Source organism: Scyliorhinus canicula, chromosome 3 (assembly GCF_902713615.1).
Source record: "Scyliorhinus canicula chromosome 3, sScyCan1.1, whole genome shotgun sequence".
NCBI classification, from domain to species: Eukaryota; Metazoa; Chordata; class Chondrichthyes; order Carcharhiniformes; family Scyliorhinidae; genus Scyliorhinus; species Scyliorhinus canicula.
In genome coordinates, this window is record NC_052148.1 from 260262442 (window position 1) to 260334530 (window position 72089).

Consider the following 72089-nt stretch of genomic DNA (forward strand, 5'->3'; position numbering starts at 1 on the left):
AACTTCACTGCAGTGATAATGTAAGCCTATTTGTGAAAATACTAAAGATTATCATTAAAAAAAAGTTTGGGGACGACTTCCGGTTGCTGCTATGCGGAGCTAAGCCGCACGTTCAACAGCTCCCGCTTTAAAGGGACTTGTGGGCTCTTTTAAGGGCCCCAAACGGCGCTGATTCGACGATTCCCGGTGGATAAAGGGGTCTGGAGCACAACCCCCCGGGATTTATGGTGCGGACTCGAAGTGGGGCGAGGAGAAAAATGCCAGCAGCTCCCCTGGAAAAGCGGGGCAAGGTGGACAAAATGGCAGCCGGTGGAGCCCCTGAGGAGTGGAGGCAGTGGGCGGAGGAACAGCAGGCGGCCCTTCTGCGCTATTTCACGGAGCTGAAAGGGGAGTTGTTGGAATCCCTGAAGGTGACGACGAGTAAGCTGCTGGAGACCCAGACAACCCAGGGTGCAGCGATACTCGAGTTGCAGCAGCAGGCCTCGGAGCGCGAGGAGGAGGTTTCGGCCCTCGTGGGGAAGGTGGAGATACACGAGGCGCTTCATAAAAAGTGGCAAGGTCGGTTCGAGGAGATGGAGCTTCGGTCACGGAGGAAGAACCTGCGGATCCTGGGCCTCGAGGAGGAGCTGGAGGGGTCGGACCTGCCGGCCTATTTGGCCGTGATGTTGAACTCGCTGGTGGGGGCAGGATCCTTCCATCTGCCCCTGGAGCTGGAGCGGGCCCACAGAGTACTGGCCAGGCGGCCTAAGGCGAATGAACCCCCGCGGGCGGTGCTGGTGCGGTTCCAACGGTTCAGTGACCGGGAGTGTGTTCTCCGATGGGCCAAGAAGGTGAGGAGTAGTGAGTGGGAGAATTCGGTAGTGCGTATCTACCAGGACTGGAGTGCGGAGGTGGCCAAGCGGAGAGCCGGGTTTAACCGGACGAAGGCGGTGCTCCATGGAAAGCAGGTGAAGTTCGGCATGTTGCCGCCTGCGCGCCTGTGGGTCACCTACAAGGACCGGCATCACTACTTTGAGTCCCCGGAGGAAGCGTGGGCCTTTGTGCAGGCTGAAAAGTTGGACTCGAACTAGAGATTGGGGGCTGTGGGAGTTTTTCTATTTATGTATCATTGTTTATGCTGTAGCGGGTTATTCTGTTTGTTTTTGTTTTTTCTCTCGCTTTTGGACAATGTGGGTTATGTTCTAAGGGGGGTACTGGGGTTTGTGGTTGATCTGTGTCTTTGTTTGTACGGAGTTGGTGGTTGGGTTGGGACTGCGGTTTGGGAGCTGTGTTGGTGGGGTGGGGCAGTGTGAAAGCACGGGCTTTTCTCTGGTTTCCCACAGCGCGGGACGAAGGGGTGGAGCTGGTGGTGAGTGGCGTGGTTATTAGACCGTGTTTCCCGTGCTGAAGCGGTGCCCAGGAGCTGATGCAGGGGAGGAGGGGGGGACCTCATATCGGGAGGGGTCGGAGTTAGAGCGGGAGCTGCAGGTTCAGCAGAAGTCAGCTGGCTCACGGGAGTACAGTGGAGGGAGAGTCGCGGCTAGGAGGGGTCCTAGCCTTGGGGGGGAGGAGGGGGGGGGGGGGGGGGCACCGGGTTGCTGCTGGATTGGCCAGGGAGGAGTTGGGGGGGGGGGGGTCGGGGTGAGGTTCTATCGCTGTGGGAAACGGGCCAAATGGGTGATGGCCAGGGGCGAGCAGTCGATGGGCCATGGCTAGTCGACGGGGGAGGGGGGTGCCCCCTGATCCGGCTGATCACGTGGAACGTGAGGGGGTTGAATGGGCCGGTTAAGCGGGCCCGGGTGTTTTCGCATCTGAAGGGGCTGAAGGCGGACGTGGCCATGCTCCAGGAGACCCACCTGAAGGTGGCGGACCAGGTCCGTCTGAGGAAGGGGTGGGTGGGGCAGGTTTTCCACTCAGGGCTCGACTCGAAGAACCGGGGGGGTGGCGATTCTGGTGGGGAAGAGGGTGGCGTTTGAGGCGTCCGAGGTTGTGGCTGATAGTGGCGGCAGATATGTGATGGTGAGCGGTAAGCTGCAGGGGGAGAGGGTGGTGTTGGTAAATGTGTACGCCCCAAATTGGGATGATGCTGGTTTCATGAGGCGTATGTTGGACCGCATTCCTGGCCTGGAGGTGGGGGGGCTTGATCATGGGGGGGGACTTCAATACGGTGCTGGATCCCCTATTGGATCGTTCTAGTTCAAGGACAGGCAGGAGGCTGACGGCGGCCAAGGTGTTGAGGGGGTTTATGGACCAGATGGGAGGTGTGGATCCCTGGAGGTTCGGGAGGCCGAGGGCTCGGGAGTACTCTTTTTTCTCCCATGTGCACAGGGTTTATTCCTGCATTGATTTCTTTGTTTTGAGCAGGGGACTGGTCCCGAGGGTGGAGAAGGCCGAGTATTCGGCTATTGCGATTTCGGACCATGCTCCGCATTGGGTGGATCTGGAGATGGGGGAGGTGCAGGACCAGCGCCCGCTTTGGCGTCTGGACGTGGGGTTGTTGGCTGATGAGGAGGTGTGTAGGAGGGTTCGGGGATGTATCGAGAGGTACCTCGAGGTCAATGATACTGGGGAGGTCCAGGTGGGGATGGTGTGGGAGGCTCTGAAGGCAGTGATTAGGGGGGAGCTGATCTCCATCCGAGCCCATAGGGAGAGGAGGGAGAGGGAGAAACTGGTGGAGGAGCTATTGAGTGTGGATAGGAGGTACGCGGAGGCCCCGGAGGAGGGATTGCTGGGGGAACGGCGTAGCTTGCAGGCCAAGTTTGATTTATTGACCACCAGGAAGGCGGAGACACAGTGGAGGAAGGCGCAGGGAGCGGTCTATGAGTATGGAGAGAAGGCGAGTAGGATGCTGGCGCATCAGCTTCGTAAGCGGGACGCGGCTAGGGAGATTGGTGGAGTGAAGGATAGAGATGGGAATGTGGTGCGACAGGGGGCGGAGGTCAATGAGGTCTTTAGGGACTTCTATAGGGAACTGTACCGGTCGGAGCCGCCGGCGGTGGGAGGGGGAATGGAGAGTTTTTTGGACAGGCTCCGATTTCCAAGGGTGCAGGAGGAGCAGGTGGAGGGACTGGGGGCGCCGATCGAGTTGGAGGAGCTGGTCAGTTGGATTGGCCACATGCAGTCAGGGAAGGCGCCGGGACCGGATGGGTTCCCGGTTGAATTTTATAAGAAATATGCAGACCTTCTGGGCCCCCTGTTGGTTAAGACCTTCAACGAGGCATGGGAGGGGAGTGTTCTGCCCCCGATGATGTCTCGGGCGCTAATCTCCCTGATCCTGAAGCATGATAAGGGCCCTTGCAGTGTGGATCATACAGCCCGATTTCACTGCTGAATGTAGACGCCAAGTTGCTGGCGAAGATCTTGGCCACTAGAATAGAGGACTGGGTGCCGGGGGTGGTACATGAAGATCAGACGGGTTTTGTGAAGGGGAGGCAGCTGAACACTAACGTGCGAAGGCTGCTAAATGTGATAATGATGCCGGCAGCAGAAGGAGAGGCGGAGATTGTGGTGGCATTGGATGCGGAGAAGGCCTTTGATAGGGTTGAGTGGGGGTACTTGTGGGAGGTGTTGGAGAGGTTCGGGTTTGGGGTGGGGTTTATTAAATGGGTGAGGTTGCTGTACGAGGCCCCGATGGCGAGTGTAGCGACAAATGGGAGGCGGTCCGAGTACTTCAGGCTCCACCGTGGGACGAGGCAGGGGTGCCCCCTGTCCCCCTTGCTTTTTGCGCTGGCAATTGAGCCTCTTGCCATGGCTCTCAGGGAGTCGAGGAGGTGGAGGGGTTTGGTGCGGGGTGGGGAGGAGCACCGAGTGTCGCTGTATGCAGATGACTTGCTGTTGTATGTAGCAGACCCGGTGGGGGGAATGCCGGAGGTGATGGAGATTCTTGTTGAGTTCAGGAGTTTCTCGGGATATAAATTGAACCTGGGCAAGAGTGAGCTGTTTGTCGTACACCCAGGAGATCAGGAGGAGGGGATTGGTAGGCTCCCGCTAAAGAGGGCAGTGAGGAGTTTTAGGTACCTGGGGGTTCAGGTGGCTAGGAGCTCTGCAAAAGCTCAATTTTACTAGGTTGGTGGAGCAGATGGAGGAGGAATTTAAAAGGTGGGACATGCTGCCGTTGTCGTGTAGAGTACAGTCCGTTAAAATGACGGTGCTCCCGAGGTTTTTGTTTTTGTTTCAGTGCCTCCCCATTTTCGTTCTGAGGACCTTTTTTAGGAGGGTGAACAGCAGCATTCTGGGATTTGTTTAGGCGCACGGGACTCCGAGGGTAAGGAGGGTCGTTTTGGAGCGGGGCAGGGATAGAGAGGGGCTGGCGCTGCCCAACCTCTCTGGGTAATATTGAGCGGCTAACGTCTCTATGGTACGTAAGTGGGTAATGGATGGGGAGGGGGCAGCATGGAAACGGATGGAGATGGCGTCCTGTGGAGGCACGAGCCTGAAGGCACTGGTAACGGCGCCGCTGCCGCTCCCTCCAACGAGGTACACTACGAGCCCGGTGGTGGCGGCTACCCTCAAAATTTGGGGGCAGTGGAGGCGACACAGGGGGGAAGTGGGAGGGCTCGGTGGAGGCCCCGCTGCGGGGGAACCACTGGTTTGTCCCAGGGAACATGGATGGCGGGTTCCTGGGGTGGCACAGGGCGGGCATTAGGAAGTTGGGAAACCTGTTTATTGACGGGAGGTTCGCCAGCCTTGGTGAACTGGAGGAGAAGTTTGAGCTCCCCCGGGAATATGTTCAGGTACCTTCAGGTCAAGGCGTTTGCTAGGTGACAGGTGGAGGGGTTCCCTTTGCTGCCCCCACGGGGGGTAAGGGATAGGGTGCTTTCGGGGGTGTGGGTCGGGGATGGGAAGGTGTCTGACATCTACCAGGTAATGCAGGAGGTGGGGGAGGCGTCGGTAGAGGAGCTGAAGGCTAAGTGGGAGGTGGAGCTGGGGGAGCAGATTGAGGAGGGGACATGGGCGGACGCCCTGGAGAGGGTGAACTCCTCCACTTCATGTGGGAGGCTTAGTCTCATCCAGTTCAAGGTGGTGAACGGGCCCACATGTCCAGGTCTAGGATGAGTAGGTTCTTTGGGGGTGAAGACAGGTGCGTCAGGTATTCGGGGAGTCCAGCGAATCATGCCCATATGTTCTGGGCACGCCCGGCACTGGAGGAGTTCTGGAAGGGGGTGGCGAGGACGGTGTCGAGGGTGGTGGGATCCAGGGTCAAGCCAGGCTGGGGACTCGCGATATTTGAGGTTTGGGTGGAGCTGGGAGTGCAGGAGGCGAAAGAGGCCGATGTCTTGGCCTTTGCGTCCCTAGTAACCCGGCGGAGGATCTTGCTGCAGTGGAAAGATGCGAGACCTCCGAGCGTGGAGATCTGGATTAATGACATGGCGGGATTCATTCAGCTGGAGAGGGTCAAGTTCGCCCTGAGGGGGTCGGTACAAGGGTTCTTTAGGAGGTGGCAGCCTTTCCTCGACTTTCTGGCTCAACGATAAGGTACTAGGTCAGCAGCAGCAGCAACCCGGGGTGGAGGGGGGGGGGGGGGAAGGTGGGGGGAAAGGTGGGGGGGGGAGGTTTAGGGGTATAGTGTTTAAGTTAATTTGCTTATTGTTAATTGATTTTGTTGTTTATTGGGGTTGGGGGGAGTGGGGGTGTTTGCTATATGTGTTGTTACGGGTGCCGGGGGGTGTTTATTATTATTATTGTTTTGTTGATATATATTTTTCAAAAAATTCCAATAAAAATTATTTTTTTTTTAAAAAGTTGGGGGGGGCGAGCAGGAGGGTAGTGTTGCTGAAGTTGTTGAGTTAGTCCTCCCAGCCTGAAGGTGGCGCAGGAGGGAGATGGTGGTGACGTCGAGGGAGGAAAATAGGTCACGTGCGAGAGGGGGCGGGCGGGGCAAGAGGGCATCACGTGGGAGAGACGGAGGAGGCGGGTATGTGTGCGCGAGGGAAGGAGATGCCGATGGGGTGACGTCAGGCCAGCGATGGGGGGGCGGGGGACGTCAGGCCCGGGGGGCGGGGTAACGGAAACGGCCGGCGCTCGCGCCCGTTCAAATCGGCGACAAACCGACTTCCAGCACGTGGGCGCGCGTTGACGTATGTGCGTGCGCCCGCGCACCCCGGCCCCACGCACCCGTTCTCTCTCTCCTTCCCCACATTCACAGTGACGGCCGGCGCTGAACCTTCTCAGGGGTGCCGAGTCCATGTAACTTATTTATTATTAAATTTTAACCTCCCACCGCCGCCATCCCCCTTCCTCTCGAGCTTCTGCCCCCCCGATTATTATATAGAAAAGCCGCGCCCGGGCAATTATGGACAGTAAGGCGTTCACCAAGGAGCTGGACGATTGGATCGAGCAGCTGAACGAGTGCAAGCAACTCAACGAGAACCAAGTGCGGACACTGTGCGAGAAGGTGAGCCAGAAGCCCGGCGGGCGGCCTGTGTGAGGGGCGCGAGCCCATTCGCTGGCGGTCGCCCTGCCAAATACTGCGCCAACGCCCTTTGCCCTGTCGCCGCTTCCCGGCTGCCAAATAGTGGGACAGCAGCCCGCCCACCTCGCGGGGCGGGGGACTTCCGGTCCGCTGCCGTTTCCGGTCGGTGGGGGAGGGGAGGTTGACACACACATACCTCTCTACACCTTTTAACCAGTCCCAACCCATCCTTTTGTGCTCTTCATCCAAAGACCATTGCAGACTTTTTTTGTTTTGCTACGTGCAAACTCCAGTAATTATTTTCCATATTTCAGGCCAATCGGCCCATTGAATCTGTGGTAGCTCTGGAAGAACGTACTCGAGATTCCCACTCCTTTTGGCCATGCAAAATCTTGGCGGTCCTGTTTGAATTTATAATAACGTCTTGGCCACGATTCTATCGAGAAGACATTTGAGCGACAGTGCCTTTGCTGACTCATTGTGAGATCTATCGAATTGGTCCCATAACAACCATAGAATCCCTACAGTGCAGAAGGAGACCATTCGGCCCATTGAGTCTGCACCGACTCTCTGAAAGAGCATCCTAGACCCACTCTCCCACCCTATCCCCATAAACCCCCCTAATCTACCCATCTTTGGACACAAGGGATAATTTAGCGCCGCCAATTCACATCTTTGGACTGTGGGAGGAAACAGGGCATCTGGAGGAAACCCACGCAGACACGGGGAACAAGTGCTAACTCCGCACAGTCACTTAAGGTCGGAATTGAACCTGGCTGTCTGGTGCTGTGAGGCAATAGTACCAACCACCGCCATCGTGCTACGCATTCCAATTCCCTACTTTTTCTTCATTGTCCTGGAAATAATTACTGTTAATTATACTTCAAACTGTCCTTTTTAAATATGGAGAATTGCAGATCATAACCTGCACTGTGAAAACATCTTTCCCTTATGAGCCTTTTTCTATGTGGAATAACTATTAAATCTCCCTTCAACCTTCTTGATTCCAAGGAGAACAATTCCAGTTTCTCTGTTCATTTCCAATACGTGTAATCCTTTTAAAGGGTGGTGTTCAGAATGTCAAAATACTGGCACTGAGGCAAAACCAATTTAAGTAAGGGTTAATACTAATGGAAAATACTTTAGAAGAATTAAGAAACTGCTAGAAATATGGAGACATTTGGCATCTGTGGAGAGAGAAAGAGTTAACTTTTCAAGTTGTTACCTTTGCTGTCTTTTGGAATGGAATATCTTCATAATAAAGTGCACATTGTGCAAATAATGTTCACACACAGTGCCCTATTGTTTGCGAAATATACTCAACAGAAATTGTTGGTAGAAAGTCAATACTTTAGTTGAAGGTTGATTTGCCTTTTGCTGTGAAAGGTTATAATCAAGAATTTTAGTTGGTAGTTGCTATATTTAGCAATATAAATCAATGCTCCTTTCATCTTGGGATTGAAGTATAATAATGGAATGGAATTGCTGCATCTTAGAAGCTCAAATTAGTTGAACTTTTCTAGTTTCTATTAAGCTCAATTGATTTTGTTAAAGAGGTTGTTGCTTCTGAAGCCACCAGTATTTGTTATTTGCTTTTAGTTTCCCATTTTACTATTAATTGTTTGACCTTATTTTCCATCCACTGAATCACTGATTCATTGGTGAAAATGCTCTGCAACGATAAACCTAACTATGAACTGTAACTATTATAGGGGAGATAGATTGGGAGGACCAAAATGTTAGTTGGACTCCGATGATAGATAAATTGTCAAATTACGTGTAGCTTTGTGCCAAATGTGCTCTTTAGTGAGGACTAAGTTGTGATATCCCATATTAAGTCCTTGGCAAGGAACTCTGTCCAATTACTCAGGGCTGGAGTCAGGTCCAGAAGTGACAAGTCCGATGATTTAGCCAGATCATATACTCTCAAAAACGTGTTGTCCAGGTGCTGTCTGTAAGAAGCAACCAAAATAGTTTGCCCAGTTACTAACGAATGCAAGTACTCATGCCAATATTGAAGAGAATGTGTTTTAGCAATGGATGGTCCATGTTCTTGGTTCTTTACTGTTTCTTTATTTCTATTAGATCAGTGCTTCCACCTCTCCTGTACTTGTTTCATTGGTTTGGGTGGAGCTTTCATCCCAACTCCTTTTTGTTCCAATTGCTTCTCTTGGCTATGCACTTGCAAACCTGTGCTCGTACCTTCAATTATAGGCAGGTCAGAGACTATGTTGGCTGTACGAAAAAGCCTGTACTTATGCCCCATTGTTCGGTTTTATCTTTTAATATGCTATTATTCAACAAAATTTGCTTTGCTGAACAACAATACAATTTGTCTTGATCATCTTGTGCAACTCTTTCTTAATATGTTAAATGTTTTAATTGGTGTTCTGGCTAAACTGTTTACTAGCCAAGTCAATGGTTGTACAACAATCCAATCCTTTGCAGCACTGTTCTGTTAGTTATGCTGTTCTTGAATCCGCTCATCTGAGAAGGCATCAGATGGTGTATTTGTGTTTGATCATAGACGCTGAGCAGAAAAATTAACCCCCATCTCCGTTTGGCCGCACTGGGCAGAGTCTCCTGACCTGTTGAAAATTACAGGTGCAAATTATCACTCTATTGCGACATATTAACATGCCTATTTTTTGGTCTGAGAAAGGACTATACAGTTTCAAGTATGTCACTACCAGTTAAGATTTTGTCACAGAAGCTTAATCTGCATTACTGTGGACGTTTATTTTGAAGAATCTTTTCTCTCATTTATTCTCCCATGTTTTGACATTAAATTTATCCAAATAATCTGTGGTCAAAGATCAGTTGCAGTAACATTTGTACAATAATTCTTGCCGCACAGTCTTGCAAAAATAAAATGAAATATTGCGTTTTCGCGGTAAATTCTCAATCCTTGTCCAGTTTGCTTGTCAATCATCCTGGCTGTGTACTATAGTATAGTACTGCAGGACGTGGTTGCCTATTTTAGATTTTTAGAGAATGTGGTTAGAGCCAATATTTATAATCAGGAGAAATTGTGGCGAGAAGCCAATACTTCAGAAGAAAAAGCTTTTTCTTGTTTGTGACCTTTTTAGTCAGAAAATACTTAATCCAGGAGACCGGACGTGTTACCAATTCTGTATGTTTTTTTAAAAAAAACTCGGTGCAACACAACACGGTTCAAATAGCATCCCATTTATACTGGATATTTCTAGATTTTTGAAGTCTGCCTTGTTGACTGACCCAGATAACTGTTAAGCCAGAAGGCACTGTTTCTTGCTGTATTCGAGGTATGAGGTGAGGAGAGAAATTGTAGAACTGAATAAAGAATATTATTATGGTCCCAGGCCAGACCCCAACAGTGGCTCGGACACTGGACCGAAACCCCAATATTTCAGTTTCTTTTTGTAAGACTGCGGCAAGAATGATTCGCTCCAGGATTGATTACACAATTTGGTATTTTTAAAACAAACTTTATTAACACAATATTAAAATCTTTAACCTCACACTGAAAAATAGCTTATGATTACCCCTTGAGCAATACTACTAAATACAGTAACATTAATTCCTATCTCTATTCCCAATTAAGCAACAAGAAAGAAAAACATACAGTTCTCAATCCATTCGACACCCCAATGGCACAGAGTGATACATGATTTCAAGAACAGAGTTTTGCTCCTGTTAGAATCCCTGTAGGCTCTGGCTGGATGTCTTCAAAAACTTGTTTTGTTGGTTTCAGCTTTCCCCCTTGTCCTCTGACAAGTCTGTACTGCTTTAAATACTATTAATATTTTTTTAACAGTCAGACTTTACTTGTAGTCTAAAGGATAGCCAGATCAAAATTTAACTGAAAACCTTCTCACAATGTCTGAATGTCTTGCCTCCATCCAGCTATTACACCACCATCTCCCCAAATTGAAAAATTAATTGGTCAGGATTCAAAAACATTAACTCCCCAGGGACAGCCCCCCCCCCCCCCCAAGTCAAGCAGTGCATTAGCACAGGTGTTTTACTCTCGTCAATTTCACCTCTGGCTTCTAAAAGCATTATGATCTTGCAAAACAAGATTATTTTTAAAACATGACTACTGCAGTCAAACGCACTCTAAACAGACTTAACCCGTAAATTGCCAAATGTTTTTAATCCAATATAGCTAAAATCCTGCATTTGTCACAATACAAGGAATGATGATACAGACATGAGCAGATCACGATTATTAGTGTCGCCTTGTTTCTTTAACACCTAAGTACAGCAGCTTTTTAAAAATACATTTCAAGTACCCAATTCATTTTTTCCAATTGAAGGGGAATTTAGCATGGCTAATCCACCTACCCTGCACATTTTTGGGTTGTGGGGGCGAGACCCACGCAAACATGGAGAGAATGTGCAAACTCCACACGGACAGTGATCCAGAGCTGGGATCGAACCTGGGACCTCTGCACCGTGTGGCGGCAGTGCTAACCACTGTGCCACCGTGCTGCCATCAGCAGCTTCTTTAACGTGCCAATCAGCAAAATCCAGCTGGAGATGTATCTATGCAGCAAAACCATGTTGATTTGAAGAATATATAATTGTGTTAACACAGAAATAGAGTATCATGCTTTGAACCTTTTTGATTTGGGTTTGATTGCATTGTTTTAGAATTGCTGCATTCCACTCCAAGCAAAAACAAGTTAGTCAACTCTAGAGCACTGCCACCCATAGTAAGTTCCTGCAAAACCTGCAATTTTATCAGTCGTTTTTAAACAGCTATTTAAAACTGAACACAAAGCGAAGTAGCAATTTTAGATTTTGTAATTACAGGGCTGGCAAGTCATTGCATTCTTAACCGCTATGTGGTCCTTTTTATTTGATCCATTCAGGACACAGTATAAAATTGTCCCCACTTCTTGCCTGAAATCTGGACAAACAGCCTTTCTTAAAAACAAGCCATAACCAGCTGGAAGCCTTTTAAGCAACCTGCTCTTGCTAAATCCTGTGCAAAATTACACCGCCAAATGAACCGTTAATCTGTTTACATTTTTCAGGATACGTGGTTTGTTTGTGTCATTACTGCCAGAACTGTTCAGTTTATTCCATGAGGCTGAATGTCTGTTATGGCTGAAAGTTGGGTTCGTGGTCCAGGAGCACCTACATGCCAGGACCAGCTAGGAAGATAATGCCGGATGGTGGCCAACTTCTTTCTAAAAACAATGGGAGGTGAGCAGGTCATGCAGACTGAATAATGACCCCCCAATCCTGGCAGCATGGTGTCACACACCGCCAGGGACCTAGGTCCAAATCCAGCCTTGGGTGACTGTGTGGAGTTCGTACATTCACTATGTGCTCCGGTTTCCTCCCACAGTCCAAAGATATGCAGGTTAGATGGATTGGCCATACTAAAATAGCCCCTTAGTGTTCAGTGATGTTCAGGTTGGGTTACAAGGTCACGAAGAAAGGGATGCAGTGATGTGCAGGTTAGGTTACAAGGTTATGGAGATAGGGTGGGGACCTGGGTGGAGTTGGTGCAGACTCGATGGGCCGATTGGCCTCCTTGTGCACTGTAGGGATTATATGATCCTGATAGTGTCCCTAAATAAAGTTCTGTTTATTCTAAAATTGGAAGAGCATTCATTTGAGATTTTGCACAGTCTAGTTAAACACCCCTGCCTTGTGCTGTTGCTGTGGAGATACCAGTATTTTTACATTTCAATATGTCATGCATCTGTTCGAAGAAAATTAGGATGCTCAATGCATCAATTGAGGCAACAGTAGAATTATAGATTTGTGTCCTATGAGGTGTATATCACAAAGTCTAGGCTATATTTTCTGCAGGGTTTCTGCTAGGTCTTATTTCAGATTCATCTTTGGTACAATATCCTGGTGGCAATGGCTCAAAGCCGCTTTAAATATTAAGTTGTTTAGGGATAAATCCAGAGTTATGTTCAGAGTTTGAGTGTTAAGGGGCGGAAATGGAGGCCAGTGTGCAGTATAAGGATTTGGCTATACTCATTGACCCTCCCTCATATATGTTATAAATGGTAGAGCTCAAATATTTGTAGTTTCATTTGTTGACCGAGAGGAACTTCCAAAAATGTATTCCTTGTGCAAAATTGGCGATGAAATCCAGCATCGACTCCAACGTGACAGTCCAGTCTTTGGAGGAACAGAGTGTCTAAAGCCTGAGACCTCAAATCCAGCACCAAGCTCATGGTGTGCAGAGTAGCCGTGGTCCCTGCCCTCTATGCATCAGAAACTTGGACAATGTACTGCAGATACCCAATCCCTGGAGAGCTATCACCCAGCAAATCCACTGACAGGATAGGTCTACCAAAGTGAGTGGGTGTATCAAAGTGAGCATCCTCTCCCAGGCACTATCCCCATTACGCTCGACCAGCTGCGATGGGCGGGCCACATTACCCACATACCCAAGACTCCCGATGCTGTACTCTGAGCTCCGCAATAAGAAGCAATTGCTAGGAGGTCAGAGCAAACGCTACAAAGACTCTCTCAAAGCCTCCCTAAATAAATGCAACATCCCCATTGACGTGTGGGAATCACTTGCTTTAGAACGCACAAAGTGGAGAAGAAGCATCTGCGTAGGCGCCAATCACCTCGAGTGACGCAGGGTGGAGGACTTGGGAGGTCAAGCATAAATAGTAACAAGAGAGTGCAGAATTCAGAGCGTCCCACCCATCAACCTCCTCAAACACCACCTGCCAAACATGTGGCAAAGTCTGCAGATCCAGGATTGGACTATTCATCCACCGCAGAACCCACCTCACTGCAGTGAAAGCAAGTCATCCTTGACCCTGAGGCACTGCGCAAGAAGAAGACTGGAGAGAACAGATTGATGGACCTTAAATAGAATTGGTGAAAGTTTTGAGGTCTATAGAATATTTTGTTTGTTTGGGGGTTAAAATTACTAATTGACCTCCATGCCTCTGGACTAGTAACTGGAAAGGTTGCCCAGAGCTCCTGATTCTTGTACATTCTAATGATTCCTGGATAACTATGTCAGCGGATTTGGTGAGGACTGGATCACAGATTAGGCTTAATTCACAGAGTTCAAGTGGAGTGCCAGCACTCTGTATAATCTCTCACATGAAACATTATCACTTGGGTGAGCTAGTGGCTGAGCTGGCAACCGTGCCACAAGAGAGTAAGGTTATCAGGTAAATTTACTGTTTCTGTACTTGGGAGCGTGGGAATTGAGGAATTCGCTCTTGGTGCCCTATAACACCTTTGATTGGAGCTCAAAAGGGGTTTAAACTCAAGGATTTAAATTAAAGGTCATGGGGACCAAATTTAAATCTACTAGGATGGAAGTAGTGGGTAAGAAATGGGCAATATAATTTTTGATAGTCTTAAGGTTACTAAACGGCACAATAGAACAATGGTTAACTGTTGCTTCACAGTGTCAGGTTCCCAGGCTCAATTCCGTCTTGGGTGTCTGTGTGGAGTCTGCACGTTCTCCCGTGTCTGCATGGGTTTCATCTGGGTGATCTGGTTTCCTCCCACAAGTCCCGAAAGACCAGCTTGTTAGGTGAATTGGATATTCTGAATGCTCACTTAGTGTACCTGAACAGGCGCCAGAATGTGGCGACTAGGGGCTTTTCACAGTATTGCAGTGTTCACGTAAGTCTACTTGTGACAACAATAAAGATTATTATTAAAGGTGAATGATGGGAGACCTGTCAAGAGAATATTAGAATAATCAAATCTTGAGGTGGCTATTGAGGGTTTGAGCAGTCGATACGCTAAGTTAGGTGTGGATGATGTTACGGAGGTGGTCTTTGTAACAAAGTGGATTTGGGGATGGAGGCTCAAGCAAATGACCAATATGAAGGTTGGTTGTAAGCTATTTTGTTTAGCCTAACGATCATGGTGATTAGTTGAAATTGGGAGCACGGGTATGAATTTTTGTTTTGGAACTGTCATGTGAGAGTACCTTTTTAAGAAATGGGGGGTGTATTGAATAGCTATTGTGGGTGTACCTTTAAGAAATGGGGGTTTATTAGAGAGCAGCCATGATGTCATGAGAGTGGGTGGAGCTGGGCTGTCTGTCTGCTTTACTTTCGTTTTAGGCTGTTTGCTACAGGGTGTGGTTAGTTTTGTTTTGAGAGCTGGATAGCTGCAGGCAAAGCAAGGAGTTGCATAAGGATCTCTCTCTGCAAACTAAGGACTGTCTCCAAATCAATTGAGTGATTTCAAAGTGCTGACTGCTCTCAATAGTTAATTTAAACCTGACCTCTGTTCAGGGTTTTTTTTTCTGGATGTTGTTTGGGAATTAATTAAAGATTGTCGATTACTGTCTTCTTTGGGGATTTATTGGTGTTGATAGTTGTTAAGACGTTTACTGTGGGTTTATAAAGTGCTAACTAGTTTCATAAATAAACATTGTTTTAATTTAAAGGTACTGTATATTTCTGTTTGCACCACCCCTGCAGAGTAAGCCCGTGTGCTCCCCATAACCACAATCTATTAAAAGTTGTAGATCAGGTGAACTCCCTGATACACTTTGGGGTTCTCTAAACCCTGACCCATAATAGAACAAAGAAAAATGGGTTTGTTTTAACAACTATTTGGCTGTAGAAAATTGTAGTTCATCTAAAGCTGGATGTCAGGCAAGCAGTCTGACAGCACTGTCTCTGCTGCTCAATGCTTTATTCAGCTGATCCATTAAGAGTTCAATGTTCTTACTCCATGACCTCAAAATGCTCCTGTCCCTGTGAATACCAGCAAGAGCTTTACATGCAATCTAAATGCAGTTAACTGATCTCCATTCGGGGGCAAATTGTCTCTGATTGCAAGTATTTTACCCTAATATGTGAGCATAATACAAAATTTCACACCATGATGTTTCATTGAAATCTGAGTGATGTATGGACAATATATGTTCAGGTCATTTATGTTTGTAAATACGTAGCACAGTGATTTAGACAACGGCCTTTCAGCTCTGGATCCTATTTAGGATGCTGGGATGGAATCCCTTTGGTCAGCTAATGTCTCGAGTCCAACAACTGCGCTAAGGTTGGAGCAACTTGGACTCCTAGAAGTATGCGCCAATATTTAGCCTTTCAAGTCTTCCCTACCAACTTGTTCATGACAACTCCTTTGAATTCCAACACTCGCCATTTCAGCCTTGAGAGATGACCTTGGTTTAAATGCTAACCAGTACAGGTTGAGCATCCCTTTTTTCGAGAGCCGATGTGACATCACGAGTGAGAAATCCCACAAGGCTCTGGGAAGGTTTCCGGGCAATTCGCAGTTTCCAGTGCGCTGTTGGTGTGCAGGCCCCGTGCATTATATTCGAAATCCGATACACATTCAGCCCCAAGCAATTCAGATGAGGATGTTTAACCAAGGATGTTATTTTAAACTAACTGATAACAGGACTAGGCACAAGTTCACCAGTAAACTTCTAAGTTAGGTCTAATGTAAGGAATATTTTCCATCTGGATGATCATATGTAATAGAGTAATGTAAGAAAGAACATTAATCTATGTTATGTAATAAATGGCTGGACACAGTTAGGTTTTTGTGGGTGAGTGAAAATGGTGCCATTCATGTATACTTGTCTTATAAAATAGGGTAGAGCGCCCATCAGTGTAAACCACCAGTGATTTGCAATGTTTCTCCTAGAAGCCACAGGCTGTCCATTTTCAGAAATTGAAAAAAAGGAAGGAGCATGTTCACTTGCATCCTCTTTTCCACACCACACCTACCACACCCTTCTCCTGGCGTTATAGAACATACAGTGCAGAAGGAGGCCATTCGGTCCTTCGAGTCTGCACCAACCCACTTAAGCCCTCAGTTCCACCCTACCTCCTAACCCAATAACCCCATCTAACCTTTTTTTGGTCACTAAGGGCAATTTATCATGGCCAATCCACCTAACCTGCACGTCTTTGGACTGTGGGAGGAAACCGGAGCACCCGGAGGAAACCCATGCAGACATTGGGAGAACGTGTAGACTCCGCACAGACAGTGACCCAGCGGGGAATCGAAACTGGGACCCTGGCGCTGTGAAGCCACAGTGCTATCCACTTGTGCTACCATGCTGCCCTGTTGTGTTGCCTTGGGGAGCTGCCCAGAAGAGACTAGCACACTTGCGAACCCTTGCACAACTCTTAATTGCACCCTTGCGTAACGCTATCATGAAGGTGGTAACAAGAATGTACTGTATCCCCAAATAAACCAGGGGCTGGTTTAGCTCACCAGGCTAAATCGCTGGCTTTTAAAGCAGGCCAGCAGCACAGTTCGATTCCCGTACCAGCCTCCCCGAACAGGCGCTGGAGTGTGGCGACTAGGGGCTTTTCACAGTAACTTCATTGAAGCCTACTCGTGACAATAAGCGATTTTCATTTCATTTCATTTTCAATTGTTTTTATCATCTAGTGCAGGTTCCAAAATGGCTATTTGTTTTCCACTGCTGATTTGTAGCAGTTAAATGGGATTGCCGTAATTTAATCTGGCATTTTATTGGAGAAATTAATACATTGAATTATCAAAGTATTATTTTTTGGTAACTGTAGCTTATATTGGATGAAAATGCTTTTTTTTTGTCATTCATGTCAGCTATACTCACGAGTGCTAAAAAGTGAATATATTCTCATGCCACCAGTAAGTGTATTTTTCCTTTTTTGAAAAGGTTGCATGTTTACTCAAAGTTGAAATACATACATATCAATTAGGAGCAGGAGTAGTCCAAACGGCACCTCGAGCCTGATCCGCTGCCATTCAATAAAATCATGGTTGAGATCATCATCACCATCTTCAACTCCACAATAACAACTACCCCCAGTAACCTTTCGCCCTCTGTTTTTTTTTAATAAATATTTTTATTCCCCTTTTTCACATTTTCATATTTGCAGCAACAAATAGTTAACAATAACAAATGCAATGGCAATCCCCTAGCCAACAATCCCCTCATCCCATCCACCCTCAAACAGCTCCCAAAGTTTGAATATAAAACACCAATGAAAAAGAATAATCATTAATTTATACATTCCCCCCCCCCCCCCCCAATATTCGATGTCATCCAATTTGTAAAAATACATGATGAACAAGGCCCATGAGTTGCAGAACCCTTCCAACCTCCCCCTCAACTCGAAATTTATTTTCTCGAGTGTTAGGAATTCCAGCAGGTCCCCCGCCACGCTGAGGCACAGAGCAGAGAAGTCAACTTCCACCCCACAGAATCTGCCTTTGGGCAATCAGCGAGGGAAAGGTTAAGACATCTGCCTCAGCACCCACTTCCAACCCAGGCCGATCTGACACCCCAAATATGGCTTCTTGGGGGCCTGATTCGAGTCTCCTGAGATTATCCTAAAGACCTGGTTTAGCTCTGTAGGCTAGGCGGCTGGTTTGTGATGCAGAACAAGGCCAGCAGCGTGGGTTCAATTCCCCTACCAGCTGAGAATTCTGAAGAGCTCCCTCCAGTTTTGGGCAGAACCAAAACATGATTTGCGGGGGGGCTCCCCCACAGCGTTCACAAACATCCTCCACCCCCTCAAAAAGTCGACTCAGTCTTGCCCTTGTGAGGTGCGCCCTATATACCACCTTCAACTGTATCAGCACTAACCTCGTGCACAAAGTTGAGGCATTCACCCTCTGAAGCACCTCACACCACAACCCCTCCTCCATGCCATCCCCCAACTCTTCCTCCCACTTTGCCTTAACCCCATCAGTGATACTTTATATTCTCCCAGAATAACCCCATAAATAGCTGACACCAGCCCTTTCTCCAATCCCCTTGCCGTCAATATCTCTTCCAACAGAATGGTGGCCGGTGCAATCAGAAAGCTCTGTACCTCCTTCCTGGCAATATTTCGGACCTGCATATATCTAAACATCTCCCCCTGCCCCAACCCATATTTCTCCTCCAACTTCACAAACCGGCCTCCCAGAAACAAATCCTGTTAATACCCTAACTCCCCTCTCCTCCCATCACCGAAAATTCCCATCTCACTCCCAGGTTCAAATTTATGATTCCCTCGAATTGGTATTTTCCTTGACCCCGCCCACAACATAAAGTGCTGGCGCAACTGCCTCCAGATCCTGAGCGTCACCACTATCACCGGACTCAGAGTATTTCCTTGGGTCCATCGGGAGCGGCACTGTTGCCAACACCCTCAACCCCGACCCCCTGCATAGGCTCACCTTCATTCTAACCCACTGGGTATCACCCACACCTTCTCGGCATTCGCTGCCCAGTAATAATACAGTAAATTCGGGTGACCCAACCCCCCTGACTGCACCTTCCTAATCTTGGCCACCTTCACTCTCCCCTTCTCCTCTCTCTCTCTCTCTCTTTCTCCCCCCCCCCCCCCCCCCCCCCCCCCCCCCCCCCCCCCCCCCCAACCACCACCACCAAATAAACAAGGTAATCATCAGGCACTGAAAAATGAACAAAAACCACAGTAAAACATTCATCTTAACTGCCTGCATCTGACCTGCCAGCGATCGAGAAAGACAATCCCATCTTGTCAAACCACCACCACCACCACCAAATAAACGAGGTAATCATCAGGCACTGAAAAATGAACAAAAACCACAGTAAAACATTCATCTTAACTGCCTGCATCTGACCTGCCAGCGATAGAGAAAGACAATCCCATCTTGTCAAATCAGCTTCCACCCTCCTCACCAAACTCTGTAGATGTTTACTCTACAGAGCTCCCCCCAATTTCGTGCCACCTGTACCCCAGATAACTAAAGTGGGTTACTGCCCTATGGAATGGCAGGCCCCCCACCCTTGCTCCCACCCCCAGCCGGGACACCCCAAAATATTCACTTTTATCCAAATTTAGTTTATACCCCGAGAAAGACCCAACACTTGAAGCAGCTCCATTATACCACCCATCGCGCACTTGGTTCCGACACATACAATAGCAAGTCGTCTGCGTACAAAAATGCCCTATTACCTCCACACCCCCAAACTTCTCAACGTGATGGCCAAAGGCTCGATTGCAAGCGCAAACAACAGGGGGGACATAGGACACCCCTGCCTGGTGTCTCGACGTAGAGCAAAATGCTCAGAATTCATATAATTTGTGCGGACACTTGCCCTTGTCTCCTGTAAAGTCATTTTACCCAATTTAAAACCACCATCTCCACTCTATCCGATCAAATGCCTTCTCGGCGTACAGCGTCACTACTACCTCTGTCTGTCTCCCTTCCGCTGGTGCCATAACTACATTCAGAACCCTCCTAATGTTTGAAAAAAGCTGCTTCCTTCTTACAAATCCCATCTGATCTTCCCTTGTCACCTTCGGGAGGCACTCCTCCAGCCTACCCGCTTACACCTTCGCCAGCACCTTTGCATCTACATTCAAGAGTGTTATGGGCTGATACGAGCCACGCTGTCAGATCCTTATCCTTCTTGAGCAACAAGGAGGTCGATGCCTGCCTCAAGTCTGTGGCAACACCCCCTTCCCTATCGCCTCCTCAAACATCCCCACCATCTGCGGCGGCAGCTTATCCCTAAATTTTTTATAGTACCCCACCGGAAACCCATCCTCCCAATTGCATCCTTTATCTCCTGTTCCCCTATCACCCCCTCCAATGTGGTCCTATCCTCCTCCCCTAGACTTGGATATTCCAAACCATCCAGAAATTCCTGCATTCCCCAATCCTCCCCCAGTGGTTCCAACCTACACAACCTCTCATAGAACTCCTCAAAAACCCGATTCATCTCATCCGGAGCCACTACCAAATTCCCTGTCCCATCCTGAACCTGAACAATTTCCCTCTCCACCGCCTCCCTCCGAAGTTGACCTGCCAGCATGCGTCCCGCCTTCTCTCCATACTCATAGACTGCTCTCCTCGCCAACCTCAATTGGCGCACCACCTTCCTTGTGGACAGCTGGTCAAAATTCATCTGCAACTTTTTCCTCTTTTCCAACCGTGTTGGATCCACATCTTCTGCATACCTCCTGTCCACTTCCAAATCTCATCTATTAACCTTTGTCGCTCCACCCTGTCCTCCTTATCCACCTTTTGCCTTTGACGATATCACCCCCTCCCCTCTCTGCCTTCAAAGCTTCCCATACCACTGCCTGTGAGACCTCACCCTTACAATTAAACCGCACATATTCTTCAATCACTTTTCCAGTCTTATCACAAAACCTTCGGTCCCCCAACAGCCCCACATCCAATCTCCACCTTCGCTTCTGCACTATTGCCTTCTCCAACACCATATCAACCCAGTGTGGCGCATGGTCCGATATCGCAATTGCTGAATATTCTGACCCCGGCCAACAGCTACTCCCCCACCACAAAAAAAATCTATCCGCGAAAAGGTCTTGTGAACTGAAGAGAAGAAAGAATACTCCCGCTCCCCCGGGTGCAAGAACCTCCAAGGGTCCACTCCTCCCGTTTCCACCATTAGCCCAGCCAATGCCTTCGCTTCCCCTGACTGGGTAAGCGATCGCAGTCGTAACCTGTCCAATTTTAGCTCCTGCACCATGTTCCAGTCTCCACCCGCTATCAATTCATGCAAATCTAAGTCGGGGATGGTCCCACACACCACCTTTACAAACCGTGCATCATCCCAGTTGGGACCATGCCCACTTAGCCACCAACCTCCCCATCAATGCCCCTGTCACTATTACGTACCTACCTCCCTGATCTGCCACAACTTTCTTCATTTGGAATTTCACTTTTATTCATCAGAATTGCAACCCCCTCGCGCCCTACTATCAAAACCTGTGTAAAACACCTGGCTAACCCAGCCCTTTCTAAGCCTCCCTGACCCTTCACCCTCAGGTGAGCCTCCTGCAGCATCACCACATCTGCTTTCAAACTTTTCAAATGCGCAAGCACCCTCGACTTCTTCACTGGGCCTCCCAACCCACTCACGTTCCACATAACTATTCTAACAGGGGGTCTCTTTCCCCCTCCCTCCTTAGCCACCATCATCATAATTTCGGGCCCTACCCAGTGAACCTGACTCATCCTGATCCATTGTTGACATCGAACACCATCCCCTCTCCTGCTCCCAGGATCTCCCCCCACGCTCCCTCTCTAAGAAACCCACCCAATGTCGATCCCCTCCCTTTTCTCACCTCCTAGGCCCATTGAAACCTGCTCACCAGGCTCCAATGTCTGCAGCCCCTCCCCCCACATCATCTCTGTTCACTAGCCGACTTAAGTTAGCTAGTGCAGGGGCCCCTGCTCAGGTTTTTCCTCCCCTCCCGCCCAGTCCCAGGAAGAAAAAACAATCAGACATATACTTTTCATTTTAAAAAGTCGCTCCAAAGAACAGCAACAAAAATATTTAACCTCTCTAACAGTACGAAGTGGGAACATTATTCAAAGTTACATATATACATTTTCCCACTCTACTTCTGTCCCAAGCCTTCTGTCTTCATAAATGCCTCCACCGCCTCCACTGTTTCAAAATAAAAGTCTCGGGAGTTGTAGGTCACCCTTAGCTTTGCTGGATACACCACTCCAAGCCGCACTCAACTGTCGTACAATGCTGCCTTCACTCGGCTGAAAGCCACTTTGCCAGTTGCACTGTCAAGTCCTGATAGATATGAACCTTGGCACCAGCCCATTGCACCTCCCACTCATTCTTTTCCCAGTTCAATACCTTCTCCTTAATGTGATATCTGTGAAAACAGATAATCACTGCCCGTGGCAGCTCGTTTAACTTAGGCTTAGGCGTCAGCGACCGATGAACTCGGTCCAATTCGTACCTAGAGGGTCCTCCATCAGTTCCGCCAATATAGTGTAGTGGCAAAATACTCTGTCGGTTTCGCGCCCTCCGCCCCCCTCGGGCAGGCCCACGATCCTTAAATTTTGTCATCTCAAGTGGTTCTCCATATCCTCCAGCTTTCCTTGGAGCCCCTTATTGGCCTCAATCACCCTCTACAGTTCATCTCCCATCGAGGTGAGCTGATCACTATGCTGACATAGCCTCCTCCACTCCCTTCATCTTCTCACTCTGTTCCTTTACCTCACCTGATGCCTTTGCAACAGCTACCTTCACCGGGCCAATTGCCACCTCTACCAATACCATCAGTGCCACTGCCATCTCCTTTCTCATCACCTCCATATGGTTTGCAAACTGCTTTTCGAGCTCTATAGATACCACCTCAGCCATCTTCTCTGCTGTAAGCAGTACGGCTCTACCCAGCGGCCCTGCCTCTGCCCTCTTGTCAGCCCCCGGGCTGGTCCTCGCGCTCGATGGCGAGCACTCATTCTCTCCCTTCCTCACTGCTTCTTCCTCTGATTTTTGGACATATTTCGCGTCTTTACGAGTTCTAAGTCCTTCATGAATTGCCCCCAGGACTGGGCATTAAAAATTTCCAAAACAAAACATAAACATGTACGCCTCAAGTAAGAGCCACCCAAAGTGTGCCGACTCCTCTACATGCTGCCTTTGGCTACCTCGTGTTCTGGGCCGAGCCCCACTGCTCCGTCTGCCTTGTGTTCTGTGCCCTGCCCTGCCACTCCGGTTGCTTCAAGCACTGACCTCAGTCTCACTGCTCCAGCAGCTTCACACTCTGCTGCTCCACATTTCGCTTTCAGTCCTGCTGCTCTAGCTGCCTCACCCTCTGCCACCGTTTCGGCTGCCACGTGTCCTGGATTCGGGGCTGCCGACTCGTGCCTCAGACTCCGCCCCCCGCAGCTCCCAACTGCCCCGCACTCCGGGCTCGATGCCTCTGCTCCGGCTGCCCGACACTCCCGCAAGGTTTTTCACCGGTTAGGTTTGGCGCCCGCCCCTCCAGCCCTAAAGGCCGAAAAAGATCGGGTGGGGGGGAAACGGGGCAAAAACCCCGACACTGCCAAAAAAGAATATCCGACGGCGGGACCTTTCACTTTCTTGTTAATCAAGAATCTATCTAGCCCACCTTTTCAGAAAAAAATCAAAGAATCTGCTTCCCCTGCCTTTTGAGGATGAGAATTCCAAAGACTTGTGACTCTTTGAGAGAACCATTCTCTTAGTCTCTGTCCTAAATGGGTGACCCCTATTTTAAACAGTGACCCTCTAGTTGTAGATTCTCCCACAAAAGGAAACATCCTCTCCTTCGCCACCTTGTCACGACCCTCAGTATCTTTTTAATCAAGTCACCCTATATTGTTCCAAACTCCAGCTGATACAGGCCTAACCTGTCCAATCTTCCCTCATGAGATAATCCTCCATTCCGGGTATTAGTCTCGTAAACCTTTCCGGAACTGCTGCTTATGTATTTACATCATTCCTTAAATAAGGAGACCAGTACTGAACACCAATGCCATGTATAACTGAAGCATTATCTCCTTTTGTATTCAATTCCCCTCATAATAAATGATAACATTCATACTAACCTTCTGCGATTCATGCACGAGGACACAGAGATTCCTCTGCATCATAGTTTTGTGATCTCACTCTTTAGATAATCTTTTTATTCTTCCTACCAAAATATCCGATTTTACATTTTACTGTATTATACTACATTTGCAAGGTTTTTTCCCATTTGTTTAACCTATCTATATACCTTTGTAGTCGTCTTCACAACTTGGATTGGTTTATTGTCACGTGCACCGTGGTACAGAAAAAAGTATTTTTCCGGGAGCAGCTCAACAGATCATTAAGCACATGAAAAGAAAAGAAAATACGTAAAAGGGCAACACAGGGTACACAATATAAATACATAGACATCGGCATCGGGTGAAGCATACAGGAGTGCAGTAGTCAGTCCACTAGAGGGTTGTTTAGGAGTCGTAACAGCAGGGAAGAAGCTGTTTTTGAATCTGTTTGTGCGTGTTCTCGGACTTTTGTATCCCCTGCCAGATGGAAGAAGTTGGAAGAGTGAGTAAGTCAGGTGGGAGGGGTCTTTGATTATGCTCCCCGCTTTCCCAAGACAGTGGGAGGTGTAGTCAATAGATGGAGGTGGGTTTGTGTGAGGGACTGGGCGGTGTTCACGACTCTCTGACGTTTCTTGCGGTCTTGGGCTGAACAGTTGCCATACCAGGCTTTGATGCAACCAGATAGGATGCTTTCTATGATGCATATGTAACAATTGAGTCAATGTGGACATGCCAAATTTCCTTCGTTTCCTGAGGAAGTATAGGCGCTGATGTGCTTTCTTGGTCGTAGTGTCAACATGGTGGACCAGGACAGATTTTTGGTGATGTGCACAGCTAGGAATTTTAAGCTGACGACCATCTCCACCTCTGCCCCATTGATGAGACACGGGTGTGTTCCTGAAGTCAATGACCAGCCCTTTATTTTTACTGGCATTGAAGGAGAGATTGTTGTCGTTGCAACACTTCGCTGGGTTCTCTATCTCCCTTCTGTATTCTGACTCATCGTTGTTCAAGATCAGACCACTATGGTCGGGTCTTCAGCAAACTTGTAGATGGAGTTGGAGCCAAATTTTGCCCCACAGTCGTGTGTGTATAGGCAGCTAAGTACGCAGCCTTGCGGGGCCCCGGTATTGAGGATTATGGTGGAGATGTTGTTGTTTATTCTTACTGATTGTGGTCTCTGGGTCAGAATGTCGAGGATCCAGTTGCAGAGTGAGGAGCTAAGTCCTAGATTTTGGAGCTTTGATATGAGCTTGGCTGGGATTATGGTGTTGAAAGCAGAGCTGTAGTCAATAAATAGGAGCCTGATGTAGGAATCCTTGTTGAGATGCACCAGGGATGAAGTGTAGAGCCAGGGAGATGGTGTCTGCTGGGACCGGTTGCAGCGGTATGCGAATTGCAGTGGGTAAAGGCATTCTGGGAGTATGGAGTTGATGCGCCTCATGACCAGCCTCTCGAAGCACTTCATTATGATAATGACAGGACCACCGGACATTGCTCGGTTCTCCTTTGGCACCGGAATGATGGTGGTCTTCTCGAAGCAGGTGGGGACCTTGGAATAGAGTAGGGAGAGAACATAAAACATGGGCCGGGATTCTTCAATCCCGCGCCGGGTCGGAGAATCGGCAGTGGGGGGGGGACGACGCGAGAATCGCGCCACGCCGCTCCGACGCCGGGCCACCGATTCTCCGGTCAATTGCACACGTGGGGTCGCCGCCACGCTGTCGGCGGCCGCTTTCAGCGGCTCCCGCCGATTCTCCGCACTCGACGGGCCGAGTGCCTGCCAAGTCCCGCTGGCGTGGATTATGTATGGTCCCACCCGGCGGGACTTCTGCGTTCTGGCTGCGGGGGCCCTCCTGGTGGAGGGGGCGGGGGCCTCCATGGTGGCCAGACCCGCGATCGGGGCCTACCGATAGGTGGGCAGGCTAATTCCAGGGGATGGGGGGCCCTATGTTCCTCCGCGCTGGGCCCCTCTAGGGCTCCTCCATATTGCACGGACCCGCGCCGGCCATGGCGCACATGCGCTGGCCGTGGCGCACCGACTTGCGGCGCCAGAGCAGCGGACTGCTCTCCGGCTCTGTTCTAGCCCCCTAGGAAGGGGTGAATGCCTGGGGCTAGAGGCCCGTTGACGCTGGCGTCGCTCGGGCCGGTTTTGACGCCGACATCAACACTTGGCCGGGATTCTCCAGTCTCACTTTCTATGGGACCAATGCTCACTTTAACTCTTTTTTTTAAATAAAAACTCTTACAATGTTTTTATATTTCCAGCTAGATTTCTCTTGTACTCTTAATTTTTCTCCTCCTCTTCATCTTTAGTCATTCTTTGCTTTTTTTTATATTATGTCCAATCTTCTGACATGCCACCCAAAAAGCAATTACTGTATTTGCTTGTTCTTTAAGTTTGATACTACCTGACTCTTATCAACTAGCCATGGATGGTGGGTCTTCCCTTCGAATTTTTATTTCTCATTGGAATGTATCTATCCCTTTTAAATACATAGAGCATAGTTTTCAAAGTTCTCACTGGAAGTTCTCATTTGTTTGGAATTCTTTGAGATATGTTGGAGGCTCTATTTGTGTGGTATAATTGTCTTTAATGTAAGATTTTGATCATTTTTCAGTAACTTTAGTAAAATAAATTTCCTTCTCTTTGCTTCTATAGGCTAAAGAAATTCTTACAAAAGAGTCGAATGTACAGGAGGTGCGATGTCCTGTCACAGTGTGTGGTGATGTCCATGGGCAGTTTCATGATCTCATGGAACTGTTCAGAATTGGGGGCAAATCCCCTGATACCAATTACCTTTTCATGGGAGATTACGTTGACAGAGGTTATTACTCCGTTGAAACTGTCACATTACTCGTAGCATTAAAGGTATGATGTTTCCTTTCCATACTTGGATTCGGCTGCCTTATATTATATGCTTTGCACTTTGGTGATATTTCCCTAGAAATTGCTTACCTGGCAAAGTCCCACAGATTTGTTCGAAGTATGAATAAAACTTACTCCGATTTTAGTTATACCTTGTTCTAACATATATCTACTGGGAACATGGCTGAAAAAACATACATTTTTTAAACACAGGTTCGTTATCGGGAACGTATCACAATATTGCGAGGAAATCACGAAAGCAGACAGATCACACAAGTATATGGGTTTTACGACGAATGCCTAAGGAAATATGGAAATGCCAGTGTTTGGAAATACTTTACAGATCTGTTCGACTATCTCCCTTTGACAGCCTTAGTAGATGGCCAAGTGAGTAAAATGTGTTCTCATTTATTTCCTTTTTTCATAGGTTTTATTAAGTAGTCCTGCGATTCAAAACCAAGCCTACTGCATGGTATGGCTTGGTGCTGTGATTGCCCAATGTGCCTTCCTCATACTGTCAATAACATATCAAATACAAAGGTCTCCTCTGCATAATTCCACTGGCAGACGTTCACACGGGAGTCTGGAAATCTGCAAAAAGGTTAAATGCTTCCTGTCCTGGTTAACTAACTGGGAGCCAGTTCAGTATATGTCCGGTTTACCAATCTCTTAAAATGCTTCTTACTGGGGTGGCACGGTGGTTAGCACTGCTGCCCAACGGCACAGAGGACGCACGTTCAGTCCTGGCCCCGGGTCACTATCCGTGTGCAGTTTGCACATTCTCCCCGTGTCTGCGTGGGTCTAACCCCCACAACAGGGGCAGCAGGGTAGCATGGTGGTTAGCATGAATGCTTCACAGCTCCAGGGTCCCAGGTTCGATTCCTGGCTGGGTCACTGTCTGTGTGGAGTCTGCACGTCCTCCCCCTGTGTGCGTGGGTTTCCTCCGGGTGCTCCGGTTTCCTCCCACAGTCCAAAGATGTGCGGGTTAGGTGGATTGGCCATGCTAAATTGCCCGTAGTGTCCTAATAGAAGTAAGGTTAAGGGGGGGTTGTTGGGTTACGGGTATAGGGTGGATACGTGGGTTTGAGTAGGGTGATCATGGCTCGGCACAACATTGAGGGCCGAAGGGCCTGTTCTGTGCTGTACTGTTCTATGTTCTAACACAAAGATGTGCAAGGTAGGTGGATTGGCCACGCTAAATTGCCGCTTTATTGGAAAAAAGAATTGGGTACTCTAAATTTTTTTTTTTTTAATGCTTCTCAATGTTAAATGCTATGTTTTAGCCTAACCATTTTTTAAAGTTACTAGTTATTGACTGTTCTGTTGCGTCTAATGATCAAGCAATACAAACATATATATGCAAACATGATTTAGGAGCAGGAGTAAGCCATTCAGCCCTTCAAGCCTGCTTCATCATTCAATAGAATCATGGCAGATCTGACTGTGACCTCAGCTTCACATTCCAGCTACTCTCTGTACCCTTTGACTCCCTCTTAACAGTGTAACTAATTCCATGGGGTTGAGCAAATGATTGCTTTTACAAGAAAACCGTCCTTATAAGCCATTTTGTGTGCTTTAGAGCAGGTGAATTTGTCACGTGGATTCCTTATTCCGATTTAGGGAGTATTATTAGTCGGGTTAAGGCATGTTGTCGAGTCTTAATCCGTCAAAGAAGGAGATACTGGAAAGGGGTGAGTTTTAAGAACTGTCCTTTTAGAAGAAGGAAAGAGATTTAGGGAGGGAATTCCAGAGTGTGGGCCTACACAGCGGAGGATGTAACCATCAATGAGGAGGTTACACAGGAGACCAATGTCTCTGAAGGAGGGAGTGCTATGGAGGGGAGGGGATCATGGTCATTGGCTGTTACAGAGAGGTACAATAAATCATAGAATTTACAGTGCAGACGGAGGCCATTCGGCCCATCAAGTCTGCACCGGCCCTTGGAAAGAGAACCCCACCTGAGCCTCCATCCTATCCCCATAACCCAGTAACCCCACCTGTCCTTTTTTGGATACTTGAGGGCAATTTAGAATGATCAGTCCACCGAACCTACACATCTTTGGACTGTGGGAGGAAACCGGAGCACCCGGAGGAAACCCACATAGACATGGGGAGAACGTGCAGACTCTGCGCAGTCACCCAAGCAAGAATTGAACCTGGGACACTAGCACTGTGAAACAACAGTGCTTAAGTGCTGTGCTACCATGCTGTAAAGGGATTTAAACTTGAACATTTGGATATTAATTTTAAATTGAGGCAATGTGCGTTGCAAGGTAATAATCTTTATTGTCACAAATAGGCATACGTTAACATTGCAATGAAGTTACTGCGAAAAGCCTCTAGTCGCCACACTCCGGCGCCTGTTCGGGTACTGATGAGTCAGCAGAATTTGGTATCACATAGGATATGGACGTCAAAGTTTTTTTTTGCAGAGTTCAAAAGTGGGCGGCAGATAATGGAACATTTGAATTGGGGTGAGGGTTTCAGCAGCATTTGAGCAGAAGAAAGCAATATTATCGAGGTGGAAGTAGATATCCTAACTGGAAGGCATTTTAGTAGGGATTGTGATGAAGAGAGGCACAGATTTGAGAGCTGACATTCAAGTAGTGGATATAAAATAACCAGTGCCATGTTCCGAGTTGGTAGGTTTAGGTGCATAAGAGGATTCAACTAGAGGTTCTCCTAAATATTATCTAGACTTCCGAGTTGTCTCCAGAGACGGTGCCGAGCTCCCATTTTCATTTGAGTGAATAAATCAGCCTGAAAGCTTGACTTTTCCTTGAACTTGCTTATACGTGTTGTGTTCTCATAAATACTTTAAATCCAGGAGTGAGTAAAGAGGATGATTAAAAGAAGATTTGTTGATTTTTAATTTATTTCAAACTTTAAATTAAAATTAATTAAATGGGTAGAATTTGGGGAGGGAGCAATTCATTCTGCAATCTTTAAAGGAAATTATGCCTGTGTGTGTCATATACTTATATTTTGAAAGTTTATATTTTATAGTTGTGGGACTTTTTCAATGTTCCTTTTTCATTGATACAGTACCGTGTTCACTTATTGATAATTTGGTGTCCACAGATTTTCTGTCTACATGGCGGCCTCTCTCCATCCATAGATACATTGGATCATATTCGAGCCTTGGATCGCCTACAGGAGGTGCCTCACGAGGTAAGTTCCCTGCTGTGCTGTTTGGGTGCCATCGATGCTAATGCTATAGGTTTTTTTTCCAAAGTGGTGGAAGAAATTGAAACGCCTGAGCCCTTTTAGGTCAAGGAATGGTCAATAAATTATTCACTCTGATTGCCTTTGGCCCAGTGTTAACAGTGTACAATTGTAATAGTTGGCAATATTCGCTTCGATCAGTCAGTGCAGATTGGAATGTTGCAAACATTGTCTTAATGTGGCTGCTGTTGTACAGTGCTTGGTTTTGTATTCTCTCTGGAACATCAAACTCTGCTTACATCTGTTTCACTTTTCCCAGTTTATTCAATTGGGCCATGTTGAATTGTTTTCTACTATTTAAAGTCCTATGAGTTATTTGTTTGGATCAGTTTTAAATCCCTTCATAACTTTGACGCCCAGTTGTTGAGAACCTGGAAGTCTGAAACTTGTAAAGAAAATAATTCAATTTTCTTTACCTTTTCTCATACTGTAACTTCCTGATATTTAGGTCATCCTTGTAACTCATCTCTACGTTTTCAAAGGCAACAATAACCCTTATCTGATTTAGTGGCCAAAACTACAGGGTCTGACCAATATTTTGCCCAGCAGCACCAAGACAGCCCTTCTTCATCTTCTCTCAGTAAAAATAACTAGTTACTGTATTGACCTTGTTTTGATACAGCTAAACATATGCAACATAACTCTTGACTAGTAAATTTAATTTACAGGTTTGATGCCTTGTCATTGCCTAGACTTATTTGTATTGAGCTCAGCCAATAAGTTAGGTTGCATTGTACAAACATATAAATTAGGAGCTGGAGTAGACAATTTGGTCCCTCAAGCCTGCTCTGCCATTTGATAAAATCATGGCTGATCGGATTGTGGCTTCAACTTTACTTTCCGGACTATCCCCCTATATTTGGCTCCCTTATCAATGAATCTATCTAACTCGGCCTGAAAAATATTCAATGACCCTGCCTCCACGGTTCATTGGGGAGGAGAATTTCACAGATCACAACGGAAAATAAAATCTTTTCTCTGTCTTAAATGGGAGACACTTTATTTTTGAAACTGAGTCCTCTAGTTCTAGCCTCTTTCATAGGGTGGATGCAGAAAGGATGTTTTCCCCTTATCAAGTCCCCTCAGAATCTTGCATGTTTCAATAAAATCACCTCTCATTCTTCTGAACGCCAGTGAATACAGGCCCTGTCCAGCCTTTACTCATAAGTTAAACCTTCCATCCTCCGAATCTGTCCAGTGAACCTTCTCTTAGCTGTTTCGAATGCAGTGATATCCTTTTGTAGGAAAGGTGACCTAATGTTCAAAGTACTCCACACATGTTTTCACTAACTGTAACAAAGCTTCACTATATTGCAGCCCCCATGCAATGAACAGCATCACCTTCCTAATCGCTTTCTGCACCTGCATACTAAACATTTGTGATTAATGTACCAGGACATACAGACCCCTCTGTACCTGTGAAGCATTTGCAATAATCTTGAGCCAGAAATGCCAAAAGGATGATTCATCTTGGTCTCGTTGGGAGGTCCCCAGCACCATAGGTGCCAGTCTTCAGTCAATTTGATTCACTCCTGGTGATATCAAGAGATGGCTGAAGGCACTGGGCGCTGCAACGGCAATGGGCCCTGACAATATTCTGTTAGTAGCACTGAAGACTTGTGCTCCAGAGATTGCCGCACCCTTAGTCAAGCTGTTCCAATATAGCTACAACACTAGCATCTACCTGGCAATGTGGAAAATTGCCCAGGTATATCCTCTATAGAAAAAACAGGGCAAATACAATCTGGCCAATTACTGCCCCATCAGTCTACTCTCAGGAGTGGTGGGAGGGGTCAGCAACAGTTCTGTTAAGCGGCACTTGCAGAATTATAACCGGCGTAATGATGCTCAGTTTGGGTTCCACCAGGGTCACTTAACTCCTGATCTCATTATAGGTTCAAACATAGACAAAAGAGCTGTAGTGCAACGGTGAGGTGAGTGACTGCCCTCAACATCAAGATAGCATTTTATCAAGTATGGCATCAAGGAGCCCTAGAAAAACATGAGTCGATGGGATTCAGGGGAAACCACTCTGCTGGTTGGATTCTTACCTGGCATAAAGGAAGATGGTTGTGGTTATTGGAAGTCAATCACCTCAGTTCTAGGGCATCACTGCAAGAGTCCTAGGCACAAACATCTTCAGCTACTTCATCAATGATCCTTTTTCCATAAGGTCAGCAGTGGGGATGTTCGCCATTTGCAACTCTACAGATACTATAACAGTTCATGTCCAAATGCAGCAAGACCTGGATAATATTTGGCTTGGGCTAAAGAAGTGGCAAGTAACATTCTCACTATGCAAGAGAGAATCTAACCATTGCACCTTGATGTTCAATGACATTACCATTGCTGAATCCGCCGCTATCAGTATCCTGCGGGTTACCATTGGCCAGAAACTGAACTGGACTAACCATCTAAATAAATAGATACAAGAGGAGGTCAGCAGCTAGGAATTCTGAGTAACTCACCACCTGACTTTCCCCCAAAAAGCCTTTCCACCATCTATAAGGCACAAGTCAGGAATGTGATGGTCATGCCTGGATGAGTACCACTCCAGAAGCTCAACACCATCCAGGACACAGCAGCGACTTGATTGGCACTCCATCGACAAACATTCAGTCCCTCCACCATGGACGCACAGAGACAGCAGCATGTACCATTTACAACATGCACTGCAGGTAATCGCTGAGATTCCTCAGATAGCAATTGCAAATCCTCAATCACTACCATGTAAAGGACAGGGGCAGCAAAAAGGGGAAGACGTCCACCGGGTCAGAATTCTGGACCTCCCTTCTTAATAGCATTGTGGGTGCACTTACACCACATGAAGGCAGCCCACCGCCACCACCTCGAGAGCAATTATGGATGGGCACCAAATGCTGGGCTAGCCAGCAATGCCCGCGTCTCATGAACAAATATGAAAAGAATCTCTTAATTCTGCAATGCTCTCCATTTAAATAGACAGCTTTTCCCCACATAATTGTCTACCAAATTTTTGGAGCTTCCTGCTTTCTGTATCCCTCCTTTCTTGAATGGATGAGTTACATTCTCTATTTTCCAATCTTTCCACAATCTGGAGAATTTTGGAAAATTACAACCAATGTTTCTACAAATATATAAAACAAAAAAGAGTGGCTAAGGTAAATATTGGTCCTTTAGAGGATGAGAAGGGAGTTTTAATAATGGGAGATGAGGAAATGGCTGAGGAACTGAACAGGTTTTTTGGGTCGGTCTTCACAGTAGAAGACACAAATAACATGCCAGTGACATAGAAATTAGGCTATGACAGGTGAGGACCTTGAGAGGATTGTTATCACTAAGGAGGTAGTGATGGGCAAGCTAATGGGGCTAAAGGTAGACAAGTCTCCTGGCCCTGATGGAATGCATCCCAGAGTGCTGAAAGATGGCGAGGGAAATTGCAAATGCACTAGTGATAATTTACCAAAATTCACTAGACTCTGGGGTGGTCCCGGTGGATTGGAAATTGGCAAACGTGACACCACTGTTTGAAAAAGGAGGTAGGCAGAGAGCGGGTGATTATAGGTCAGTGAGCTTAACTTCGGTAGTAGGGAAGATGCTGGAATCGATCATCAAGGAAGAAATAGCGAGGCATCTGGATAGAAATTGTCCCATTGGGCAGATGCAGCATGGGTTCATAAAGGGCAGGTCGTGCCTAACTAATTTAGGGGAATTTTTAGAGGACATTACCAGTGTAGTAGATAACGGGGAGCCAATGGATGTGGTATATCTGGATTTCCAGAAAGCCTTTGACAAGGTGCCACACAAAAGGTTGCTGCATAAGATAAAGATGCATGGCATTAAGGGTAAAGTAGTAGCATGGATAGAGGATTGGTTAATTAATAGAAAGCAAAGAGTGCGGATTAATGGGTGTTTCTCTGGTTGGCAATCAGTAGCTAGTGGTGTCCCTCAGGGATCCGTGTTGGGCCCACAATTATTCACAATTTACATAGATGATTTGGAGTTGGGGACCAAGGGCAATGTGTCCAAGTTTACAGATGACACTAAGATGAATGGTAAAGGGAAAAGTGCAGAGGATACTGGAAGTCTGCAGAGGGATTTGGATAGGTTAAGTGAATGGGCTAGGGTCTGGCAGATGGAATACAATGTTGACAAATGTGAGGTTATCCATTTTGGTAGGAATAACAGCAAACGGGATTATTATTTAAATGATAAAATATTAAAGCATGCCGCTGTGCAGAGAGACCTGGGTGTGCAAGTGCATGAGTCACAGAAAGTTGGTTTACAGTGTTAATTCCTGGTTAATTTGCTGTCAGTCTAGATTCAATAAAATCTGAGATGGATTCGCAGGTTTCGTATCATTTAATTATAACTAACTTGCAAGGCTGACTCAATCCATAGGACTGCAGGACACACATACTGTCTTCTGCAGCATCCCAGGATAAAGAGACCCTTAAACAAAGGAACACTGGAGATATACTTCAAATTACATCAAGATTCGCATACAAACTTCCCATTGGTCATTTTACACACCTCCTGACCTGGTCATATATCCTAATTGGCTCTCTTTATCCTGGGCCCATTTTTTACCCAGCATCCTTTTCACTACTCTCTCCACGAGGCTACCATCCCCCGAGCCATGCTTTGCTCATCTCTTTGTTCTCTGTCTGTGAACACATTACCCTCAGGGTCCTACTGTCCCTCACATTCGTTTGCTCACTTCCTCAACAGGTGCAACAGGTGATTAAGAAGGCAAATAGAATTTTGTCCTTCATTGCTAGAGGGATGGAGTTTAAGACTAGGGAGGTTATGCTGCAATTGTATAAGGTGTTAGTGAGGCCACACCTGGAGTATTGTGTTCAGTTTTGGTCTCCTTACTTGAGAAAGGACGTACTGGCACTGGAGGGTGTGCAGAGGAGATTCACTAGGTTAATCCCAGAGCTGAAGGGGTTGGATTACGAGGAGAGGTTGAGTAGACTGGGACTGTACTGGTTGGAATTTAGAAGGATGAGGGGGGATCTTATAGAAACATATAAAATTATGAAGGGAATAGATGGGATAGATGCGGGCAGGTTGTTTCCACTGGCAGATGAAAGCAGAACTAGGGGGCATAGCCTCAAAATAAGGGGAAGTAGATTTAGGACTGAGTTTAGGAGGAACTTCTTCACCCAAAGGGTTGTGAATCTATGGAATTCCTTGCCCAGTGAAGCAGTTGAGGCTCTTCATTAAATGCTTTTAAGGTAAAGATAGTTTTTTGAAGAATAAAGGGATTAAGGGTTATGGTGTTCGGGCTGGAAAGTGAAGCTGAGTCCACAAAAGATAAGCCATGATCTCATTGAATGGTGGAGCAGGCTCGAGGGGCCAGATGGCCTACTCCTGCTCCTAGTTCTTATGTTCAATGCCTCTCCTATCTCTGCAGCCACTTCTTTTAAGACCCTAAGATTAAGTTCAACAGATCCTAGAGACTTATAAACCTTAAGTTTGAATAGTTTTCTCAGTACACTTTCTCCAAGTTCCTCCTTCCCTTTCACCTCTTGATTTTACAAGTATTTCTCATTATTGTTCCTCATGATTTGAACTTCCTTCACTTTGATGCCTTCAAATTTGGGAAATTTGCTTATGCTTGTTTAAAAATTATCAGTCAGTGCTAAATATACCAAGGCAGACCATTGACCTTTTTTTTTTTTTGGTCAAGTTTGAAGGGTCTGGGGTCTACTCTTAAGAAAAACTGGCCCTCATCTCTTTAGCAGTGCTGTTACTTCTGTTTGTGCCGTTTTTAGTTAATGGATTATTTTGGTTGCTTTTAACTTTCCATACAGCATATTCCACCGCTCATCTCCTTAAGCATGGACTTAAATTGGATTGTGTACTGTGCAGTACTTCCCCAAGTGGCCATTGTACACGTGTGATTGGTCTAGCTTTTCAGCACCGTACTGGCCAAATCAGCCAACTTGTGTTCAATGTCCTTGCATGGTGCCCATATTCTTCCAGCAGCTTACTGTTTTCAGGTCACTAGGTATAAGAATGATGGTCTCTCTAATTCAGAGGCACTGAGGACAACTGTAAAGTTGTAATAAAAACAGAAAAAACTGGACAATCTAAGCAGGTCTGACAGCATCTGTGGAGAGAGAAGGGAGCTCACGTTTCGAGTCTGGATGACTCTGTAAAAGCTGTACACGTGTATCTGCACATCCGCAGTAGTTTGCTTTTAGCTGCAGAGCTGGAATGCCACCCTGGCTGAGATCAGCCTAGTGCTTGCACATGTGATCTTGCTGGTGTTTGACTCACTATTTGATTTCTTTACCAACTGAGCAACCAGAGAGCTTTAAAATTAATTTTTAACTTTCACTTGTGATGTAAAAATTGCTTTTGAGTGTTTAACATACTTGAAATGTTATCTGAACTGAATGTATTTTTGCATGCATTTAACTTTAATCTTGCTTACTGTTTAAAGATACAGACTTAAAACTGTTTATCAGCAAGCTGCTCGGTGAAGAGCACGTGTGTATTGCGATCAAGACTTTTTATTAAGACTATGTAGCTGTATGATCCCTGTTACTTTCTATTCAATCAGGGTCCAATGTGCGATCTGTTATGGTCAGATCCTGATGATCGTGGCGGTTGGGGGATTTCTCCACGAGGTGCTGGATACACTTTTGGGCAAGATATTTCTGAAACATTTAACCATGCAAATGGACTCACTCTGGTGTCTCGAGCTCATCAGCTTGTAATGGAGGTATGGGAAAATGTACTTCAACTACAATTATACTGTGACTTAAATGAAGTATGGAACAACTCGACCTGTATGTCAAAGACAAGTAGGTTAACATGTTGAGACTGTTTTCACCTCCAATCTTTGGTTTTAAAGAAAGTCCTTTACAGGACCCACCTATTTCAGTGTCTAAAACCAAATGGAACTGATTTATGCCCTGTTAATTTAACTGCAGTTAACCTAGCCTTGTATCAAAAATGAAATCATAGGAATTTTTCCAAATAAGTATCAAATCAGTATTTGAAAAAGAGCATGGCTATATTTGGCTGAATAAGATTATGTTCAATAGTTTCCTTCTGAATATTCTGTTTTAGAATAAGCAAAAAGTTTGTGACACCTTATGTGGTCTCACAACAGTTACGCAGCCCTGTACAAAATTGTAGAAGCAGAATAATTAACTTGGAGTTTGATAATCAACCATGGGAGTAAAACATTCCAGACACCTTGTATTCATCCCTCAATCCGGACTGGCCACAGAGAATATGAAGATGTCCATTTTTTAAAAAGTTAAAATAGTTGGTGGTTTCATGAAACCAAGTTTAGAATCCGCTAACTTGATTAGTAATGCTCCAGAGTTAGTATTGATTTTGGGACGGTGTTACAATCTCTGTAGAGACTGGTACGTTTTTAAACCAAATCCGAACCTCCAGTTATTAACTGAAAAAAACCGCCTAACAAAAGGGGATGGGAAACTACTTCAACTGTCAAAAAAAACTATATCCTTGAACCCAAAATTCCAAACAGAACTCTCCCCATTCTGTTTTTAATTTCAACCGAGGACCCCTTTTTATTTTGCTGTTTCTTGAGTGTATTCGGATCTCCTTCAACCAAACTAATGTTTGTCTCGGCTCCCAAGGATTAACTGTTTTTTCTCCTGTTTCCTGTTATCTTCCAAAGTGAGGAGTTTCTTGTTTTTTTTAAATTATTCGTTCATGGGTGTCACATTTATTTCCAATCCCTTGAGGGGGCAGTTAAAAGTCAACCACATTGCTGTGGATCTGGAGTCACATGAAGGCCAAGTAGGACGGCAGATTTCCTTCCCTAAAGGACTTGAGTGAGTCATCATTAGACTTTTAATTCCAGATTTTAATTGAATTCCCACCTCAGCATCTGCAGTGGCGGGATTTAAAACTGGGTCATGTAGGAGCATTTTCACGGACTGAGTATTGAGCTAGCTTTTACGTGGGGTTCCTCCCTCTTAGTTACAGTTCAGCTAAACACAAAGACCTGCGGACACATTAACTCTGGTTAAGACAGCTTTATTTTCAAAGCTTGGTCAACGTACGAGGAAGAGTGATTTGGGTAAATGCCACAACCATTCTGCTTTACGCTGGTTCAGGTGCAACAGTAATACAATTTTCCAAAAATCAATAGCCCCACCAATTGGACTCGAACCAATCCTTGGAGCTCTCAATTTTACCTTGGCCAATGAAGTTTACTTTTGGCAGCATGGTGACTGTGTGATTTAACCCCATCCTGTCATCTGTTGTTTTCCAAGACTCTTGTATCCGTTATGTCTTGTTCTCCCCTGTTCCCATGTTGCTTATCTCAGCCAGTTCCTGCCTATCTCATTGTTTGTCTGGGTGCAGGATGTTGAAGCTGGTTCTTCTGTGTACCATGGATTGTCTGAGACAGGATGTTGGGGCTACTGAGAAGAACGGCTTATTGAGCTGGCTATATTATTCATGACTGCATTATTTCGGTTTGATTCTGTTTGTCTTAAAAGCATGGGCAAGTTAGCTAGTTTAAATCCCATCATGCACTGCGGCCATTGCTTGTTACTGCTAAGTTTGAAAAAAATACATGTTTAATGGCTAATAATTACTGGGTATATTGTCTATGATTCGATGTAGAACTATTCTAGTGTTAGTCTTAAGGGGTCTCATCTCGGGACCCCCTTTTCAGGTCATACCAGAGCATTTCTCTGGGTCTCTGGTTTACTAGTCCAGTGACAATACCACTATGCCACTGCCTCCCTCTAGCATTCATTGAATCATAGAATTTACAGTGCAAAAGGAGGCCATTTAGCCCATTGAGTCTGCACCGGCCCTTGGGACCCTACTTAATCCCACGCCTCCACCCTATCCCCGTAACCCAGTGACCCCCACCTAACCTCTTTGGACACTAAGGGCAATTTAGCATGGCCAAACCACCTAACCTGCAAATCTTTGGACTGTGGGAGAACCTGGAGGAAACCCACGCAGACACGGGGAGAACGTGCAGATTCAGCACAGACAGTGACCGAAGCTGGGAATCGAACCTGGGACCCTGTAGCTGTGAAGCAACTGTGCTAACATGCTGTCCTCGGATTCAGCTAGTTGAATCCTCCAGCCCTACTTCACCATATGAATCCGGATTTCCCCAACTAAGTGTGTCATTCGCATCTTTGTGTGATGGCTCCAAATCAGAAACACCCCTGGTTCTTGATGGCCCTCTGCCACTTGTTCTGGCAGTTGGTAGATTCTCTCTCTTATATTAAAACAACAACAATAAAACTTCCTAACCCCTACAGCCTTCTCCATGGTAAGTGACACAAGTCCTGTCCCAAATAGAAATGGAAATGAATTATCTTTAAACCTGTCTTTTGATATGAAAAATATAAAAAGAAACTTTAAAACCTTTTTGTTTAGCAGGTTCCTTCACACCTTTCTTTGATCTGCCAAAATTACGTGAATAATCTAACCCCCACCCAGTTTACACCTTGACTTTCTCCTGAGATGCCTACACATAGCCTGTCTCCTCGAGGGATTTTCAGAGAGGTCACTATGATCCTAGATATTGATATCCCTCTAAGCCATCTCGGCAATGCAATACGGTTTCCTCTTTGATCTATTAGTCCAGGCCTACCTGATTCAGACCAAGCATTCACACATTTATCCTGCATTTAAAAATTACAATTTCGAAAGTAAAAAGAAATCCTATAATATATTATAACAAAGAGGCTTATTTCACGAGGCAGCAGAACCAGATGCCATGATTGAACAGTGTGGGTTCTTCATGGACTGTATAAGCCACTGTGTCTTAATACTGATTCTGCTGTTAACCAATTATCAAATCTAGTTGTGAATTTGTTTAATTTAAACCATGGAGAAAAGCAGTTGAGTGGTTGTATGAAAAATTAGAAAACCAACTAAATCAGTTGGGGCCGTGGGCTCAGTAGAGATTAGTAAAGTTTCCAGAACACTTAATGGAGCAGAGAGAATAGAAAGTGGCACAGTGTTTAGCACTGTTGCTTCACAGCTCCAGGGTCCCAGGTTCAATTCCAGGCTTGGGTCACTGTCTGTGCGGAGTCTGCACGTTCTCCCCATGTCTGCGAGGGTTTCCTCCGGGTGCTCCGGTTTCCTCCCACAGTCCAAAGATGTGCAGGTTAGGTGGATTGGCCATGCTAAATTGCCCTTGGTGTCCAAAAAGGTTAGGTGGGGTTACGGGGATAGGGTGAAGGTGTGGGCTTAAGTCGGGTGCCCTTTCCAAGGGCTGGTGCACACCCGATGGGCCGAATGGCCTCCTTCTGCACTGTAAATTCTATGATCTCTATGAATTCAACTTCAGGCACAGCAAAAAAGGGGACAACTATGAGAGGGTGGGGTCAAGGCAGGACTGAGGGTGTTGTACCTAAAGATGCGCAGTATACAAAATGAGGTAAATTAGCTTGTTGTGCACATTGAAATTGGTGGGTACGATGGTGTACGCATCACAGATGTGGCTGCAAGGGGATCAGGGCTGGGATCTAAATATCCAAGGATATGTGTCCTATTGAAAGGACATGCTGGAGGGTGGCATGTGGCACAGTGGATAGCACTGGGACTGCGGCACTGAGGACCCAGGTTCGAATCCTGGCCCTGTCCATGTGGAATTTGCACATTCTCCCCATGTCTGCGTGGGTTTCACCCCCACAACCCAAAGATGTGCAGGTTAGGTGGATTGGCCACACTAAATTGCCCCTTAATTGGAAAAAAATAATAATTGGGTACTCTAAAATTCAAAAAAAAAGAAAGGAAATGGCCAGTGGGCAGAGGAGCGGGGTTGCACTGTTGGTAAGAAATTAACTTAAATCGAAATGATCGGCAGAGGCTTGGAGGGCTGATGGGCCTGTTCCTGTGCTGTACGTTTCTTTGTTAGCAAGAAGCGATATCGGATCAGAACGCATAGAATCTGTGTGGGTAGAATTGAGGATTCGCAGAGGAAAAAAGACCCTGATGGGAGTTACGTACAGGCCCCTTAGCAGTAGTCAGGATGTGGGGCAGGAAATATATCAGGAGATCAGAAAGGCAGATAAGAAAGGCAATATTACAATAATCATGGGGGATTTCAATATGCAGGTGGACTGGGAAAATCAGGTTGGTAGTATTTGCCAAGAAAAGGAATTTATGGAATTTTCTTTTAGAGCACCTATAGTAGAGCCCACTTGGGCACAAGAAACTCTGGATTTGGTGATGTGTAATGAGGCAGACTTGATTCGGGAACTTAAGGTGAAAGAACCCCTAGGGAGCAGTGACCACAATATAATAGAGTTTGAGAGGGAGTAGCTGGAATCCGATATAACGGTTTTATAATTAAATAAAAGTAAGTGCACAGACATTGGGGAGGAGCTGGCCGGAGTTGATTCGAAGGGGAGCCTAGCACGTAAGACAGTTGAACAGTAATGGCAGGAAGTTCTTTGGGGTGGTCATTTGGGCGGTGTTCGATCCCAGGTCACTGTCCGTGCGGAGTTTGCACATTCTCCCTGTGTCTCCCCGTAGCACCCCTACAACCCAAAGATGTGCAGGGTAGGTGAATTGGGCATGCTAAATTGTCCCTTAATTGGGGGAAAAAAAGAATTGGGTATTCTAAATGTATTTTTTTTTAAAAGCAATGAGGGATGCAAAGATGAAATATGAGTGATGAATTGTACTCCGCCATAAATAACAGTGAAACAGAATACCTGGAGGCCTTGTTCAATGTGGCTGGGGACTTCAACCAGGCCAACCTCGAGAGTATACTGCCGAAATTCCACCAACACATCTGTCCCACCAGGGGCCCCAACATCCTTGATCACTGCCACACAAACATCAGTCCTTTTAGGACTGAGGTGAGGAGAATATTTTGCTTCCTGTCCCTTAGCCAGCTTTCTATCCCACCATAAGACATTACCCATTCCACTTTCCTCCCACATGTCCCAAGACGTGCTGTTAGGTAATTTGGATATTCTGAATTCTCCCTCTGTGTACCCGAACAGGTGCCAGAATGTGGCGACTAGGAGCTTTTCACAGTAACTTCATTGCAGTGTTAATGTAAGCCTACTTGTGACAATAAAGATTATTATTATTATTAGGGAATTAAATTTTATCTCCAAATTTGCAGATGATACAAAGTTGGATGGGAAATGTGAGTTGTAAGGAGGATGCAGAGATGCTTCAGTGGGATTTGGACAGGGCTGAGTGAGTGGGCACACGTATGACAAATGCAGTATAATTTGAATGAATGTGAAGTTATCTGCTTTGGTAGCAAAAATAAGAAGGCAGATTATTATTTGAATGGGTGTAAATTGAGAGAGGTGGTTACTCAGCGAGACCTTGGTGTCCTTGTGCAACAATCGCTGAAAGTAAGTGGCAAGGTCCAGCAGGCAAATGGTATGTTGGCCTTCATAGTGAGAGGATTTGAATATCAGGATGGATTACTGCAATTGTATAGGGCATTGGAGGGCACACCTGGAGCATTGTGTGCAGTATCTGAGGAATGATTTTCTTGCTGTGGAGGGAGTGCAAAAAAAGGTATACCAGGTTGATTCCTGAGATGGCAGGACTGTCATATGAGGAAAGATTAATCGGTTACGATTATATTCTTTGGAGTTTAGAAGAGTGAGGTCTCATAGAAACTGAGAGAATTCAGACAGGATGAGACAGGTGTAGATTCAGAAAGAATGTTCCTGATGGTGGGGGTGCCCAGAGCTAGGGGTCATAGTTTGAGGATAAGGGGTAAACCTTTTAGGAGTGAGGTGAGGAGAAATTTCTTCACCCAGAGAGTGATAAACCTGTGGGAATCACTACCACAAAAAGTAGTTGAGCCCAAAACATTGTGTAATTTCAAGAAGGAATTAGATATAGCTCTTGGGGCTAAAGCTATGGGGTCGGGGGGGGGGGGGGGGGGGGGGGGGGGGGGGGGGGGGGGGGGGGGGGGGGGGGGCGCGGTGGTGGGGGGGAGAGAGCGGAGATGGGATCAGGGTATTGAGCTTGATAATCAGCCACAAATGGTGGAGCATGCTTGAAGAGACAAATGGCCTCCTTCTATTTTCTATGTATACACATAACTCTTAATATGTTTGTCAAACTAAGTTATCATGGGACTCTTAACGATCTACTAATTAACTCTGTAACTGAAAAGCTTTAGTGTGATGACCCTGAGCATTTAATGGGGGATTTTATTGTATCAATTTCTATGAGGAGTAATGATGTTACCTCCTTGCAAGATGTTAAAGATCTTCCAATTGTTTTATCCCAGGGGTACAACTGGTGCCATGATCGAAATGTGGTAACGATATTCAGTGCTCCAAATTATTGTTATCGCTGTGGTAACCAAGCTGCTATTATGGAGCTAGATGACACACTGAAGTATTCCTTGTAAGTATAATGGAATTTACGTTTTAGGATATTATAACATTGTTTCAGATTGTGCCATTATTATTTTTATAATGTTCAGCAAAAGGCAAAATATTGTTTGGGTTGCAGATTCAGCTCCCCAAAAGATTCAGTAGCCCAACTGCTATCCATTTCTTTTAAAGTTTTGATGGCTACCTTTTACTAGTTTGGAGTTCCCCCTGCAGGGGGCTTCCTGCAGTACCTTGTCCTAGGTGCTGGATAGGGTGCTCTGGCTGATCTTTGACTTCTGTAGTTTCAGGATACTGAAGCAAAGTGGTTCATCTATTCTGCTTCTCCAGCGCAAATCAGCAATCTGGTGTAATTTCCTTAATAATGTTTGAGTAACTGCTTCTTTCAAATGTTTGTGAATGTTTTTAATGTATCTTTGTCACAAGACTTGAAATCTTGTGAAGGGAAACCAATCCGTTGTCTAATTTAGTGTTTTAAAAAAAATATATTTTTATTCTCCTTTTTCACAATGTTTCTCCCGAATTTACACCCACCAGCAATAAGCAACAACAAATATATCAAACCCCATAACAATAACAACGATCCCATCCTCCCACCAACCCCCAAACATTAGCCCGCATGTTAACATAAACAAATGTCAAAAAAGGAATCCGGGATTACCCATAGCCATCTTTAATATACACACCCATCCCACCCCAACTAATGTTCGATGTTATCCAGTTCTTGAAAGTGCATAATAAATAGTGCCCATCACAGTGGTTAGCATTGCTGCCTACGGCGCTGAGGACCTGGGTTCGAATCCCGGCCCTGGGTCACTGTCCGTGTGGAGTTTGCACATTCTCCCTGTGTTTGCGTGGGTTTCACCCCCACAACCCAAAAGATGTGCAGGGTGGGTGGATTGGCCACGCTAAATTGCCCCTTAATTGGAAAAAATAATTGGGTACTCTAAATTTAAAAAAATAAATAAATAAATAGTGCCCATGACTTGTAGAACCCCTCTGAGCTTCCCCTCAGTTCGAACTTAACCTTCTCAAGGGTCAAGTATTCCAATAGGTCCCCCCGCCACGCCAGGGCACAGGGTGGAGAGGCTGCTCTCCATCCCAGCAGGATCTGCCTTCGGGCGATCAACGAGGCGAAGGCTATAATATCTGCCTCTGCACCCGTTTCCAACCCTGGCTGATCCGACACCCCGAATATGGCCTCCCGGGGACCCGGGTCCAGCTTCACATGCACCACCTTGGAAATTACCCTAAACACCCCCTTCCAGTACTCCCCTAGCTTTGGACAGGACCAAAACATGAACGTGATAGGCCGCCCCCCCCCCCCCCCCCCCCCCCCCGCAACGTTCACACACATCTTCTACCCCTTCAAAGAATCGGCTCATTCTCACCCTCGTGAGGTGTGCTCTGTACACCACCTACAGCTGTATCAGCCCCAACCTTGCACATGAGGTGGAGGCATTCACTCTCTGGAGCACCTCACACCAGACCCCCTCCTCTATAACCTCTCCCAGCTCTTCCTCCCACTTTGCTTTGATCCCCTCCAGTGGTGCCTTATCCTTTTCTAACATAGCTCCGTACACCGCTGACACTGCCCCCTTTTCCAGTTCTCTCGCCGTCAGCACCACCTCCAGCAATGTGGATGCCAGTTCCTCCCGGGAAGTTCTGTATCTCCTTCCTGGCAAAGTCCCGAACCTGCATGTATCTAAACACTTTTCTCCCTGCTCCAGCCCATACTTCGCTTCCAGCTCCCTCAATCCTGCAAATCGACCCCGAAGAAACAAATCTTTTAGCGTCTTAATCCCCTTCTCTTCCCATTTCTGAAAGCTTCCATCCCACCTCCCTGGCTCAAATCTGTGGTTCTCCCGAATCGGCATTCCCTTGACCCTGCCCCCAACCCGAAGTGTTGGCGAAACTGCCTCCAGATTTTCAATGAAGCTATTATTATCGGACTCCGAGTATTTCCCCAGAGCTATCGGGAGCAGCGCTGTTGCTAATGCTTTCAGTCCCGACCTTCTGCACAAACTCTCCTCCATTCTGACCCACTGGGAATCAACCCCTCTGACCCAGCTCCACACCTTCTCCACATTCGCCGCCCAGTAGTAGTACATCAGGTTCGGGAGACCCAAACCCCCTGCCTGCCTTCCCCTCTGTAGCAGCACCTTCCTCACTCTGGCCACCTTCCCTCCCCATATGAACGAGTTAATCCTGCCCTCAATCTCCCTAAAAATAGACTTTGGCATGAAAATCGGTAGGCATTGAAAAATAAACAGAAATCGTGGCAACACATTCATTTTAACCGCCTGTACCCGACCCGCCAGTGACTGAGGGAGACCATCCCACCTTGCCAGATCGGCTTTCACTCTCCCCACGAAACTAGTGATGTATCTGCGAAGCCTTCCCCACTCCCGGGCAACCTGCACACCCAAATACCTAAAGTGAGTCCCTGTCCTATGGAATGGCAGCACCCCCACCCCCGGCCGAGACACCACAAAATACTCTCTTGTCCAGGTTAAGCTTGTATCCCGAGAAAGACCCAAATACCCGCAGTAACTCCAATATTCCTCCTATCGACGCACTCGGTTCCGACACATACAGCAGCAAGTCGTCGGCATATAAGGATACCCTATGCTCTATTCCCCCCACCCCAGCACTATTCCTTTCCATGCTCCCGAATTTCTTAATGCGATGGCCAACGGCTCAATCGCGAGTGCAAACAGCGGGGGGGGGGGGGGGGGGGGGGGGGGCATAGGACATCCCTGCCTCGTCCCACGGTGGAGAGAGAAGTATCTCGAACTGATATTGTTCGTGCGGACACTCTCCTTCGGCTCCTTATATAATAGCTTTACCCAGTTGACAAATCTTGGTCCAATCCCAAACCGCTCCAGCACTGCCATCAGGTACCCCCATTCTACCCGATCAAATGCCTTCTCGGCATCCAATGCCACAACCACCTCTGTTTCCTTCCCTTCCACCGGTGCCATAATGACGTTCAAAACCCTCCTAATATTCGAAAACAGCTGCCTCCCTTTCACGAACCCTGTCTGATCCTCATCTATCATCTTCGGGAGGCACTCCAGCCTACCCGCCAGTACCTTTGCCAATATCTTTGCGTCCACATTAAGAAGTGACATGGGCCTATACGACCCACACTCCATCGGATCCTTATCCTTTTTAAGCAACAGTGAAATCGATGGCTGCCCCAAGGTTTGCGGCAGCACTCCCTTCCCTATCGCCTCTTCAAATATCCCCACCATCAGGGTTGCCAACTTATCCTTACATTTTTTATAATATTCCACCGGAAACCCATCCGGCCCTGCCACCTTCCCCGACTGCATCCTCCCAATCGCATCTTTTATCTCCTGCTCCAGTATTGCTCCTTCTAATGTAGCCCTGTCCCCTTCCCCTAGCCTCAGGTACTCCAACCCATCTAGAAATTCCAGCATCTCACGGTCTCCCCCGGGTGGCTCTGGCCTGTACAACCTCTCGTAAAACTCCTCAAAAACCTTGTTAATCAGCTCCAGAGCCACCACCAACTTCCCGGCCCTATCCCTTATCTGAAGAATTTCTCTTGCCGCTGCCTCCCTCCGGAGCTGACCTGCTAACATAACCTTATCTCCATGTTCATAAACTGCACCCCTTGCTCGTCTCAGTTGGGCCACCGCCTTCCTGGTGGATAGTCGGTCGAAGCTCGCCTGTAGTTCCTTCCACTTTTCCAGCTTCGCTGGGTCCCCATCCTCTGCATAACTCCTATCTACCTCCAACATCTCATCTATTACCCTGTGCCACTCCAACCTCTCCTCTTTGTCCACCCTGGCCTTGAACGAAATTACCTCACCCCTCACCATCGCCATTAGAGTCTCCCAGACGACTGTCTTCGACACCTCACCCGTACAACTGAATCTTACATATTCCTTAATTACCTTTTCAATTTTCTCACAGAATACTTGGTTCCCCAAAAGCCCACATCCAGTTTCCACCCTGGCCTCTGCGCTGCCCCCCCCCTCTCCAGCACCATATCCACCCAATGTGGAGCGTGATCTGACACAGCAAATGCAGAGTATTCCGGCCCCTTGACTCCAGCCAGCAAAGCCTTTCCCACCACAAAAAAGTCGATCCGCGAGTATACCTTATGGACTGTTGAGAAAAATACACTTACCAGCGCCACTAATCTCCCCTCCAGCACCCCTGCCACAATCACATATCTACTCCCTGATCTGCCATCACCTTCTCCATCTGGAAGCGTACCTTTATGCTGACCAGCACCGCTACCCCTCGAGCCCTTCCGTCAAATCCAGAGTGAAACACTTGGCTAACCCAGCCCTTTTAAGTCTCACCTGGTCCTTCACCCTCAAGTGAGTCTCCTGCAGCATTGCCACATCGGTTTTCAAACTTGTAAGATGCGCAAGCACTCTTGACCGGACCTCCTAGCCCTCTCGGATTCCACGTGACTATCCTTACTGGGGGTCTCTCTTCCCCCCCCCCCCCCCCCCCCCCCCCCTCCCCCCACCCCCCCACCTTTCTTATCCACCATCATCATACCCCCGGGCCCTGCCCCATAAACCTGCCCCGCCCCTTTCCATTGTTAACATCGAACCCCCCCCCCCCCCCCCCCCCCCCCCCCCCACATGTCCTCCTGAAACAACATGTCTAATTTAGGGTTAGGGCAATTTGTAAATATATTATAAGCCATAGGAGCAGAAATAAGCTGTTCGGCCCATCGAGTCTTCTCCGCCATTCAATCATGGCTGATGTGTTTCTCATCCCCATTCTCCTGCCTTCTCCCCGTAACCCCTGATCTCCCTATTAATCAAGAACCTATCTATGTCTTAAATACACTCAGTGGTTTGGTCTGCACTGCCTTTTGTGGCAAAGAATTCCACAGACTCGCCACCCTTTGGCTGAAGTACAAAGAACAATACAGCACAAGAACAGTCCCTTCGGCCCTCCAAGCACGCGTCGACCATGGTACCTGTGTAAACTAAAACCGTATGCACTTAAGGAGTCCGTACCCTGCCATTCCCACCGTATTCATATATTTGTCTAGATGCCCCTTAAATGCCAGTATCATACCTGCTCCCACCACCTCCCCAGGCAGCGGGTTCCATATATTTACCACCCTCTGTGTATAAAAAAAAAACACTTGCCTCGCACATCTGTTCTAAACTTTCCCCACGCACTTTAAACCTATGTCCCCTAGTGCTTAACTCTCTACCACCAGGAAAGAGCATCTGACTATCCAATCTGTCCATGCCGCTCATAATCTTGTCGACCTCTATCAGGTTCCAGTGAGAATGGACTGAGTTTATCTAACCTCTCCTCAGCTAATGCCCTCCATATCAGGCAAAATCCTAGTAAACGGCTTCGATACACTCTCCAAAACATCCACATCCTTCTGGTGGTGTGGCGACCAGAATTGTACATAATATTCCAAATGAGGCCTAACTAAGGGCCTGTACAGCTGCAACATGACTTGCCAATTTTTATATTCGTTGCCCTGTCCGATGAAGGCCAGCATGCCCGTATTCCTTCTTGGCCACTTTATCCACATGCATTGCTATTTCAGAGATTGGTGTGCATGCATGCCCAGATCTCTGCCTGTCAATACTCGCAAGAGTTCTACCATTTACTATGTAATTCCTACAGGCATTGGACCAGGGGCTAGTTTAGCTCACTCAGCTAAATCGCTGGCTTTTAAAGCAGACCAAGCAGGCCAGCAGCACGGTTCGATTCCCGTACCAGCCTTCCAGGACAGGCGCCGGAATGTGGCGACTAGGGGCTTTTCACGGTAACTTCATTGAAGCCTACTCGTGACAATAAGTGATTTTCATTTCATTTTCCTTCCAAATTACATTACCTCACATGTGTCTGGATTAAACTCCATCTGCCATTTCTCTGCCCAAGACTCCAACCAGTTTATATCTTGCTGTATCCTCTGACAATCCTCTTCACTATCCGCAACTCCACCAATTTTTGTATCATCAGCGAAATTTCTCCTCATCTCAGTTTTAAAGACCCTTCAGTCTGAGGCTGTGCCATCGGGTTCTAGTTTTTCCTACTAGTGGAAACATCTTCACCACGCGCACTTTATCTAAGCTGCTCTGTATCCTGTAAGTTTCAATAAGCTACTTGAAAGGGCTTGAGTTAACAACCTCATCATGCCAAATTTGATGTTGCAACAAGGCTGTTGCGAGACGTTGCAATCTGGATCTTGCCTGTGCTGGACTTGATCCAGATCTGCATATTTAAGTGAGCCATTCAGCTCATTTAAATATGCAAGCGCTGGATTCTCTGCGCTCCCTGGGGCCAATGGCCTCCCCGGCGAAACCTCAACCGGGCACCGTTCACTACTGGGAGGGGTGGGGGGTGTCTTAAAAGGGGAATTGGGGAGGCCTGAAAGGGGAGGGAGCCCTCAGCGACACCATAGGGTGTCCTCGCTAATTTTCAGTTTTCATTTAAACTAGCATGTGAAACATTAAGTAACTTTTCAAGATGGGCAAAAGCACTTCAGAAGAGCAGCAGGTGTTTGCTGATATGAGCTCCTGCTTAAATTTTCATTGTGTTTTTTTTAAGTGGCTACCTTTTTAGTATTATAAAGCCTCTTTGACGCAAAACAGTAAATTTGTATCTTGATGGCTCTTCATGTGTGAAGGGATGTACCTTCATGCCTCCTTGGTTCATGTATTAAGTGCAACTCCTTTCCCCTCAGCCTCCAGTTTGATCCAGCGCCTCGGCGTGGGGAGCCTCATGTCACCCGCCGTACTCCAGACTACTTCCTGTAAACAGTTCTTAATTCTACACTACAACCACGCCAGCAGGTCACCTGCTACAGAAAAAGCAACAATAATTTAAATGTTTTTCTAAAATTACTTCTGTTTGTCACAACTTAATAGCATTAACACGGACCAAATGTGCCATACTGAAGGCAGTCCTATGCCTGGAGCATTGAGCACAATTTAACAGTGGTTACTATCTTTTTGTTTTGTTTCAGTATGGAAAATATGGTATTCAATCCCCAACAGTCAGATTTTGTCTGCTGTTACGTCACTTTGTTTTGCCCAGAGACTGTGAAATATTGATGTACAAATACTATAATAAACAGGTCCAAATGCAACAGTCATGACATTTTTAGTTGTAGTTTTAACAGGCATGTATTGCTTTCCCGTCCTTTTTTTGTTTTCAGTAAGAGGCACACAAAACTTGTTCTGAATGTATGCTACGAACAATTGAAGGGGACTCGTAATGCCCCTTCTGGAGTGTTCGAGAAAATGTCCCTTTTCAATGTTTGAATCACTGTTCTGTGTTACTGTACTTTTTTCTGTATATATTTGACATAAAAGTGCTTGCGACTTAACTTGGTGTATTTGAACAATAAACTACTTCAAATAATCAGTCACTGAGTTTCCGTAAGATAATTTAGATTATTAAATGAAAAGTAGTAGTTTATCTTCAGTTGAACTTAAATCACAGTTATGAGCAAATATGGGCAAACATCCTGAAGTCTTGTTTAATTTTTTCACTTCGATTTTCTTCTTCCTCTAATAAAATACAAAACTTGAATCTTGGACTGGTTAGTGTGGTCTCATCCATTCTTTCCCACATTTTACACCTTGATATCTGCAATCAGTTTTTAAAAATCATAGGCTGATTCCAAAACATCTCGAATCGTTTGTATTGCTGCTCTTTTCAAACTTGAGGATTTCTGTAATGGGAATCATTGTTATTGGGTGTTCTGTTGTGAAATTTATCACTGTCTGACCTATTTACAGAAACACTTCAACTTTATTGATTCCATCAAAAGTAGTATAAACGGTGATTCTGTGATTGTGTCTCCTGGGTGGTCAAAAACTGCATCAGCAGTCAAATTGATTAATCAGGTTTGATTCAGTGTTTAAATGCAAGAAGCAACTTTTCCAAAGTTAAAGTTGCACAATGGCACACTATTCGGAATTTACTGTAATTCATATTTCTCGTTAAAATGTTTGTCTCCAAACGGAGACAATGTTAGAAACACCATAGCTTAAAAGGGTTAAATTATGAGGCATCAACTTGAGGGACAAATTAATAGATGTTCAACAGAGTAGATTCAGTAAAACCTAGAGTCCACACCAAGAAGGCACAATCTTGAAAATCGTAGAAGAACGCTGGAGGAACTCGATGCTGGCAGGTCTGAGGAGAGAAACATAGCTAACAATCTTGAGTCACTGAGCTCCAGAGCACAGAAAAGGCCCTTGACCTATCATATCTATGCCAGTCAAAAACAACCACTAGATATTCTAATCCAGTTTTTGAGTCATGGATGTCTGAACCTTGAACTGAAATATAAATATTGTTTTTCAGCTCCGATAAAGAGTCCATGACTGAACAATAACTTTTTCTCACCTGATACATCTTGTGTTTTTCCAGTGTCCTCTGTTCTTGTTCCTGATGCAGTGTTTTGCTTATATTAATGTATTTCTGCTTTAGCTTCACTGAAGCAATAATTATCTTTATTAGTGTCATAAGTAGGCTTACATTAACACTGCAATGAAGTTACTGTGAAAGCCCCGAGTCGCCACACTCCGGTGCCTGTTCGGGTCAGAATGTCCAACTCGCTTAACATGCATGTCTTTCGGGAATTGTGGGAGGAAACCAGAACGCCCGGAGGAAACTCACGCAGACACGGAGAGAACGCACAGAAAGTGCAGTGAAATAACCAAGCTTACCACTGTGTTACTGTGTAGCCCAAGGCAAGGCAACTGAGGTGCTTTTTAAAATAATGTTCAAACTCTTGAACAATTGACCCCAGGGCAGGTGATTGCATGGATGTGGAGAGAGATTACAATACAAAGGTTTAACCTATCTAATCTTGTATGATTATTCTGGCTCTTGTGTGACTCAATGGGCAAGTAATGAGAGAGATTGAGGAAATATTGTTTCACACACATGCTTGTTAGAACTTGGATCACTGCTACAGCGAGTGGTTTCAAATTTGAGAAAATTTCACATTTATAAGCAGAGGAAGATGGAAACTGGGAAAAGTATAACACTTGAGTTTAGTTTTGGATAAGCTTCAGCGAACAGCCAACATAGGTGTTACTGGTCTCAGTGCGGTAACCTATTGCCCAGGAGCGGATACTGGAAAGGTCCCTCAACTGGGAAATCTTAGCCTTGATGTTTAGATGTACTGAAGAACCTGGCCACTTACCAGGCAGAATCAACATGATAGCAATGTCAAAAACGGAAAAGTTATAAAAATAATTTTACAATATAAAGAATTAGGCATGACAGTCCCCACCATGGTCCTGTCTGTTAGATTTCAACTTGGGCAGCACAGTGGGTTAGCACTTCTGCCTCACAGAGCCAGGGCCCCGCGTTCAATTCCAGCCTTGGGTGACTGTCGGTGCGGAGTTTCTATGTTCTCCTTGTGTCCTCATGGATTTCCAGTAGGTGCTTCAGTTTCCTCCCGCAGTCCATTGATGTGCAGGTTAGGTGGATTGGCTATGCTAAATTGTCCCTCAGTGTCAAAACATTTGGGAGGTTAAAGTGGGGGCATGGACGTGGGTGGAGTGCTCTTTCAGAGGGTTAATCCAGGGTTGATGGGCAAATGGCCTCATTCTATATTGTTATGCTATTTATTTATCCATTAACTCGTGTAAAATTCCCAGTAGTGAGTGGGGCCAGTCAATCAATAATGTCTGGTGTGCGTGCATTCAACCTTGAAGCCAGTTACACCAATGCAAAATTGGAAGCATAACTTGACTTGGTTTGTTAAGCATTCCTGGCCGGAACATGCGAGATGTGAACATAACCACAAATGAGGCTTGAACAGCAATTAATTGAATGTGATTGAAGCATTGAAGAATGTGGTCTCGCAAGGCTGTTTCCCCCCCCCCCCCCAGCACCTGCATCTCAATCAGCATCTGGAGTTGGGTGGAGTTTGTCCAACCCTTGATCCTATCCTTGTGGTCAATAGTCCACACTATCACTTGAGGGATCCAATTACAAACTAAAGATGAACTGGTGGTGACCATATTTAAAATGGGACCTTATTTTGGCCTGAGCAGATAAAAGCTCCCTTCAACTCTCAAAATTCAAAAGGCTCACGGGCATTCTGGATTGTAAACCATGCCATTGCTTGTAAATGTCCTTTTCTGTTTACATCATGCTCTGTCTGAGAGCCTCTTTGGCTGCACCCCACTCTTCAGGCACCCCCCCCCCCCCCCACCCCCGCACAGGAAACTTGGCTGTTTAATTACTGAGGTGTCCAGACCTGATCAGATGAAGCCTGTTAGTCACTGTTGTAATGTAGGAAACTAAACATCAAAATGTGCTACATTGGCTTCAAAATATTTGGAGCACCTGGAAGTTGTGAAATTATCTATATAAATGCAAGTTTCTAATACCGTTACGTATCTCCTATACCATCAAAGAATCTCCAGTGAGATCTTATGTAAAACTTGGGCTTGCTGCTTTATAGGTTCTTCATAAGTGCAAACCAAGATCAAGGAGCCAACAATACTGTGCGGATTTCTGATCTCCATATTACAAACCTATATCAAAGCATTGATGAAGATGCAAACAAGAATTTTTAAAAATAAATTTGGAGTACCCAATTCATTTTCCAATTCAGGGACAATTTAGCATAGCCAATCCACCTACCCTGCACATCTTTGGATTGTGGGGGCGAAACCCACGCAAACACTGGAAGAATGTGCTAACTCCACACGGACAGTGACCCAGAGCCAGGATCGAATCAGGGACCTTGGCGCCGTGAGGCAGCAATGCTAACCACTGCACCACCATGCTGCCCAGGTGCAAACGATCTACAAGGCTGTTGACTGAACTGACAGAACTTAAAACTGGGAAAGATCAAACATGCTGGTTGTCTTTTCCTAGAAAATAGAAGATTGTGTCTGGTTGATTTTGGGATAACACAAGTCTTCAAAATTATGATGAGCACAAATAAAGCAAATATTTACACTTGGGTGTATAATGGTAGGTGTGATAAATACCACCACAACCAGTCCACAGCAGATGCCATCTCCCTGGCCCTACGCTCATCCCTGGAACATCTCGACAACAAGGACTCCTACGTCAGACTCCTATTTATTGACTACAACTCCGCCTTCAATACCATAAGCTCAGCCAAGCTCATATCAAAGCTCCAAAACCCAGGACTTGGCTCCTCGACTTACTGACCCATAGACCACAATAAGAATTAACAACAACACCTCCTCCACGATAGTTTTCAATACCTGGGGCCCCGGAAAGCTGCATACTTAGGCCCCTACTATACTCCCTATACACACAACTGTGTGGCAAAATTAGGCTCCAACTCCATCTACAGGTTTGCTGATGACATAACTGTAGTGGGTCATATCTCAAACAACGATGAGTCACAGTACAGGAGGGAGATAGAGAACCTAGTGGAGTGATGTAACAACAACAATCTCCCTCAATGTCAGCAAAACTAAAGAGCTGGTCATTGACTTCAGGAAGCAAAGTATCACACACGCCCCTGTCTGCATCAATGGGGCCGATGTGGTGATGGGTGACGGTTTCAAATTCCTAGGTGTGCACATCACCAACATTCTGTCCTGATCCACCCATATCGATGCTGACACCAAGAAAGCACAACCGTGCTTACAAGGCGGGATTCTTCGGAAACTGGCGGGGTGGGCAACACCGGCACGAAGGAGTGGCGTGAACCACTCCGGCGTCGGGCCGCCCTGAAGGTGCGGAATCCTCCACACCTTCAGGGGCTAGGCCGGTGCCGGAGTGGTTTGCGCCGGCCAGCACGGATGGGGCTTGGCGCCACGCCAACCGGTGCTGAAGAGACTCCGCCAGCCGGCACGAGTTGGCGCATGCGCGGGAGCGCCAGTGTGTGCTGGTGTCATCCCAGCAGGGGGGGTCCATCTCCGCACTGGCCATCGCGGGCCGTTACACCGGCCAGCGCGGAGGAATAGAGTGCCCCCACTCAGATGCACCATTGAAAGCATCCTATCCGGCTGCATCACAGTCTGGTATGGCAACTGCTTGGCCCAAGACTGTAAGAAACCACAGAGAGTCATGAACACAGCCCAGTCCATCACCTGAACCCGCCTCCCATCTATTGACTCTGCACCTCCTGCTGCCTTGGGAAAATGGGCAACATAATCAAAGAACCCTCCCACATGACTTATTCCCTCTTCCAACTTCTTCCATCGGGCAGGAGATACAGAAGTCTGAGATCACAAACTAACATTCAAAAACAGCTTCTCCCCTGCTGTTCCAGACACCTAAATGACTCTCTTATGGACTGATCTGATCTCTTTTTTAAAATAATTTTTATTGAAATTTTTACAAAATATAAACAGCTCAACTCTATTAACAAAACAACCGTGGTAACACCCCAAGAACAATTCCCACCCAACTTCAAAAGCAACTACAAACAAGAGAAAAAAACAAAAACAAAAGAGCACCCAACGACAAAAGGGAAAGAGATAACACCCGCCACATCCCACAGACCCATGTACACAGTTCTCCCTCCCACCGATCCAAACCCCCCCCCCCCCTCCGGGTTGCTGCTGCTGCCGGCCTATTTCCCTACCGTTCCGCCAGGAAGTCCAGGAAAGGCTGCCACCGCCTAAAGAACCCTTGTACTGATCCCCTCAGGGCAAATTTCACCTTCTCCAATTTAATGAACCCCGCCATATCATTGATCCAGGCCTCCACGCTTGGGGGCCTCGCATCCTTCCACTGAAGAAGAATCCTCCGCCGGGCTACTAGGGACGCAAAGGCCAGAACACCGGCCTCTTTTGCCTCCTGCACTCCCGGCTCCACTGCAACCCCAAAAATTGCGAGTCCCCAGCCTGGCTTGACCCTGAATCCCACCACCCTCGACACCGTGCTTGCTACCCCCTTCCAAAACTCCCCCAGCACTGGGCACGCCCAAAACATATGGGCGTGGTTCGCTGGGCTCCCCGAGCACCTAGCACACCTGTCCTCACCCCTGAAAAACCTACTCATCCTCGTCCCAGTCATGTGGGCCCTATGCAGCACCTTGAACTGTATGAGGCTAAGCCTCGCACAGGAAGAGGAGGAATTCACTCTCTCCAGGGCATCCGCCCACGTCCCCTCCTCAATCTCCTCACCCAGCTCCTCTTCCCATTTACCCTTCAGTTCCTCCACCGAGGCCTCGTCTACCTCCTGCATCACCCGGTATATGTCCGAAATTCTCCCTCCTCCAACCCACACCCCCGAGAGCAACCGATCCCGCACCCCTCGTGGGGGCAGCAAGGGGAACCCCTCCATCTGCTGCCTGGCAAACGCCCTCACCTGCATGTACCTAAACATGTTCCCCGGGGGGGAGCCCAAACTTCCCCTCTAACTCCCCCAAGCTCGCGAACCTCCCCTCCACAAACAGGTCCCTCAACCTCCTAATCCCTGCCCTGTGCCAGTCAGGAATCCACCATCAATACTCCCTGGGACAAACCGATGGTTCCCCCGTATCGGGGCCTCCATCGAGCCCCCCGTTTCTCCCCTATGCCGTCTCCATTGCCCCCAAATTTTGAGGGTAGCCGCCACCACCGGGCTCGTGGTATACCTCGTTGGAGGGAGCGGCAACGGCGCCGTTACCAGCGCCTCCAGGCTCGTGCCCACACATGACGCCGCCTCCATCCTCTTCCATGCTGCCCCTTCCTCGTCCATTACCCACTTACGCACCATCGCTGCGCTGGCAGCCCAATAGTACCCACAGAGGTTGGGCAACGCCAGCCCCCCCCTATCCCTGCCTCGTTCCAGGAACACTCTTCTCACCCTTGGAGTCCCATGTGCCCACACAAATCCTGTGATACTCCTGTTGACTCTCCTAAAAAAGGCCTTCGGGATACGGATGGGGAGGCACTGGAACAGGAACAAAAACCTCGGGAACACCATCACCTTAACAGACTGCACCCTCCCCGCCAGTGACAGCGGTAACATATCCCACCTCTTAAACTCCTCCTCCATCTGCTCCACCAACCTTGTGAGGTTGAGCTTGTGCAGGGCCCCCCAGCTCCCAGCCAGGGCCGGCTCAAGGTACCGGCAACTCGGGCAGTTGCCCGGGGCGCCATGTGCTAGGGGGCGCCATCAACGAGTGCGTGACCGACGTCAGAGACCTGCCGACAGAGAGACCGGCCCGCCGATCAGTGAGTCCCGATCATATACCAGGTCACTCCGGCCCGACCCCCCCCCGACCCGACCCCACCCCCCCGACCCGACCCCCCCCCCCGACCTGACCCCCCCCGACCCGACCCGACCCCCCCCCCCGACCCGACCCCCCCCGATACCGACCCCCTCCCGACCCGACCCCCCCCCGACCCGCCCCCCCCCGAGGGGCGCCGAAGTTCAGCTTGCCGGGGGCGCCAGCAACCCTAGGGCCGGCGCTGCTCCCAGCCACCTGGACCGCTAGGTACCTAAAGCTCTTCCCTGCCTGCTTCAATGGGATCCTACCAATCCCCTCCTCTTGATCCCCGGATGCACCACAAACAACTCACTCTTGCCCAGGTTCAACTTATACCCCGAGAAACCCCCGAATTCACTAAGAATCCTCATCACCTCCGGCAGCCCCCCTCACCGGGTCCGCCACATACAGCAACAGGTCGTCCGCATACAGCGACACTCGATGCTCCTCCCCACCCCACACCAGGCCCCTCCAGTTCCCTGACTCCCTCAATGCCATGGCCAGGAGCTCAATCGCCAACGCGAAGAGCAAGGGGGACAGGGGGCACCCCTGTCCCGTCCCCCGGTACAGCCGAAAGTACTCCGACCTCCTCCTATTTGTGGCTACACTCGCCATCGGGGCCTCGTAGAGCAGCCTCACCCACCGGATAAACCCCTCCCCAAACCCAAATCTCTCCAACACCTCCCACAAATACTCCCACTCAACCCTATCAAAGGCCTTCTCCGCATCCATTGCCACCACTATCTCCGCCTCCCCTTCCATGGCCGGCATCATAATGATATTGAGGAGCCTACGCACGTTCGTATTCAACTGCCTTCCCTTCACAAACCCCGTCTGGTCCTCGTGAATGACCCCGGGCACGCAATCCTCTATTCTAGTGGCCAGGATCTTTGCCAGCAGCTTAGCGTCGGCGTTCAGCAGCGAAATCGGCCTATATGACCCGCACTGCAGAGGGTCCTTGTCCCGCTTCAGGATCAAGGAAATCAGCGCCTGTGAGACTGATCTGATCTCTTCACGCATCTTCTCTACTGAGTAGTACTACACTCCTGTACGCTTCACCCGATGCCTGTGTCTATGTATTTACATTGTGTATTTATGTTTGCCTTGTGTATTTTTTTCATGTATGGAATGATCTCTCTGAACTGTATGTAGAACAATACTTCTCACTGTACCTCGGTACATGTGACAATAATCAAATCCAAATCCAAATATCAGACAGTCACTAATAAATCGAATAAGGTATTCATGAAAAGCTTATTTGCTGGGAGAGTGGGTAGAACATCGATCTCACTGCCCCAAGATGTTACTGAGACTATCAGCATGGATGCATTTACAGGAAGCGAGGAAGAAGAAAGAAATAGGAGAATATGCTGGTAGTTTTAGATGAAGTACGATGGGAAGAGGTTGGTATCTTAGAGCAGTTAAACTTCTTTACGTGCCGTACCTTCTGTGTAATTTTGTGTATATACAGGATGCCCTGCAGCAACACTCTAGTGCTTCTTCAACTTTTACTCTCAAATCTGTCACACCCATGCCATCTAGAAGGACAAAGGCAGCAAGCATGTGCATGAGAGGAGCAACACCTCCAAGATCCCCTTCACGTCACACACCACCTTCGTTGTTGCTGGGTCAAACCTGGTATTTTTTTTTCCTACGTTGTGGGAATACCTTCACCACATAAATTGCAGTGGTACAAGAAGAATGGCAACACCACCAACTCAGGTAAATGAAAGCAGAATATTAATGGTGATGCAAGTGCTGGAAAAGCTCAGCCAGTCGAGAAGCATCTGTGGAGAGAGAAACAGTTAAACCTTCGAGTCCAGTACGACTTCTTCGGAACCACCTTGAGGATAGTTGGGGATGGGTAATTAACACAAGTCTGCCAGTGGCACCCTGAGGCACTCTCAAATACGACGCGAGAGCGACGTCGGTAATCAAAGGCTTTAATATACAGAGAACAGGACAGCATTCGAGAGAAGTGTGCTTGCCACATGGAGCCTTATCCTATATACTGTTTCCTGGGGGCGTAGCCAGAGGCGGAGTCCCCCAGGGTTCCAAACCTCTTAAAGGGGCAAGGTATTAAAGGTCAGGTACCGTGTACGGCAGTTATTAATACCGTTCATCACACACCCATATCCTGAGAATCAATTTTTTAAAAATCATCTAATTGCTGATTGTGGAACTTTGATGCAAACATACACGGGCAATGTGTACAACACAGTATGGGTGTATTTTCTCTACCCATCTAGATAGAGATTTCCAATCCACTTCTGTAGGTTGACTTCTTGATGTGTTTCATGTAAATGTTTTGAAATAATATTAATCTTTATTAATGTCACAAGTAGGCTTACATTAACATTGCGATGAAGCCAATGTGAAAATCCCCTGGGCGGAATTCTCCCCCACCCCCATGCCGGGTGGGAGAACCGCCGGGGCACCAAGTGAGTCCTGCCATGCCGCCCCGGCACCCGCACGCGATTCTCCCACCCCCCCAAACCGGCGCGGCGAGATTCACGGCTGGCCACTGGGAGAATCGCTGCTCGCCGTTTGTAACAGGTGAGCGGCGATTCTCCGGCCCAGATGGGCCGAGCGGCCTGCCCAACATGACAGGTTCCCGCCGGCGCCGTCCACACCTGGTCGCTGCCGGCGGTAACAGCGTGGGAATGCTAGGCAACCTGCGCATGCGCGGGTGATGTCATTTACGCGGCACCAGCCGCATTTATGTGGCGCCGCTTTTAGGTGGCGCCAACGCAGCGTCGCTCCTAGCTCCCCGGGGGCCGGAGAATAGGGGGCTGGGAGCGGCCTCTGATGCCGGAGTGAAACACTCCGGTTTTCACCCCGCGTCGGGACGTAGTCTCCTGATGGGAGAATTGCGCCCCCCTTTTCGCCACACTAATAATAATAATCACTTATTGTCACAAGTAGGCTTCAAATGAAGTTACTGTGAAAAGCCTCTAGTCGCCACAGTCCGGTGCTTGTTCAGGTACACAGAGGGAGAATTCAGAATGTCCAATTCACCTAACAAGTATGTCTTTCGAGACTTGTGGGAGGAAACTGGAGCACCCGGAGCAAACCCACGCAGACACAGGGAGAACGTGCAGACTCCGCACAGACAGTGACCCAAGCCAGGAATGTCTCTGGTGCTAACCACTGTGCTACCGTGAAATGTGACATTTTAATTGATTGCAACCAGTCACATGTAAATGGGCATGTCTAAGACCACTATCACATCGGTGCACACAGAGCTGGTAAGTAAGCAGTACAGCAGCAATTAATGGAGAGACTGAATAATGCTATTTAAAGGTGAAAAGCTCCAATGCCAGATACAAATGACTCAGATACAAATACGTCACTGACTAGGGTGAAGACTCAATGCCTTGGTGGTCATTGATTTAGAAACGCAACTTGACATTCATTGTTCTTGTAAATCATTAACCTTTTGACTGAAAAACTATCCAACCTGAATCTTTGTAATTGAAGTAAATGACAAAGGGGGCGTTTGAGGAGTTCCTAAGAAAGACGTTCATTCAGCATAACGGCAGTATTTATACAGGACCTGGCTACACGTATCAGGGTCCTCACTCCTTTCTGTCAGCTGCTATAGCCCAATTAATAATAATAATAATAATAATCTTTATTGTCACAAGTAGGCTTACATTAACACTGCAATGAAGCTACTGTGAAAATCTCGTAGTCGCCACACTCCGGCGCCTGTTCGGGTGCACTGAGGGAGAATTCAGAATGTCCAAATTACCTAATAGCACGTCTTTTGAGTCTTGTGGGAGGAAACCGGAGCACCCAGAGGAAACCCACGCAGATATGGGGAGAACGTGCAGACTCCGCACAGATGTTAGATGTTATTGACATCCACCCAAGCCAGGAATCGAATCTGGAGCTGTGAAGCAACAGTGCCAACCACTATGCTACCGTGCTGCAATAATTAGCACGAGGGAACAATCATCCCCTGCTGGATGAGTCCCATGCTGGGTTATAATAGTGGTGTTGCATGGTACGGAATATATTTACAGAACAAATTCAACTATATTTAATGGAATTCAGGATTCTTCAAAAGGTGAAAAGGTTTTTCGAATTTACCTCTGATGCTGAATTCAGATGAAGTGAACCTTAGTGTGACATTTGCTGCTCACTGTGGCAGTCAACTCTCAAGGAATAAAAACAGAAATGCTGGAAAGTCAGCAGGCCAGGTGCTATACATGTGGAGAGGGGTTAGATGTAATGCCTTTATATCTAACTGCCAAGAACTGCCAAATACCAGTTTGATCACCGGCACGTGCTCAGCTTGCTGATCTCATTTGGGTGGTGGGGTGATAATTCACCTCAACTGCCCTCAGCTGGGAGGGCAACTGACATCAGTCAGGATTCCTGCTCCTGATAACAGTCCAATGATTCCTGTTGGAAAGTAGAGGTTTGTGAAGTCAAGATCCGACAGATTACAATTACATCCAAATAAAATTGAAAAGCTTCAATTGGGTTGCTTTGCAGCAGTAGCCAAGAGCTTAATCTTTTAATCTAGGAGTGTCCAGGACAACTGGGCAGGACTGACAATGCTGAGATGTTCAAGGACCCCAGTCTTGAATCTGGTATGTGTGGTGTTCTTTGTGTTGCTTATTTCAGGATGGTTGGCTTCATGTCCACAAAGATCACAGAATAGCTTTTACTTAAAGCTATGATTTTAGTTACACTACTAAAACTGGGATTTGACACTAAAACATAGAACATGCAGTGCAGAAGAAGGCCATTCAGCCCATCGAATCTGCACTGACCCACTTAAGCCCTCACTTCCGCCCTACCCCCGTACCCAATAACCCCTCCTAACCTTTTTGGTCACTAAGGGCAATTTATCATGGCCAATCCACCTAACCTGCACGTCTTTAGATCGTGGGAGGAAACCAGAGTACCTGGAGGAAACCTACGTAGACACAAGGGGAACGTGCAGACTCCGCACAGATAGTGACCCAGCGAGGAATCGAACCTGGGACCCTGGCGCTGTGAAGCCATAGTGCTATCCACTTGTGCTACCATGCTGCCCACACTTGGTCCTTAAGAATACACAACTGATCAATAACATCTAACTACAATCTTCTACTGCTAATCTCACTACTGGTATAAACTATAATCTAACCTTACTCACACTAACTGCTCTTATGACCTTCACTAGCTATCTCCAGCATACATTCCTCCCCTAAGGTCTAGCATCACTGCCTTATATAGTTGTATCTACAGCTCCCTCTAGTGGCTACTCTCGACACTACAGTAACCCTTGTGATGCTGTTAGTCATGATAATACCACACTATGTATGTGATTGTCAGGAATGAAACTAGGAAACACTTCTACATGCAAAGTGCAGAAGATCGGAACTCTCTTCCGCAACAGCAGTCGATGCTGAGTTAATTGTTGATTTTGAATCTGAAATTGTTAAACTTTTGTCAACCAAATGTATATGGGCAAAAGATATATTAGGTCACAGATCAGCTCTGAGGACCTGGGTTCGATCCCGGCCCCGGGTCACTGTCCGTGTGGAGTTTGCACATTCTCCCTGTGTCTGCGTGGGTCTTACCCCCACAACCCAAAAAAAAATGTGCAGGGTAGGTGGATTGGCCACGCTAAATTGCCCCTTAATTGGGAAAAAATAATAATAATTAGGTATTCTAAATATATTTTTTAAAAGGTCACAAATCAGCTATGATCTCTTTGAATGGCAGACAGGACAAACTCAAGGAACTAATTGGCCTTCTCCTGTTCCTATGAACTCAGACTATGGAAGTGATTTTTGTGTTTCTGCTAACAGTTTAACCACATGACAGTGCTGTGTTTATAGTCCAGCGTGATTAATCATGCTCCCAAAATATTAGATTTGTTTTTACAAAGAGGGTTGTTCGGATATAGAATGTCTAACCAAAACTAACAGTATTGCTGGGGAAAAAAGACATGCTGTTGAAACTTTCCACCTTGCAATCACAAGGACAGATTTGCAACAATACCCAATCTCAAAGGGAACAACATTTTATGCTACATGAGAAGAGAATGTTGATTGGTTGGCAAGTAGACTCTGATTGGTTGATGTCAAGAAACATAGAAAATAGAAGCAGGAGGAGGCCATTCGGCCCTTCAAGCCTGCTCCATTATGATCATGGTTGATCATCAAGTTGAATACCCTGATTCCACCCCAAGAATGCACCAGGGAAAAGTTAACTGTCAAGTTTTTGTTTAAATTCAAACCAAGCAAGTCAACTGTGATTGGTCAACGTATTGTCATTGCAATAGACCAGGGAATGGCGGTCCCCAGAGTTTTTGTTTAGTTAGCAGTTAACTGTTCCCTTGTGCTTTCTTGCGACCTTGTCCTGATGCAAGACAAAAAGCTTCATCGGCATGTCTCTTTTTTCAACAATACTCAAGTTGTGCAAAAACCACAATGTTCAAATAAAAGCAAAGCACCCAGTCTCACAAAGTGAGGAACATTCCGGAACAATCAGCACCAATCAGCATCAAGTGTTAGGCAAGACCCAGGAATTTAAAGTAGCTTATTGGCTGCCAGCCAAGTCTATCAAAATGTGTCATCACTGAGGCCAGACCAAACAGCACATCTTGCCGGGGGCTTCCTGAGGCCAGACCAAACAGCACATCTTGCCGGGCGTGTTTCCATTGTCTTTAAAATTAAAGGTGAAATCCATCTTAAACGTATAGGTCCCAGTAATTATCCAGATGCAAAAGTTACAAAAGCCAAAATAACAACAAATAAAGGGAATACACAGGGGAAGCCAGGTTTAAACAGGAGGATCCTGACACAAACGTGCACAATAATGGACACGGACCTGTCTGCTCAAATGTAAAATCAAAGGAAAGAAGTGAAGAGGATGCAACAACGTAATTTGTTTCCAAGACTTCCTAAAGTATTTTACAACTGATGGTTTGCTTCTGAGGTGCAATCACTGTTGTTTTGTAGGTAAATGCCATAGCCAATTTGTACACGAGATTCCACAGGTTGGACCCTAAGACAGTTTTGACAGGAGGGAACAGTATGTTGGTTGGGATATTTTTCACATCGAGAGGAGAAACTCAGTTTAAGGCGGTTACCCAAAAGATGGCATCTCCCACAAAGCACTGCACTCAACTGGGGTAATTTGTAGGTAAAATGGGGATATGTCCGAGGTCTAAGACCTCTTAGCTATTGTACACCAAGGGGCTGGAAACTGCAGACCTCCTTGGGCTGTATGCCTGATGTTGAATGCACTTTGCGAGTACAAGAATTAGAAATTCTACTGAGGCACCTCAGAAAGGAACATGCTGTACGAAGGAAAGTTAAATTCTGTTGCACTTTAAGTAATTGTTGGATTTTAAAAGTTTTGCCCCTCTGCTGCATGGCTGACATGGAATATATATTGTAAATATGAAGAGAAATCTAACATTATAAATCTTACAGTTGTATAGAGGCGCCTAAGAGTGGAACTTACTGCTCGGAGACAAGTTGAATTTTATGGGACTTCCTGTAATTTTCAAGTTGAAATGTTTTGTAATGTACTTCTATAAATTTAAGAATAATGCATATTTTTGTTAAAATAAGTCAGAGGCTCTGGATGTCCATTTGAAGCTAGACCCAGACGCTGAATTGCCTTGTGGCAAGAGTAGTCTGTACCACAGAAATATTAATCATGTTAATGTGGTGAATGTAATATAGATGTATATATGTTAATTCACACTGTCTTTGTAAGCGCAGTAGCGCTATCCTACCACTAGGGGGAGTAGCGCTGGGAGTACTCAGGAACTTGTACTGGGCTCCACCCTTGGATCCGCCCACAACTCCTCCCCCTAGTGCAGCTGTATAAATACCCGTGTCCAGAGTCAGCCTGAGTTCACTATGAGGTCATCGACAGGTAACAGGCTGGCTCTGAAGTAAGTCGATTAAAGCCTAGATTCACATCGGAAACACGTGTCTGGTGAATTAATGGTTCCATCAATTTAATCGACTTAAGAACAGTAAAGATCGATTATGGAATCTGCCCTCAAGCCTGGACGCCTGGAACTCAACCCGCAGGATGCAGAGACTAAAAAAATCTTCTCCCGCTGGATCCGGAGCTTCAAGGCCTACCTGGCCGAAGCGAGCACAGCCGAAACTACAGAGGATCAGAAGCTAAGTCTACTGCACGCGAGGGTGAGCCACAGAATCTCTATGCAATTAAACTCGGCCAGTTCATATACTGCGGCGCTAGCAGTTCTCGAAAAAATTTATTTAAGGCCGATTAATGAAGTTTACTCTCGCCATGTGTTCACGACTCGCCGTCAGCGGCCTACGGAATCACTCACCGAATTGCTAAGAGAACTTAATAATTTGTCCAATGACTGTAATTACCAAGCGGTTACCGCGGCTGAACACAGGGAACTGGCGGTACGCGATGTTTTTGTAGCGGGCCTCAGGTCTAACTATGTGCGTCAATGACTGCTGGAAAAGGGGGCCCAGGACTTAGAAACGACTGTGGAAGCTGCTACCACGATGGAGGTCTCCTTCCGCAGCCTTAACTCGTTCCCCGCGGACCCCGCGACCCCATCATGGGCCCCCGACCAGCGACTCCCCCAGGCCTGTGCTACGCGGCCGCCGTGCCACCATGCTGCCCCAGCCAGCCACTATGCTGCTCCAGCCAGCCACTATGCTGCTCCAGCCTGCCATTTCTGCGGCCAGAATCAGCACCCGCGGCAGCACTGCCCGGCCCGCAACTCGACCTGCAGCAGCTGCGGGCGAAAAGGGCATTACGCTAGAGTGTGCCTCGCAAAAAGGGCCCCAGCTTCCAACTCCCCAGCGACTTGCAGTAATCGCTCCCCTCACTCGCAGCCCCGCGGGGCCCGAAACGCTGCGGCCTATGCCCCGACTCCGCCCCCTTCAGCCACATGCGATCCATGATGGCCACCATCTTGGAAAACCACCACGCGGCCGGCCACGTGCGACTCATGGGGTCCGCCATCTTGGATGCCATCTTCCTCGCCGCCCGCCACGTGCGACTCATGGGGGCCGCCATCTTGGACGCCATCTTCCTCGCCGCCCGCCATGTGCGATCCACGGGCCCGATCGGCATCTCCGCACTCGGACGACTCAGCGGAGGAATTCGAATTAAACTATGAACGCAGAGGGCAGTCATCACGGGGCCACTCCAGCACAGCTGATCGAGCCGCCGACTACCCGCAACTCAGCGCGGTCACCCTGGACCAATCACGACCAAAGAATCTACGAAACACGATGGCAGAGGTCCATATCAACGGGTACAAAACGCCATGCCTCTTCGACTCCGGGAGCACAGAGAGCTTCATACACCCAGACCTGGTAAGACGCTGTTCGCTCCCCGTTTTCCCCGCGCAGCAAACTATCGCGCTCGCTTCAGGCTCCCACTCGGTCCAGAACCAGGGGCGCTCCGCACCGACACTCACAATCCGAGGCGCTAGTTACTCGAAATTCAAACTCTACGTTTTGCCCGAACTCCGCGCGCCACTCTTATTAGGCCTAGACTTCCAACGCAACGTCAAGAGCCTCACCCTCAGCTTCGGAGGGCCCCTGCCCCCACTCACGATCTGCTGCCTTGCTACGCTGCAAATTCCCCCCCCCCCTCTCTTTGCCAATCTCACTAAGGACTGTAAACCAGTAGCCACTCGTAGCAGGCGGTATAGCCTGCAGGATAGGGTATTTGTCAGAGCAGAGGTCCGAAGGTTACTCAGTGAGGGGGTTATAGAGGCCAGCAATAGTCCCTGGAGAGCTCAGGTGGTGGTCGTTAAGACCGGGGAAAAATTCCGTATGGTGGTCGACTACAGTCAGACTATAAATAGATTTACGCTCCTCGACGCGTATCCCCTCCCCAGGATTGCAGACATGGTAAACCAGATCGCCCAGTACCGGCTCTTTTCCATGGTGGATCTGAAGTCTGCATGCCACCAGCTCCCAATCCGCCCGGAAGACTGCCACTACATGGCATTCGAGGCCGATGGCCGCCTCTTCCATTTCCTCCGGGTCCCTTTCGGCGTCACTAATGGGGTCTCGATGTTCCAACGAGCAATGGACCGAATGGTGGACCAGTACGGGCTGCAGGCCACGTTTCCATACTTGGACAATGTCACCATTTGCGGTTATGACCAGCAGGACCACGATGCCAACCTCCACCGTTTTCTCCAGACGGCACAGAAACTGAACCTCACGTACAACAAGGAGAAATGCGTTTTCCGCACATCCAGACTAGCCATCCTCGGCTATGTCGTGGAAAACGGAGTCCTGGGCCCCGACCCGGACCGTATGCGCCCCCTCTTAGAACTCCCTCCCCCTCATTGTCCCAAGGCCCTCAAACGGTGCTTGGGCTTCTTCTCCTACTACGCCCAGTGGGTCCCTCAATATGCGGACAAAGCCCGCCCGCTCTTTAGGACCACACGATTTCCCCTGTCAGCCGAGGCACGCCAGGCCTTCGACGGCATCAAGGAGGACATCGCCAAAGCGGCCATGCAGGCGGTGGATGAATCCACTCCATTTCAGGTAGAGAGCGACGCCTCAGAGGTAGCTCTTGCAGCCACTTTAAATCACGCAGGGAGACCAGTTGCATTTTTCTCCCGTACCCTCTCCGCTTCAGAACTCCGACACTCTTCAGTCGAGAAAGAAGCACAAGCCATTGTGGAGGCTATCCGTCACTGGAGGCACTACCTCGCAGGTAGGAGGTTCACCCTCATCACCGACCAAAGATCGGTTGCCTTCATGTTCGACAACTCGCAAAGGGGCAAAATAAAAAACGATAAAATTCTGAGGTGGAGGATCGAACTCTCCACCTACAATTACGATATCAAATATCGACCCGGGAAGCTCAACGAGCCTCCGGATGCCCTATCCCGCGGGACATGCGCCAGCGCGCAGATCGACCGATTAAAAGTCATCCACAATGACTTCTGCCACCCGGGGTTCACCCGGTTCGCCCACTACATCAGGGCCCGAAACCTGCCTTTCTCCAACGAGGAGGTAAAAGTGGTCACCAGGGACTGCCCGATCTGTGCGGAGTGCAAACCGCACTTCTATAGACCAGACAGGGCCCACCTGGTCAAGGCTTCTAGGCCCTTTGAACGCCACGCGATTGATTTCAAAGGGCCACTCCCCTCAACTAACAAGAACGTTTACTTCTTAAACGTCGTAGCCGAGTTCTCCCGTTTTCCATTCGCTATCCCGTGCCCCGACATGACCTCCCACACAGTCATTAGGGCCCTGCATAGCATCTTCACCCTGTTTGGTTTCCCCAGCTACGTACACAGCGACCGGGGTTCGTCCTTCATGAGCGACGAGCTGCGTCAGTACCTGCTCGAAAAGGGCATTGCCTCGAGCAGGACTATCAGCTACAACCCCAGGGGGAACGGGCAGGTGGAAAGGGAGAACGCGACGGTCTGGAAGACCGTCCTACTGACCCTCCGGCCTAGAAAGCTCCCAGTCTCCCAGTGGCAGGAAGTCCTCCCAGACGCGCTCCACGCTATTAGGTCCCTTTTGTGTATGGCGACCAACCAGACCGCTCACGAGAGGCTCTTCATTTTTTCCAGGGGCACTACTACGGGGGTCTCACTTCCGGCATGGGTGAGGACGCTGGGCCCCGTACTCCTGAGGAAACATGTCAGGGCACACAAAACCGACCCCCTTGTTGAGAAGGTGCGCCTGCTCCACTCCAACCCCCAGTACGCATTTGTCGAGTTCCCTGACGGCCGTCAGGACACTGTATCCGTCCGGGATCTGGCACCCGCCGGATCCAGCGCCTCCTCTACCCCCACAGAAGGATCTCTCACCCTACACCCCATGCTGCCGCCCCCTTGCGCTCCCGAGCCCACGGGCTCGCTCCACCAGTTCCGCGCCCCGCGCCGGCCAGCCCCCAGCGCCCCCAGTCGAACCAGGAGAATATAAGCTCGGATACAACCCTCCCTGGAGTCCCCCATCGTACTACACCCATCCAGCCACCGCAAGAGGCTGCAACCCCGGTGCTCCGCAGATCTCAGCGGACAATTTGACCGCCGGACAGACTGACTTTATAGACTAGACAACCACCCCCGCCGGACTTGATTTTTTTGAAGGGGGTGAATGTGGTGAATGTAATATAGATGTATATATGTTAATTCACACTGTCTTTGTAAGCGCAGTAGCACTATCCTACCACTAGGGGGAGTAGCGCCGGGAGCACTCAGGAACTTGTACTGGGCTCCACCCTTGGCTCCGCCCATGAGTCCTTCCCCCCTAGTGCAGCTGTATAAATACCCGTGTCCAGAGGCAGCCTGAGTTCACTACGAGTTCATCGACAGGTAACAGGCTGGCTCTGAAATAAGTTGATTAAAGCCTAGATTCACATCGGAAACACGTGTCTGATGAATTGATGGTTCCATCAGTTACCTTTGAGAACAAATGGCAACAGATGCAGGTGTTCTGTGGAACTATTGTGCCCTCAGAATAAATTGTTTGCCTATCTTCTCCATCAGAACAGAATGTGTGACGAAGGCTCTGGGGAGATCACATGCAGGGCTATAGTGGATCATCAGAAGATTGTGTGAGATAGCATTCAGCTAATGGGCTATAATAACTTTGTGAAAAGTGAGTATACAAAATGTTTTAAAATAAGTCTTTCTCTCACTCTCATGCAGCCTCAGCTGGGTGACCCAGTGCCAAAGACATGGTATACTCCCCAATGTTAATGTCTACATTGATTTGATCTTTATTGCCACGTGTACTGAGGTAGAGTGAAAAGTATTGTTCTGTGTACAGCCCAGTCAGATCGTTCCATACATCAAAAACATAGGACATATGATAAATGCACAATGTAAATATATAGACATCGACATCGGGTGAAGCACACAGACTGTAGTACTACTCAGTAGAGAAGCTCTCAACCATCAAGTTAGATCACAAAGAACTCTTAGGATATGGTAGCATGGTGGTTAGCTAAATGCTTCACAGCTCCAGGGTCCCAGGTTCAGTTCCCGGCTGGGTCACTGTCTGTGCGGAGTCTGCACGTCCTCCCCGTGTGTGCGTGGGTTTCCTCCAGTTTCCTCCCACAGTCCAAAGATGTGCGGGTTAGGTGGATTGGCCATGCTAAATTGCCTGTAGTGTCCTAAAAAGTAAGGTTAAAGGGGGGTGGAGTTGTTGGGTTACGGGTATAGGGTGGATACGTGGGTTTGAGTAGGGTAATCATTGCTCGGCACAACATCGAGGGCCGAAGGGCCTGTTCTGTGCTGTACTGTTCTATGTTCTATATATCATTAACCTACCATTTGGGGTGCAACTTTTCTAGTATTCTCTGCGAAGCAGAGATGGCTGTATTTAATCATGAGTACTTACAACTTTATAAACACAAAGGGACCAATTTGAACTCTTTGTGAAGGAATGTGTTTTTAAGTTAATAATAATAATCTTTACTATTGTCACAAATAGGCTGACATTAACACTGCAATGAAGTTACTGTGAAAATCCCCTAGTTGCCACATTCCGGTGCATGTTCGGGTACACAGAGGGAGAATTCAGAATTCACCTAACGAGCACGTCTTTCGGGACATGTGGAAGGAAATCGGAGCACCCGGAGGAAACCCAGGCAGGCGCGGGGAGAACGTGCAAACTCCGCACATTGACCCAAGCAGAAATGGAACCTGGGAGTACAGGATTGTGGTGATGATGTATGGGAAGTGCTCAATACATTCCTGTTCAAGTCAAACATTCCAGATCCCAATGACTCCCTGAGAGGGTAAATTATTCTCCCCTACAGATCTTTTGCTGATCGTTTTAAATCTATTGGGCGGGATTCTGCGTCAGCGGGACCCTCCGCTTCACCAGCAGCGCATTCACGCCCACGGATTTCCCTACAGCACGGGGGGGGTGGGGGGGGGGGGGGGGGGGGGGGGGGGGGTGGGGGGGGGGGGGGGGGGGTGGCCACAATGGGAAACCATTGGCCGGCTGCCGGGACGAAGGATCCCGCTTCCAGCGGCAATGCGCCGTGCCAGACCTGGCAGGATGGAGAATCCCACCCATGACCTCTGATTATTGGTCCACTTGCCAAAGAAAATAGTTTTTGTCTGTCTACTCTACCAGAGCTTCTCTTCACCTTGCGCCTCTATTACATCACTGTGTAACCTTCTATGCTCTAAGGAGAACCATCCTAGTTTTTCTAACCTCTCCTCAATCCTAGTAGTCATCCTGGCAATCCTGTCTAAGATCTTTGCACCTTTCCTGAAAGTTGATGCCCAGAATTTGATGTCAGGAATACACCAGGTGAAGCCTAACCAGAGATTTGGAAACTTCCAGCACAGCCGCTTTATTTCTATATTCTATGTCTCAATTCATAAAACGAACTAACTGGATATGCTTTTTTAATCTTATAAACTTGGGCTGCCAACCTTAAGGATTTGTGTATGCGGACACCAAATACTCTGTGTTCATTTTTTAAAAATGATCTGTATGTGGGATGTGGGTGAGGCCAGAATTTATTGCACATCCCTAATTGCCCTTGATAAGCTGGTAATGAGCCACGTGTTGTAGACACACCCACAGTGCTATTAGGAAGGGAGTTTCAGTATTTTCACCCAGCTACAGTGAAGGAACAGCGATATGTTTCCAAGTCAGGAATGTGTATGACTTGAGCTGGTGGATTTCCCATGTATCTGCTGTTCTTCTAGGTGTAGAGGTTGCGGGTTTGGAAGGTGCCTTGGTGAGATGCTACAGTGGATCTTGTAGATGGTACACACTGCTGCCACCCACTGTGCATCGGTGGTAGAGGGAGGGAATGAATCCTAGAAATCATAGAATTCCTACAATG

General features: G+C 47.4%; 1 protein-coding gene across 2 annotated transcripts; it reads left to right on the plus strand.

Annotated features, from left to right (window-relative positions):
- Nucleotides 1-6013: 6013 nt before the first annotated feature.
- ppp2cb (protein phosphatase 2, catalytic subunit, beta isozyme) lies at nt 6014-50661 on the plus strand. Of its 2 annotated transcripts, none has more exons than XM_038792684.1 (7): nt 6014-6373; nt 26331-26540; nt 26751-26924; nt 29619-29708; nt 36316-36477; nt 42991-43109; nt 49806-50661. In XM_038792684.1, exons 1-7 carry the CDS (start codon nt 6272-6274, stop codon nt 49876-49878), a joined length of 930 nt encoding a protein of 309 aa, XP_038648612.1. In that variant the 5' UTR covers nt 6014-6271; the 3' UTR covers nt 49879-50661. The 2 variants fall into 2 exon arrangements, with proteins under 2 accessions (XP_038648612.1, XP_038648613.1); XM_038792685.1 differs by lacking the exon at nt 6014-6373 and adding an exon at nt 13517-13539.
- The last annotated feature ends 21428 nt before the right edge of the window (nt 50662-72089 follow it).

Excerpts from the sequence above, each read along its gene's own strand:
- ppp2cb (XM_038792684.1), top strand. The coding sequence starts at position 6,272 with ATGGACAGTAAGGCGTTCACCAAGGAGCTGGACGATTGGATCGAGCAG. Across the intron at positions 26,925-29,618 it reads CAGCCTTAGTAGATGGCCAA|ATTTTCTGTCTACATGGCGG; the intron begins GTGAGTAAAATG and ends TGGTGTCCACAG. Across the intron at positions 43,110-49,805 it reads GACACACTGAAGTATTCCTT|CCTCCAGTTTGATCCAGCGC; the intron begins GTAAGTATAATG and ends CTTTCCCCTCAG.